The 71192-nt window shown below is 43.6% G+C and overlaps 5 protein-coding genes across 5 annotated transcripts in view; 4 read left to right on the plus strand and 1 right to left on the minus strand.

Moving 5' to 3' along the window:
* The first annotated feature begins 1005 nt into the window (after positions 1-1005).
* LOC311312345 (class I histocompatibility antigen, F10 alpha chain-like) lies at positions 1006-4184 on the plus strand. The gene is made up of 2 exons (XM_084442273.1): positions 1006-1455; positions 3038-4184. Exons 1-2 carry the CDS (start codon positions 1401-1403, stop codon positions 4078-4080), a joined length of 1098 nt encoding a protein of 365 aa, XP_084298399.1. The 5' UTR covers positions 1006-1400; the 3' UTR covers positions 4081-4184.
* A 10124-nt stretch (positions 4185-14308) lies between these two features.
* Positions 14309-22191, plus strand: LOC311312122 (zinc-alpha-2-glycoprotein-like). Its single transcript, XM_084441992.1, has 3 exons — positions 14309-14796; positions 19629-19975; positions 20049-22191. Exons 1-3 carry the CDS (start codon positions 14742-14744, stop codon positions 20664-20666), a joined length of 1020 nt encoding a protein of 339 aa, XP_084298118.1. The 5' UTR covers positions 14309-14741; the 3' UTR covers positions 20667-22191.
* Positions 22192-45547: 23356 nt separating this feature from the next.
* Positions 45548-49069, plus strand: LOC311312667 (zinc-alpha-2-glycoprotein-like). Its single transcript, XM_084442634.1, has 2 exons — positions 45548-46054; positions 47606-49069. Exons 1-2 carry the CDS (start codon positions 46000-46002, stop codon positions 48640-48642), a joined length of 1092 nt encoding a protein of 363 aa, XP_084298760.1. The 5' UTR covers positions 45548-45999; the 3' UTR covers positions 48643-49069.
* Positions 49070-54487: 5418 nt separating this feature from the next.
* LOC311312696 (zinc-alpha-2-glycoprotein-like) lies at positions 54488-57676 on the plus strand. The gene is made up of 2 exons (XM_084442670.1): positions 54488-55007; positions 56556-57676. The coding sequence occupies exons 1-2, from the start codon at positions 54953-54955 to the stop codon at positions 57590-57592; spliced, it is 1092 nt and encodes a 363-aa protein (XP_084298796.1). The 5' UTR covers positions 54488-54952; the 3' UTR covers positions 57593-57676.
* A 3115-nt stretch (positions 57677-60791) lies between these two features.
* The window catches only part of polr3glb (RNA polymerase III subunit GL b), a 10753-nt gene continuing 352 nt past the window's right edge, over positions 60792-71192 (minus strand). The window contains exons 1-7 of the mRNA XM_084442633.1: positions 71172-71192; positions 66879-67008; positions 65027-65095; positions 63577-63633; positions 62840-62928; positions 62098-62214; positions 60792-61146 (exon numbers count right to left, since the gene is read on the minus strand). The exon at positions 71172-71192 is cut by the window's right edge and continues 352 nt beyond it. Of these exons, the coding sequence (XP_084298759.1) occupies positions 61060-61146; positions 62098-62214; positions 62840-62928; positions 63577-63633; positions 65027-65095; positions 66879-67008; positions 71172-71192 (570 nt within the window). The 3' untranslated portion in view covers positions 60792-61059. The remainder of the gene's footprint in view (positions 61147-62097; positions 62215-62839; positions 62929-63576; positions 63634-65026; positions 65096-66878; positions 67009-71171) is intronic.

Here is a 71192-nt window from a genome sequence, read left to right on the forward strand (position 1 = left end):
AGCCTTTTCCAGGAATGGACAGAAATGGGATATTTTTAGAATAACAGGAATTTATTCACATACAATGTAAAGGAGTTGATGTGTAGCATGAAGATGAAACGATACACTGAGTTTGGGTGTTTTCAGTCAACGTTGGCGTTGACCGCTTCCAGCTATCGAATGGCCGACTGGTGTGATGGATAGCCTAACGTTAGAGATAAATGTAGGCTATGGTTATGTTAATAAAGCTAACAATGATGTTGTAACATGCATGCAGCACTGCCGATCTGATCTGAACGATGTATTCATTATTACCATGGATCGGTATTGGGATTGATCAAGGGCGAGTGTGAAATAGCAGCCAGGAACTCAGCGGGTTTTCCGAGATGCGGTAGCCGCGGCCAGAGCTCCTGCTGGCGGGGAGTGAAGCTCTTCAACTCGCCGGTCACTGACTCCCTGGAGGAATTTAGCCTGGCTGCAATAACGTTATCGCGAACGGAATGAATACCATCTACTAGCAAACAAAACATGTTCAATTATATTTAACTTGTTAAAACTAAGATGCCAGGATCAAAAAATAATTTCTCCAATTGATATATTTGACAAAAACAGGTTAATATGCAAGCCGGTTTTCATTGCTAAATCAAAGCGGGGAGAGCCGGGAACGCGCGTCTACATTTCAGAGAAATGTGAACTTTTTCGTGGACGCGCGTCGGCCAGAGAAGCTCAACTGCGCAAGTCAAAAGTAACCGGAAGGCCAGAAAAGCACAACTGCGCAAGTCAAAAGTAACCGGAAATAGTCAAATGACTACAAATTTTGCCAAGATGGCGCGGTTCAATAGGGCTTCATTGTTGATAGCGGCCAGTGAATGGAGTGGCTGTATCCAGTTTATATAATACATCCATGGTCTGGATACTGGGTTTGATCAGGACCTGATCAGGACCTGCGCTCCACAAACACCTCGGAACTTCGGTCTCCTACGTAACATCACAAGACGTTACGCACAGTGAATACTGGGAAGTGTTAGTCAAGGTAAAAGTGTTAGTCAAGGTAAAAGTGTCCAGGTAGCTTAAGAGTAGCAGCATACGTCTCTCTGGCCAGGAATTGTATTTGCTGCGGATGAGGAAATAAAGTTCCTGTTCGTGATTAATTCCAGCATAACGCCTTGCTGGTCCAGCCTGGTTAGCAGCTACAAGGCAGGGTTAGTAAAGCAGAAAGTGCTCTCGGGTCAGGATCAAGCTGGGCCGGGTACTAAACAATCTCGCTCCATCTACAAATCACCTGCTGTAGTGAAACAGGCTGGATTAGGTTCACAGGTCGATAGAGGACTGACTCCATGAGCCTAAAAGTGAAAGTGGATCAGGATTCAGGATCATATTAGACTTTTGAAGGACTAACACAAGAAAGAAAGAAAAAAGACATGGAAAAACTGCACGTTTTATTAATTCTATCATTTTACACCATTGCGGAAGCAGGTAAGAGGAACAGTTTGCTTCATTTACTTTTTCCCTGACATACTATATTAAGACTATACAATAGGCTATACACTAATACAATAGGCTATACACTAATACATTAGGCTATGTCCTACTATGGATGTACAACGTCTTTTGGTGCATGTACACTCAATCAATCAATCAATCAGTCAATCAATCAATCAATTCACTTTCTTGAAAAGACTCATGGTTTAAGAGACATAGGCCTACTGTACAAATACACATACTAACAACAACATTTAATAAAACGGCAATACCAGTGTTTCCACATACAGTAGGTATCGCACGGTGCTGAGCCTAGGATGTGACAGCAGCATAATGATGGAATTATGAGAACCATTCAGAAGGCAGATACATTTGTACATCAGATTTTTCTACAGAGCACGAGCGTGTAGACAATGCACTTGCACCGCACCACCTTGCTTTTTTAAGCAATATATACAATCATCATAGGCAACCTGGAGCTATGCTAGAGTATGAGCCCATTGTTGGCCATATGATACGATTCTGTTCGGAATCTCCGGCCCTTTTCGAGCGAACTTCGACTTTAGACGCAGTCAAATCAAGCCTCATAGCACAGGCCCAAACTTGTACAGTAAATTGTAGAGTTTTATATTGCCGACTGTGACTAAACTCCACAGACTCCCACCTACAGTAACTGCACGACAGTATCACAGTTAGAAAACATGTATGACCTTTGACCTAGCCATACTCTATCTCAGATCTATACTGTACCAACACCATACCAAGAATCAGTCAACTTTGGACTGGGCGGATTTAAACGTCTGGACCCAGGCTAACAATGAAAGTCAGTAGTGACCAAAGCATAAATAACATATTTCTTAATATTTTAATGTGGAAAATATGAGTAAATGGCACATCATTTTTGTCTTGCAGCTCTGCAAATGAGGTGGCCTCACCTCAGAGTTCACCTGAGTATATATAAAGGTTTCAATCAATCAATCAAGTCTTTGGCAAGTGGCAATGGTATACACGGGATAATACACTCCAAGGTGTTATCGAAAAATAATGCACTTCGCAGAGACAAACCCCTCTCGGCGGTGGTGCATTATCCCTTACATGTCAATCAATCAATCAATCAATCAACTGACCATTCAATCAATAACCAATCAATCAGCCAATCAATCAATCAATCAATCAGCCAACCAATTTCATTATGAAGGATATCATTTTATAATAAGTGTCAAAAATCACTGTTTAACGAGAAGCCTCAAAGGTTACTGTGTTGCTCGATCTATATATGTAATACAATACTACTGTATTACTCTATAAATGTAATACAATACTACTGTATTACTCTATAAATGTAATACAATACTACTGTATTACTCTATAAATGTAATGCAATACTACTTTAGCTTCTCTTTACCTCTTCTAGTTACTGTGGGACTGTCAATTTGAGTTAACGATCAGGATTTGAAGACAACAAAAGAATATGAGAAGAGCAATATCATTTACTTTATTTATTTATTTTTTTAAACTTTTCGTATATGGAGATAATCACTGTGAAAATACTAACGTGGTTCTCTTCTCTTTTCAGGTTCAGGACGACACTCTCTTTACGTGTTGGCAACGTACATGACAGGAGAGACACCGTTTCCTGCTTTTACAGCCGTGGTGATGCTGGATGATGTTCAAGTTGGTTACTTTGACTCAGAGATTGACAAGGTAGTTGACTCTGGACATGGCATCGAAAAAAAGGAGAGTGATATATCCCCAGATACAGTTAATTTAGTCTTTAGATACATTCATTTTTCCATGAGAAGAAGACTAACTGACATAAAACATCGCTTTAATCTGACCAAAGGTATTCAAGTCTATCAGAGCATAACTGGATGTGAAATGTCGCCCAACGGTGAAGCAGCACTGATGATGTTTCAGGACTCCTGCAATACAATTAATGCTGATGGCCTTTATTACAACATGACAGCATACACATATTTGTCTGAAAACCCATGGAAGATTCAATTGGAGGAGAAATGGATTCCAATAAACACAATGCGCTATACACAAATGTACCTTCCTCTGTGCATTAAAGAACTGAAGAATGTCCTGGAGAAACAGAAGAACGTAGTGCTGCGTAGAGTGCGTCCCAGAGTCCGGTTTCTGGAGAAGACGGTTCCTGGAGGGGCTCGGGTCAGCTGCCTGGCCACCGACTTCTACCCCCGACACATCAACCTCACCCTGCTGAGGGACGGACGGCCTGTGGCAGAGCAGGAGCTCACAGGAGGGGCGGTGCTGCCCAACGGGAACGGGCTGTACCAGGTCAGGAAGAGCCTGGAGATCAGCACACAGGAGCTGAGAGAGAGACACAGCTACACCTGCACCGCCTCTCACCTCAGTCTGGACAACAAGCTGGACATCAGTTGGCAACCGGAGTTCTCACGTGAACACAGAGTTCCCATCCTTTTGGGCTCTGTGGTGATGATGATGACGATGGTGGTGATGATTCTTCTCTGCATGTTCATGTGTGTGAGGAAGAGGAGGAAGGTCACTGACTCCAGGACAACTCTGCAGCAGCCTGCTAACATTGATGCTCAAGTGACTGAGCAACTCAATCCATCCTCTCATCCTGACACCTGATTAGCTGTTGTAGCCCGTTTGTTGTAGCTGATGCCAATTAGCCTACCGCATTTATGATAATGCAATGTTTCCTAAAATTGACAATTTGCTCAAAATACATCATTCAATCTATGTTGTTGTTATTGTTGTTGCTGTTGTTGGTATTGATGTTTACCCTGCCTGTAATTGATCCCCATCGACAGTGTGATAGTATTTTAACTGATCTAGTCAAAAGGATTTACCAAGATTCGTTCAAAAGGTTAAGTCTGGTTTATTGTGAAAAACATACGAGCGCAAGGACTTCCTGAAAACGCAACAAGGGTGGTTTCGTCAACGAAGTCCCGATTATGGGTTTTGCTGTGCCTTATATGCAATCAAAACAAAGGTAAGGTCCTTCAAGGATGTGATTGGCTACTGAATTGTACATATGAAATGGCAGGCGTGGTCAAGAGTATAGACATGTGACATGAGAAAAAGGCGGTAGTTTCTAAGAGGGACAAAGGGACAAAGGATGGTTATTCTGGAGTAGACAGATGGCCTTCTGGAAGCCATTTTGTATGTTAGCACAGCTATGTGAATATTTGGGGGAGGTGATGAATTACAAAAGGAGTGAGAGGACAAAGGTTTAAGGTGTTTGGATGTAAATTCCTCAACAACAGTTTTTGTTTACCAGGATATTGATGCTCTAATCAACAACATGATGAAAGTTTGTATTTGCATTATATGTCATGGTAACATTAACTGAAACTACAATCAAATCCAAAACACAATTGTTGAATTTCACCAAATAAGTAACAATGAAAAAAGGCCTTCTCATTGATATGTATTGTCGGCTACTGGGTAGTATTAGTGGAGGGAGTGTGATGTTTGGTGTAGTTTTTGCTGAGGTCTCTTAAAAAGGAAAATCTTTTTTTATTATGTGCATTCAATTTGGTTTGATTTGACACAAAATCAACTAGAAATGGTGCTTAGAGAGCACAGACCTCCACCCCTGAATGCATTCCGTGGTCCTGTGCATGGCAACATTGAATGGGTTCTGAATTGGCCCATGCAACACCCCTCCACCGACTTTCATGAAAAGCAGTCTGGTAGTTTTTGTGTAATCCTGGTCCTAAAGATGAACGGAGCTGAATGGCCGTCCGGGCCGTGTTCGGTTTAATGTTAACTAGCTAGCAGAAGCTGGGGATAACATCTATAAAAGCAAGCTAGCAGAGGTTAACTAGCTTCTCTCCTTTTGTTTGTTGTAATGCTAACTGGCTAGCTGATGCTAAATAGATAGCAAACATACATTAATGAGATTCCCATAAAGCCAGCTAGCAGATGCTAATTAGCATTTTTGTAATGCTCACTAGCTAGCTGATGCTAGCAAGATAGCAAACAGACATAAATGACATTCCTGTAAAGCTTGCTAACAGATGCTAATTTGCATTTTTAATGTCACCTAGCTAGCAGATTAGTTGATGCTAACTAGCAAGATGCTATCTAATAAAGCTCAATAATAACAAACAACTAAGAGGTTATGTTAATGTTCACCAGTTAGCTAGCTAAATCTTTAAGTTTTGAAGTTGTACCCACCTTTATTTCTCCTTGCTTTCCCACACAAAGGAAAAGTTCCTCTCCTCTCTCTCAGATGATGATTGGCTCATGAAGTTCCCGCCTCTTTAGGGGCGGGGCTAGCGATGTTGTCCCAGGGATGCTTAGGAGTTGGTCATATCAGGAGCATCTTGGTGGTAAGAGTCACTTCACTAAATATGCCTTCAGGCTGAAGACGTACACTTGTCTGTGTCTCATTTATACAAACTACCACAAATACCAGGACCTTATTTTGAGGGTTTGGCTTCCCGTTACTGTAAATCCAAGAAACAATGACAACCATGGAGAAACTTGTTGTTTTTCTGTTTTTACTTTCATTTCCCAGTCACACAATTGTAAAAGCAGGTAAGAGGGTTATTTACTTACTCTGATAGCCCACAGCCTGTATGATGTAGATACCTAGCTACATGAAGGATAAATCTCGAGTGATGAAGGTTACAAAATGGATTATTCCTGGTAGCCTACTTTCAAAGTTCCATGACTGCAGCACAAAATAGTGTGCCATAACCAGTGAGTTAATACACGGTTAGGGCTAATCATTAAACATTTTGGGATCACTATTTCAGTGTCTTTTTTTGATCGATTTTAGTGAAGTAGTAGACTAATGAAAGAATATGTTATTTGCTGTGCAGCACACCAACTGTCCGGTTATTGATCAAAACAAATTGTGAACAACAACCAACAAATATGTGACGCAGCAGGTTTAGCGAGCGCACACCCTCCCAGCTAGCAGGTGTTCCCACAACATTGGAGAACATTCCCAACACGTTCTGCTCATGTTTTCACATTCTTAGAACATTTTTAGATCTAATGATTGCTAGCTGAGCTGGTGTAGTGCGACGTAGAACGTTTTTGGAATGCAACAAGGGGGATTTCAGAATGCCGACACAAAACGTTTACATTAATCAGCTTATGGGGATGGGATGCTGCTCCAAAAAGTCTACCACATTATTACACAAGGATAGAAAGCTATTGATTTATTTAACATGTGGCACAGTACGTTTAATTTTGCCACATGCCACACCAGTAGCCTACTATGAGCAGTGAAAAGTTTTTCGCCATCTCAAAAAATGTGCACAATAAGAAAGATAAAAAATAGAGAAGGTTACAAAAAATCGACCTCGGTACCTCCAGGAGCAGCTGATCAGCTGACCTCTGAGCTTCGACCTCTGTACCTCCAGGAGCAGCTGATCAGCTGACCTGAGGCCCTGAGGAGGAGCAGAGGGATGAAGCAGCTCAGAGAGGTACGGCGGGGCGAGACCATTTAAAGATTCATAAACAAATAAAATAATCTCAAAATGAACTCTAAAGTGCACAGGCAGCCAGTGGAGCGAGGCCAGAATGGGCGTTATGTGCTCCCTCTTACGTGCTCCAGGTAAAAGACGAGCAGCAGCATTCTGAACCAGCTGGAGACGAGCGAGGGAGGACTGGCTGACTCAAAGATCAAGAGCGTTACAGTAATCCAGCCCAGACGGAATGAAGGCATGGATTACTGTTTCAAAGTGCTGACATACAAGAATGGGCTTCACCTTTGCCAACTGCCTCAGATGAAAAAAGCTGGACTTAACTATACTGCACCAATTTGGCGATCCAATTTAAAATCACTGTCCATCTTAAAACCCAAGCTTGAAATTGTTGGCTTCACATACAGTGCCAAGGGGACCGGGAAAGGGGAGGGGAGGGGGAGGACTTTCTGGGACCTGGATATACAGTAGTACAAGATGGGGAGACACTAGGGAGGAGAGAGGAACACAGGGTTAGCAGCTGCACTGGGTATTTCCAGCAGTCAGGGGGATTTCTATACTCACTAACGTGGTTCTCTTCTCTTTTCAGGTTCAGGACGACACTCTCTTTACGTGTTGGCAACGTACATGACAGGAGAGACACCGTTTCCTGCGTTTACAGCCGTGGTGATGCTGGATGATTTTCAAGTTTTTTACTATGACTCAGAGATTGACAAGTTAGTTCACTCTGGACATAGCATCGAAAAAAAGGATAGTGATACATCCCCAGAGACAGTTAATTTAGTCTTTAGATACATGCATTCTTACATGAGAGAAACATTTATTGAAATAAAACATCGCTTTAATCTGACCAAAGGTATTCAAGTCTATCAGGGCATATATGGATGTGAAATGTCAGCCAACGGTGAAGCAGCACTGATGATGTCTCAGGACTCCTGCAATGCAATTAATGCTCGTGGCTTTTATTACAACATGACAGCATACACATATTTGAGAGAAAACCCATGGAAGATTCAATGGGAGGGGAAATGGCTTCCAATACACACAATGCACTATACACATATTTACCTTCCTCTGTGCATTAAAGAACTGAAGAATGTCCTGGAGAAACAGAAGAACGTAGTGCTGCGTAGAGTGCGTCCCAGAGTCCGGTTTCTGGAGAAGACGGTTCCTGGAGGGGCTCGGGTCAGCTGCCTGGCCACCGACTTCTACCCCCGACACATCAACCTCACCCTGCTGAGGGACGGACGGCCTGTGGCAGAGCAGGAGCTCACAGGAGGGGCGGTGCTGCCCAACGGGAACGGGCTGTACCAGGTCAGGAAGAGCCTGGAGATCAGCACACAGGAGCTGAGAGAGAGACACAGCTACACCTGCACCGCCTTTCACCTCAGTCTGGACAACAAGCTGGACATCAGTTGGCAACCGGAGTTCTCACGTGAACACAGAGTTCCCATCCTTTTGGGCTCTGTGGCGATGATGATGATGATGGTGGTGATTCTTCTCTGCATGTGCATGTGTGTGAGGAAGAGGAGGAAGGTCACTGACTCCAGGACAACTCTGCAGCAGCCTGCTAACATTGATGCTCAAGTGACTGAGCAACTCAATCCATCCTCTCATCCTGACACCTGATTAGCTGTTGTAGCATCGTTATAACTGGTGCCAAATTATGTTATTGAAATGTAAATAACAAAAGAAGGGTTCTTTTGCAAAAAACATATCTCCGCTTTGATAATTTTTGATAAAACATTATTTTAATCACATATCAATACCAAAATATTCATCAAACTGCAGTTGGGTTATTTTAATTAAGTAAAGAAGACTAATTGATTGATTATTGATGTTGATATTTGATTGAATTTTTTTTAATCAAAATGTATGAAAATTGATAACTGTTCTTGCAAATTAATTCTAACAAATAACACTACAATTTATTTTAAAATACTGCAGAAAATATGTTGATTTGTTTAATTTCTTATAATTCAGCTTCACTGTTTATTACAAACGAATGTTTGTGAAAGGTGACTTATTCCCTCTGCCCACAGTGCGAACGCAATGGGCGGAGAGTCATATTTGTGGTCAGGTGTGTGGTTCTGTTTGTTTGGCTCTGGGTGGAGAGTCATATGTGTGGTCAGGTGTGTGGTTCTGTTTGTTTGGCTCTGGGTGGAGAGTCATATTTGTGGTCAGGTGTGTGGTTCTGTTTGTTTGGCTCTGGGTGGAGAGTCATATTTGTGGTCAGGTGTGTGGTTCTGTTTGTTTGGCTCTGGGTGGAGAGTCATATTTGTGGTCAGGTGTGTGGTTCTGTTTGTTTGGCTCTGGGTGGAGAGTCATATTTGTGGTCAGGTGTGTGGTTCTGTTTGTTTGGCTCTGGGTGGAGAGTCATATTTGTGGTCAGGTGTGTGGTTCAGTTTGTTTGGCTCTGGGTGGAGAGTCATATTTGTGATCAGGTGTGTGGTTCTGTTTGTTTGGCTCTGGACGGAGAGTCATATTTGTGGTCAGGTGTGTGGTTCTGTTTGTTTGGCTCTGGACGGAGAGTCATATTTGTGGTCAGGTGTGTGGTTCTGTTTGTTTGGCTCTGGGTGGAGAGTCATATTTGTGGTCAGGTGTGTGGTTCTGTTTGTTTGGCTCTGGGTGGAGAGTCATATTTGTGGTCAGGTGTGTGGTTCTGTTTGTTTGGCTCTGGGTGGAGAGTCATATTTGTGGTCAGGTGTGTGGTTCTGTTTGTTTGGCTCTGGGTGGAGAGTCATATTTGTGGTCAGGTGTGTGGTTCTGTTTGTTTGGCTCTGGGTGGAGAGTCATATTTGTGGTCAGGTGTGTGGTTCTGTTTGTTTGGCTCTGGGTGGAGAGTCATATTTGTGGTCAGGTGTGTGGTTCTGTTTGTTTGTGCATCTGTCTGGTTGTTGGTAGCAGAAACTACTGGACTCATTTTTATGCCCTGAGAGCAGCAGAATCCATCGCTCCTCTGGTTGGGTGTGTGTTTTCAAACCAACAGGTTTAGAGTTTGAGGCCAGGGAAGGGCAGCAGCTGAGAAAAAATATTTTTCTTGTATGTTTTTTGTTGTTATCTACTCTATCTATATCTACTCTTCTCAGAGTTCCCCCTACTCCCCTCTGGACGCAGGTTTAGAACGCCCAAAACAAGGACTAAACCAGCCGGCACTTCCTTTGTGCCAAGAAGCATTAAATGATTGAACAGCTGTTGATGCCTGTTGCAGTGATGATGATGTTGATGCGATGATGTTGGTGAGGATGGTGATGATGACGATGATGGTGGTTGGTGACATTGCGGTGTTGGTGATGGGCGTACATTTTAATGTTTTCTGTATGCTTGACGTGTGCTAAACAAATTCCCCTCTGGGGCAATAAAGGTTTCAATTCAATTCAATTCAATTCATTCATATATCTGTTATTGAGGTGTTATTATACAGTAGGCCTACAAGATGGTCTCTGATAACTGCACATACTGACACATTGCATTCATGGTCTAAACTCTCCGAGCACCATTTGTTTTGCTTTTCTTTAAGTGCTCTTAATTTTACAGGACCCTTTATGATAACACAATATTTTCTTACGGCACCACAGTATCAATGTCCCGTCATTTATCGTGGAAGCTTCGAGCCCGAGCAAACTACGAAGAATCGGAAGGTAGTGAATGAGGCCAAACAGCTTCTCTTGGATCCCTCCGCTCGGGTGGAGGGTCGTTAATGAGATGAGGGGACCCGAAAGGCCAAACGAGGGACAGGTGGGGGACACAGCCCTGAGGAAAGGGTCAACTCTCAACTCTCACTTCTTTTAAATCAAGACTGAAGACTTTTCTTTTTGCCACTGCTTCTTATTATATCAAATAATTATTCATTTGTACACTGCACTGTAACTTTTATTCCTGTATTTTATTTTTCCTGCATGTTGTTTTAAATCTTTTTTTTATTTTTACATTTTGTTTTATATGATCGTTTATGTGTTTCTTGCGCTTTGTCTTGGTGCTTTTAATGTCTCATGTAAAGCACTTTGAATTGCCTTGTTGCTGAAATGTGCTCTACAAATAAACCTGCCTCGCCTTGAACTCCTGGTTCCCTCACTTCCGGAATCTCTTAACCCTTTTAACCCTGAAAGTACAGTGACAACATTTTGAATATTAATTGGATTTTCCCTATAATACTAGAAAGCGCAGTTTCTCAGCTTTCAGCAAGTGTTGGAGTGAGGAATTTTTTAGATTTGATATTTTTTTTATATTATTAAATATTTGTTAGATATTTTTTAAATGTTGCCGGTGACGTGGTCGTATCGAAAGGGTTAAGCACACCTGACAGTGGGCGGAGCCCAGGAAGAGACGCCAGCGTTCCATATACATCTCAATACTTCTTCTTCTTGCCAGAACTCACAAGTGCCTTCATTCTAAAACAAGTGACTAAGAGCATAATCTAGTGCTGAAGGCAAAGTGCACATCTCAATATTGATGTCCCTTTACAGTCAGGGAGTTTGGCAAAGTGAAATCCAATCTGAAGCTGGTAAAAGTGCTGGATGATACGTTATAACCATTGACCTTTGACACAACATCTATAGCTGACTCTTGCCATGGCATGGGTGGCACGGGGGACCTGGACTGAGGACTTGGTCCCCGGGGGCCACTGATGAGGCTGCCCACTGCTCCTGGATGAGTTCCCCCGGCGAGCGCAGGTGTGTGTGTTGTGTGTAGTAGTGTTGTGTGTAGTGTATCATTCACATGTGTATTTGTGTGTCACTGCCGTGTGGCTGATAGAAAGACCATCGAGGTCCTGAAGGTCTGTCTTTCGCTAAATGCCATTTCTGCATTAAAGAATACAGCATCTGGGGGGGGGGGGGGGGCATGGCTCCCTAATAGTTCCAGCAGTTCTGTATTCACAAGGTTATTCTGCTTTTAAATCAAAACCCAGGACGGAAGAAGTCATTTATGTCAGCTTTGATTACTATGAGGGCGGAAAACAGTGGCTGTTACTAAACATGGTGTATTGACTGATCATAGCCTATATGACGATTTCAATCCTCAGAGTAGCGCCACCTTCTGGTATAGTACAAGCACACGCCACCTTCTGGTATAGTACAAGCACACGCCACCTTCTGGTATAGTACAAGCACACGCCACCTTCTGGTATAGTACAAGCACACGCCACCTTCTGGTATAGTACAAGCACACGACACCTTCTGGTATAGTACAAGCACACGCCACCTTCTGGTATAGTACAAGCACACGCCACCTTCTGGTATAGTACAAGCACACGCCACCTTCTGGTATAGTACAAGCACACGCCACCTTCTGGTATAGTACAAGCACACGACACCTTCTGGTATAGTACAAGCACACGACACCTTCTGGTATAGTACAAGCACACGCCACCTTCTGGTATAGTACAAGCACACGACACCTTCTGGTATAGTACAAGCACACGCCACCTTCTGGTATAGTACAAGCACACACGAGTGCTTCTTTCATTTTCCATAACTTCAACAAGATCAAGTACACAATTCTGAACAATTAGCTGCCATTTTAATCTATTTCTTTTCTGAACAAAACATAGTTGTGTATTTAGTACATGTGTTACTTGTAACACATTTAGATATAATATTAATATAAAAGTTTTACAAAACAATTTAAAATCCAGGATGACACATGCAGCACAACAAAACATTTAAATTGACATTTTTGCTTTTACAAAGCAACATTCCAGATATTTCTATAGGTTTAAAAACAGATTTACAAACATAAAAACCTCTACAAAATCATTGTGCAGACTTTTAAATGGGTGAGGGCTGGTGCTTAGAGAGGAAGTGTCAGCTATGAATGTATATGACACTTTTCTCTCTCCATAGGAAATACTGTTGTACCCACCTCTATTTCTCCTTGCTTTCCCACAAAAACTAAGAGGTTATGTTAATGTTCGCCAGCTAGCTAGCTAAATCTTTAAGTTTTGAAGTTGTACCCACCTTTATTTCTCCTTGCTTTCCCACACAAAGGAAAAGTTCCTGCCCAAAAAATATGAAAAATTCCTCTCCTCTCTCTCAGATGATGATTGGCTCATGAAGTTCCCGCCTCTTTAGGGGCGGGGTTAGCGATGTTGTCCCAGGGATGCTTAGGAGTTGGTCATATCAGGAGCATCTTGGTGGTAAGAGTCACTTCACTAAATATGCCTTCAGGCTGAAGACGTACACTTGTCTGTGTCTCATTTATACAAAGTACCACAAATACCAGGACCTTATTTTGAGGGTTTGGCTTCCTGTTACTGTAAATCCAAGAAACAGTGACAACCATGGAGAAACATGTTGTTTTTCTGTTTTTACTTTCATTTCTCAGTCACACAATTGTAAAGCAGGTAAGAGGGTTATTTACTTACTCTGATAGCCCACAGCCTGTATGAGAATTTATGAAGCGTTTGTACACCTTTCTGACTTGTGCTTGGCAGTATTTGCTATTGGCCACTAGGGGGCAGACACATACAGACAATACTGTAAAAGTCAAGCTACCCTGTCTCACTGACGGCAAAAAGTACATTACTGGAACTACTGGAAAACCCTACTCAATCAATCAATCAATCAATCCAAGCTTTATTTGTATAGTGCATTTCATACCCAGAGGCAACACAATGCGCTTTACAGAGAACAAGGGAGGAGGGCATACGACCCACCCCTACATATTCCAGAGGGAAGCACAACAGTAGGCTATCACCCGGGGGCCAGATAAGTGAGCTGTAAAAATTCTTCTCTGACCCCTACTGTACACATTTAGGCAGAAATAGATGTTCTTCATAGAAGATCATGATTACACATTATCTTTTTTGTAAAGTAAGAAAAACTCATTTTGTTACATCCGTTTTAGTTTATTTGTGTGACAAACTAAAACAAACATTTGATGACTAAGATCATTAGAGGATGACTCAACCCTGTGGTCCCACAGACTCACAGTGTAGCTAAAGAAAAGGGGGGGGGATCTATGTCCTCATTCACATCTGGAGAGGTTGTTGATTTTAGGGTGTAGATCATCGATGTATTAATAGAACAGATTAATATTATATAATATATATTAATAGATCCACTAAACTGATCACCTCCTGTCCTGAGGACTTCAAAGTGCCAAGGTCAAGGCACATTGTAGCCCACCGCAAAAAGATTCATTACTCGAAGCCTCATTAAATGCTTTGTACGCTACTGACACCTGCTGCCAAAGATAATTTAGTCTATGTGTGTCTTGTTATGTATCTGGACCTGTCTGCAATAAAGTAGTCTAATGTGCTTCTGTAACTGGGCAGTGACAGTGAATGTGCTTCCGTAGACAGAAGCCTCGTTAGTCATCGGTCACGTGGTTTTAAATAAACGAAGCGAGTCTGGATACTGGGTTTGATCAGGACCTGATCAGGACCTGCGCTCCACAAACACCTCGGAACTTCGGCCTCCTACGTAACATCACAAGACGTTACGCACAGTGAATACTGGGAAGTGTTAGTCAAGGTAAAAGTGTCCAGGGAGCTTAAGAGTAGCAGCATACGTCTCTCTGGCCAGGAATTGTATTTGCTGCGGATGAGGAAATAAAGTTCCTGTTCGTGATTAATTCCAGCATAACGCCTTGCTGGTCCAGCCTGGTTAGCAGCTACAAGGCAGGGTTAGTAAAGCAGAAAGGTCTCTCGGGTCAGGATCAAGCTGGGCCGGGTACTAAACAATCTCGCTCCATCTACAAATCACCTGCTGTAGTGAAACAGGCTGGATTAGGTTCACAGGTCGATAGAGGACTGACTCCATGAGCCTAAAAGTGAAAGTGGATCAGGATTCAGGATCATATTAGACTTTTGAAGGACTAACACAAGAAAGAAAGAAAAAAGACATGGAAAAACTGCACGTTTTATTAATTCTATCATTTTACACCATTGTGGAAGCAGGTAAGAGGAACAGTTCGCTTCATTTACTTTTTCCCTGACATGGGCAATTCCATGTAAATGTCAACCTCATCATGAAAAAATAAAGTTATACAATACATAACAAAATCACTTTAAAATATATCATCAAGGTCTATATTTTGGTGTACTGAATTCATCTGATCAGATCATTTAAGAAATTGCATATTTCCACCCATTACAACAGGTATCAGAATAATTAAAAAATAACATTTTCAGTTAACCTAATTGTATGAGTTGTTGAAAGGGCATAAGGGCCTATTCTTTCCACTCACACGGGTTCCACAGCCTCTCATGTGGAGATAAGGGGCTTGTAATGCAATATGTATAATATTGGGTCATTTGAGTTCATCCCTTTAACGGTTGAGCCGTCAAGATGACGCGCTTTTACAGGACAGCCAATCCGTAACGTTTTTCAGCAAAAGTCGTTATAAAAAATACATTTTACATGCAATATTGCCCAAACTTTCTGTGCAAAGCTAACTTTCACTGATGTCATATATGCATCATATAGTTGTTCTAATCTCTTTCTAAATGTGTATTTTCCGCGTTACGGATGTGACCGTTATGGACGTGACATAAACCCCAACGAGCGCAGCTTTCCCGTTAGAATCGCAAATAACCAAATTGCCAGTCCTGTTATAGCTTATTACACATTCTGGCTGGCATGCAGTCTCGACATCAGTTAAGTAAATTGTTATGATTTATTTCAAGTGAATGTCAAATTTGAGATCATTCACCGCAAATGAAGCATTTGTTAGAAGAAATGTTACATTTAAGAATTCCCACCGCAATGTCCATGAAGCATTTAGAGAAGCTCCTGTTTACCTGTTTAAATGTAGGCTATGATTAATGGCTACGATTATAAGGTCCATCGCATTGTTAAAACCAGGCCAGGTCCAGCCTGGCTTATGTGCGTGGTTGGCTTGTTTCTGTTCAGGACTGGTCGAACGGAACGGAAGCTAGTCACACCACTGAAATAGCTGTGAATTGAAATGACGTGAAATAATGTCTGATAAATTAAGATAGGTCTTGTCGCCTGAACACATCAGTTCCAACGCTTCCAATGCTAATCCAGCACAATAAGAGCAGGATAGCCAGTTAGCTCATGAAATCGCAACAAATAGCAGCAGCTTCCATAACATTAATGGTAGCGGTCAGTAGGGCTGTCGGGGTGAAGACATTTCCCCAGCGGTACAAAAGGGTGGCTTTCAACCGCGGTATTATTGCTTCTTCCCCCCTGTGCTTTATAAATGAGATTTTTAAAGTGTGTACTGTAGCCTACCTCTTATTTGTTTCAATACATTTTTATCAAACGAAAACATAGGCTACATTAAATAAATACTGTAGCAATATCAGTCAATCAATCAGAATTTTATTACAGGAATGCAATGGTGCCCTATAACACAAACAGGCAATACACAGAATACAAATTTAATAATAAAGCAAAATAAATAGGCTTTAAAACAAATATTCTTCTTTTATGAAATTGTTACCAAAGAAAGACAAGACAAACTGTAAATTAAAGTAGGCTCTAAAAAATAGGAAAATCCGAACCATTTAGCCTATAATTAAACAATAGCCTAACAATAATACAATGAAAGACTTCTCTAAAGCACAACTTAACTTGTATGGTAGAGTGTAGGCCTACATGAGAAGGCACTGGCTATACTGAATTAGACGGGGGTTTTCATGTCCTTGTTGCACTGAAGGAACACCAACATATTTACTTTGTGTGGTTTCAGTGAGGATCGGAGTGGGGTAACAATGTTACCGGCAGCACTAAACTCTCTCTGAAGATGTGTTGTTGCACAAATGCACATATACTTTAGAGAGCAGGTGAAATCTAGCTTTGTTTTCGCACCACCAGGCGAGGGGGATCCCCGTTGGGGTTGAGTTGTTTGGATGACAGAACTACGCTACGTGCTAGATCTTCTTCCATATAGCCTTCCTCTCGCAATGGACTCGCAAAGTGTAGTAGGCCTACCTGCAGGTGCCATAGGCTACAGAAGGCATGCGGAAACCCTTACATTTCAAATAGTAGGCTAACCTTTGATTCACTGGTGATAAAAATCAGACCTCTGAAAGACGTTATGAACCTAAATCTGTTCAGAATTATTATGCACGGAATCATAAATACCTCAACATGGATTGGAAGCGAAATTGCGTCTTTTGAGCAAAAAAACAATATGCGTGTCCCATTTATTTATCACTTATCTACACAGCCTACTGACAAGTGTTAGGACTGATTGTAAATACATGCTTCGGAAATTGATTTACAAATGGAAATAAATGCTTTGGAAATTGATTAACAAATTTTGAATATCTGTCTCAACTCCGTGTAATGCTGAAGACACGGCCTGTCGGAATGGTGTGTTTGTTTAGGGTAGGCTAAGTGAGAAAAAAGCAAGTCCATACCTGATATTTATTTGACAGCTCTAATGGGAAAAGCCTCATGAAACATAAGAACAAAATGAAAAAACGTTAGTTACCGCGGTTGATGCGGTCGTCTGAGGAGTAGCACGTTTTTTTTTCACAGTATCGCAGTCGTGCAATATTTCAGTAACCGCGACAGCCCTAGCGGCTAGTGGCTAAAGCAGTTACACTGATGATTCCTGTAACGTTAGCTATTTTGCTGCAATTGGTTCAACTTCTGTTTCTGGACAAAGGTAAGAGATAAAACGATTGGAGTGAAAAGATGAATGTGTGGAGGTTTGGGGAATAGTCCCATAAAGTCATCCCCACCAGGGCCTTGAACCCCCGTCTCCCGGGTGGGAGTCCTATGCTTTCACCGCTACTCTACTTGTGCAGTAGAGATCGGCAGGTTGATTTTGGTGTCCTTCTTTATTTTGGTGTGCTGGGACTACTGCCTCTTGTGGTGCCAACAGATAAATTCAGGTCAACATTGACCGGAGGGAGGAAGGGATAACCAGACAAACGCTATTCTAGGTGTGTTGGCTTACAGCCATGCACAAAAAAACACTGCCTCTTGTGGTAGCAACACAGAACTGCAGGTCAACAACCCGACGGAGGGAGGGAGGGAGGGAGTGACAACCGGACATTTGCTATCTTTGGTGCGTCGCCACGCACAAAAATGCACTTAGACACAATCCCCTCAATAGCCTACTATTTTGGCGGCCATCTTGAAAATCTTCAGAGCTATTTAAAATGGTTTTCTTCATGTCAAAACGGACATTTAGAGTCACTTTAGGTGTCAATAAAAGTGCTGTGATAGTTTGATTGTTGATTTCCCAAAGTGTTTCTATGTGCATTTCAGATGCGTCACATCCATAACGGCATAACGTCACATCCATGTGACGCTGTTTATTCCTCATACAATTCTAAATAAATTATTAAATATTTAAAATCCTGCTATTTTCATGTTCAGCCAAGACTCCTTCATCATGTGGATATCAACATTTCTGCATTAGACTTAAAAGTTCACAGTTTTAAAAAAAAAAGTATAGTTTCCAGAAAACGACTGTCTTTTTTTGTCACATCCATAACGCATGCCTTTTTGTCATTTTTTTTAGACTTAAAAATATTTTTGAATTTTTATTTTTTTACCATCTGTTCTCTCCATTGTGTGGTCTGAGAATATGCATTACAAATGTAAATGTTCTAAAAACTTTAGTTTTACTGAGACATTTTGGTTGTCATTTTGAGTGCGGATGTCACATCCATAACGCTGGAATTGCCCACATACTGTATTAAGACTATACAATAGGCTTTACAATAATACAATAGGCTATGTCCTACTATGGATGTACAACGTCTTTTGGTGTATGTTCACTCAATCAATCAATCAATCAATCAGTCAGTCAATCAATCAATCAATTCACTTTCTTGAAAAGACTCATGGTTTAGAGTTTAGAGTTTTATGTTGCCGACTGTGACTAAACTCCACAGACTCCCACCTACAGTAACTGCACGACAGTATCACAGTTAGAAAACATGTATGACCTATGACCTAGCCATATTCTATCTCAGATCTATACTGTAGCAACACCATACCAAGAATCAGTCAACTTTGGACTGGGCGGATTTAAACGTCTGGACCCAGGCTAACAATGAAAGTCAGTAGTGACCAAAGCATAAATAACATATTTCTTAATATTTTAATGTGGAAAATATGAGTAAATCGCACATCATTTTTGTCTTGCAGCTCTGCAAATGAGGTGGCCTCACCTCAGAGCTCACCTGAGTATAAATAAAGGTTTCAATCAATCAATCAAGTCTTTGGCAAGTTGCAATGGTATACACGGGATAATACACTCCAAGGTGTTATCGAAAAATAATGCACTTCGCAGAGGCAAACCCCTCTCGGCGGTGGTGCATTATCCCTTACATGTCAATCAATCAATCAATCAACTGACCATTCAATCAATAAATCAATCAACCAATCAATCAACAACCAATCAATCAGCCAATCAATCAAACAATCAATCAATCAGCCAACCAATTTCATTATGAAGGATATCATTTTATAATAAGTGTCAAAAATCACTGTTTAACGAGAAGCCTCAAAGGTCACTGTGTTGCTCAATCTATATATGTAATACAATACTACTGTATTACTCTATAAATGTAATACAATACTACTGTATTACTCTATAAATGTAATGCAATACTACTTTAGCTTCTCTTTACCTCTTCTAGTTACTGTGGGACTGTCAATTTGAGTTAACGATCAGGATTTGAAGACAACAAAAGAATATGAGGAGCAATATCATTTACTTTATTATTATTTTGTAAACTTTTTCCTATATGGAGATAATCACTGTGAAAATACTAACGTGGTTCTCTTTTCTTTTCAGGTTCAGGACGACACTCTCTGTACGTGTTGGCAACGTACATGACAGGAGAGACACCGTTTCCTGCGTTTACAGCCGTGGTGATGCTGGATGATGTTCAAGTTTTTTACTTTGACTCAGAGATTGACAAGGTAGTTCACTCTGGACATGGCATCGAAAAAAAGGAGAGTGATACATCCCCAGTGACAGTTAATGTATTAAGATACATTCATTTTTCCATGAGAGGAAGACTAACTGACATAAAACATCGCTTTAATCTGACCAAAGGTATTCAAGTCTATCAGAGCATAACTGGATGTGAAATGTCGCCCAACGGTGAAGCAGCACTGATGATGTTTCAGGACTCCTGCAATAAAATTAATGACCAATGGCTTTTATTACAACATGACAGCATCCACATATTTGTCTGAAAACCCATGGAAGATTCAATTGGAGGAGAAATGGATTCCAATAAACACAATGCGCTATACACAAATTTACCTTCCTCTGTGCATTAAAGAACTGAAGAATGTCCTGGAGAAACAGAAGAACGTAGTGCTGCGTAGAGTGCGTCCCAGAGTCCGGTTTCTGGAGAAGACGGTTCCTGGAGGGGCTCGGGTCAGCTGCCTGGCCACCGACTTCTACCCCCGACACATCAACCTCACCCTGCTGAGGGACGGACGGCCTGTGGCAGAGCAGGAGCTCACAGGAGGGGCGGTGCTGCCCAACGGGAACGGGCTGTACCAGGTCAGGAAGAGCCTGGAGATCAGCACACAGGAGCTGAGAGAGAGACACAGCTACACCTGCACCGCCTCTCACCTCAGTCTGGACAACAAGCTGGACATCAGTTGGCAACCGGAGTTCTCACGTGAACACAGAGTTCCCATCCTTTTGGGCTCTGTGGCGATGATGATGATGGTGGTGATGATTCTTCTTTGCATGTTCATGTGTGTGAGGAAGAGGAGGAAGGTCACTGACTCCAGGACAACTCTGCAGCAGCCTGCTAACATTGATGCTCAAGTGACTGAGCAACTCAATCCATCCTCTCATCCTGACACCTGATTAGCTGTTGTAGCCCGTTTGTTGTAGCTGATGCCAATTAGCCTACCGCATTTATGATAATGCAATGTTTCCTTAAATTGACAATTTGCTCAAAATACATCATTCAATCTATGTTGTTGTTATTGTTGTTGGTATTGATGTTTACCCTGCCTGTAATTGATCCCCACCGACAGTTTTTGTCCACCAGGATGTTGATGCTCTAATCAACAACATGATGAAAGTTTGTATTTGCATATATGTCATGGTAACATTAACTGATAAACTACAATCAAATCCAAAACACAATTGTTGAACCAAATAAGTAACAATGAAGAGGGAGTATGATGTTTGGTGTAGTTTTTGCTGTGAGGTCACTTAAAAAGGAAAACCTTTTTTATTATGTGCATTCAATTTGGTTTGATTTGACACAAAATCAACTAGAAATGGTGCTTAGAGAGCACAGACCTCCACCCCTGAATGCATTCCGTGGTCCTGTGCATGGCAACATTGAATGGGTTCTGAATTGGCCCATGCAACACCCCTCCACCGACTTTCATGAAAAGCAGTCTGGTAGTTTTTGTGTAATCCTGGTCCTAAAGATGAACGGAGCTGAATGGCCGTCCGGGCCGTGTTCGGTTTAATGTTAACTAGCTAGCAGAAGCTGGGGATAACATCTATAAAAGCAAGCTAGCAGATGTTAACTAGCTTCTCTCCTTTTGTTTGTTGTAATGCTAACTGGCTAGCTGATGCTAAATAGATAGCAAACATACATTAATGAGATTCCTATAAAGCCAGCTAGCAGATGCTAATTAGCATGTTTGTCATGCTTACTAGCTAGCTGATGCTAGCAAGATAGCAAACATACATAAATGACATTCCTGTAAAGCTTGCTAACAGATGCTAATTTGCATTTTTAATGTCAACTAGCTAGCAGATTAGTTGATGCTAACTAGCAAGATGCTATCTAATAAAGCTCAATAATAACAAACAACTAAGAGGTTATGTTAATGTTCACCAGCTAGCTAGCTAAATCTTTAAGTTTTGAAGTTGTACTCACCTTTATTTCTCCTTGCTTTCCCACACAAATGAAAAGTTCCTCTCCTCTCTCTCAGATGATGATTGGCTCATGAAGTTCCCGCCTCTTTAGGGGCGGGGTTAGCGATGTTGTCCCAGGGATGCTTAGGAGTTGGTCATATCAGGAGCATCTTGGTGGTAAGAGTCACTTCACTAAATATCCCTTCAGGCTGAAGACGTACACTTGTCTGTGTCTCATTTATACAAACTACCACAAATACCAGGACCTTATTTTGAGGGTTTGGCTTCCCGTTACTGTAAATCCAAGAAACAGTGACAACCATGGAGAAACTTGTTGTTTTTCTGTTTTTACTTTCATTTCTCAGTCACACAATTGTAAAAGCAGGTAAGAGGGTTATTTACTTACTCTGATAGCCCACAGCCTGTATGATGTAGATACCTAGCTACATGAAGGATAAATCTGGAGTGATGAGGGTTACAAAATGGATTATTCCTGGTAGCCTACTTTCAAAGTTCCATGACTGCAGCACAAAATAGTGTGCCATAACCAGTGAGTTAATACACGGTTAGGGCTAATCATTAAACATTTTGGGATCACTATTTCAGTGTCTTTTTTTGATCGATTTTAGTGAAGAAGTAGACTAATGAAAGAATATGTTATTTGCTGTGCAGCACACCAACTGTCCGGTTATTGATCAAAACAAATTGTGAACAACAACCAACAAATATGTGACGCAGCAGGTTTAGCGAGCGCACACACCCTCCCAGCTAGCAGGTGTTCCCACAACATTGGAGAACATTCCCAACACGTTCTGCTAATGTTTTCACATTCTTAGAACATTTTTAGATCTAATGATTGCTAGCTGGGCTGGTGTGGTGCGACATAGAACGTTTTTGGAATGTAGCAAGGGGGATTTCAGAATGCCGACACAAAACGTTTACATTAATCAGCTTATGGGGATGGGATGCTGCTCTAAAATGTCTACCACATTATTACACAAGGATAGAAAGCTGTTGATTCATTTAACATGTGGCACAGTAAGTTTCAATTTGCCACATGCCACACCAGTAGCCTACTATGAGCAGTGAAACATTTTTCGCTATCTCCAAAAATGTGCACAATAACAAAGAGAAAAAATAGAGTAGGTTACAAAAAATATAACATCAATCAAATAGATGGACGTAGAGCATTGGCCCCCAACCACCGGGCCGCTGACTGGTACCGGGCCTCGGCACAGGTGCTACCGGGCCTCGGAATGTATAGCCTAAAATAAATAATGAAGAAAAAAAAAAATATATATATAAAATATATATATATAAATAATGTTGGCGTGGTGGGGTAATACATTTATTACATTGAACCGCGTTCAGTCTGTTGGTCATTTTTTCACCAGTGACCACCATCTGTGAAGCCTACAACAATTTACAGATTTTGAACTTCCGACCCGGAAGTTTCAAATAAAGGAGCACTTCCGAGTTGCTCTTGAGCTAGCCACGTGAACTGTGTCTGTGTGTTGCCTGCCTTGGCGCTCTTAGCTAGCTAGCATGGAGAAAAAAAGACAAACTTCATTGCAGAGCTTCTTCGTAGGGGGGAGAAAAGGCCCATTGAATAAGTTGAATCTGTGGTAACACGAGAGTAATATGCACTAAGAATGCTCAATGCACTTTAAACAGACGCCAACGCACACTTGAACTTTCAAACAACACGGACAATGATGGAAACAAGTCTTGGACTTTTCGTACTTTCCCTGACAATGCACATTATGTTGATAATCTGACAATATTGTTATGTTTTTTGTCAATAAATCAAATCAGATCAAAATGTGTTATATCAGTGTGTTGTTAGGCCTACTTAAACTTATTATTAGGCCTATAATAATAATAATAATAATAGGCTAATATGTGTTGACACTAAAATAATATGCATGTAATGTGTTTAAATCAGTATGCTGTTTTTAGGCCTACTTGAAAAAGCGACTACACTCAGGGCCGTAGCCAGGGTTTAATTTTTTTTTTTTACCAACTTTTTTACGCAACTGGTTAGCCATGGTCTAGAGATCAACGTCAGTCACTCACAAAGTCATTTACAGGACGTGGGGTCACTTACAGGTGTGTGGCCTAAAGAGTGCACCAAAGCCCTGTGGTCTCTTATGCATTTATAATTTGGCTACCACATCATAATTTGGTGAATGGGCAAAATTCATACTAAAATGACACCTAGTTATACAACCCAACCTATTCATTCAAAATGCATTATCTATAATTAAAACCAGAGGCACCTGTTGTTGGTAAAAAAAAAACTAAAAAAAACTTTACTTAAGTATTTAACATTCTCTCCACTTCTTGGGTCACTGAAAGTACACACAATAAGGACAGACAAAGACACACATGAGTTAATGCTACCTGTGGGTGTCTGTTCTCCTCCTCTGTCCTGTGGGTATCTGTTCTCCTCCTCTGTCCTGTGGGTGTCTGTTCTCCTCCTCTGTCCTGTGGGTGTCTGTTCTCCTCCTCTGTCCTGTGGGTGTCTGTTCTCCTCCTCTGTCCTGTGGGTGTCTGTTCTCCTGCTCTCTGTCCTGTGGGTGTCTGTTCTCCTCCTCTGTCCTGTGGGTATCTGTTCTCCTCCTCTGTCCTGTCTGTTCTCCTCTCTGTCCTGTGGGTGTCTGTTCTCCTCCTCTGTCCTGTGGGTGTCTGTTCTCCTCCTCTGTCCTGTCTGTTCTCCTCCTCTGTCCTGTGGCTATCTGTTCTCCTCCTGTCTTCCCTGTCTGTTTTCCTCCTCTCTGCCCTGTGGGTATCTGTTCTCCTCCTCTGTCCTGTGGGTGTCTGTTCTCCTCCTCTGTCCTGTCTGTTCTCCTCCTCTGTCCTGTGGGTATCCCTGCCACAATCTTTTTGGTATCTTCGGCGCTACTGCCTGGCTGTTCTGTGAGAGAAGAGATTATAGAGAGAATAATCATACCTTATTCATCATTATATCACACTAGTATGTTGCTTGAAAATAATTTCGAATTAATTCAAGAATGCAGTTAATATGAAAGCAGGCTATGCAAAATGCTTGTGCATTAAAATCTTAATTGGTAATTTTCACTTCTTTCCAATTTAAAGATGTCCAAGACATATTTAAGAACACATTAATTGTCCATTAAACTAGCAACCATATTACCTTCTAGTCTACATTTCAGCATGTAAAGGTTTGCAACCATCTGTCTGTTTAGAATGAGACGGCAGCTCGCGCCTCCCGCCAGAACACCTCAGGCCCAACTGTAGCTCGCGCCTCCCGCCAGAACACCTCAGGCCCGACTGTAGCTCGCGCCTCCCGCCAGAACACCTCAGGCCCGACTGTAGCTCGCGCCTCCCGCCAGAACACCTCAGGCCCGACTGTAGCTCGCGCCTCCCGCCAGAACACCCCAGGCCCGACTGTAGCTCGCACCTCCCGCCAGAACACCTCAGGCCCGACTGTAGCTCACGCCTCCCGCCAGAACACCCCAGGCCCGACTGTAGCTCGCGCCTCCCGCCAGAACACCCCAGGCCAGACTGTAGCTCGCGCCTCCCGCCAGAACACCTCAGGCCCGACTGTCGAATGCCGAACTCGGCAGACAAGGGAAATCGTTCATATAACAGTTTCAGCGAAAAAACCGAACTAGAAACGTTACTATAAGAAATTATAATTCGTCAAACTTGTAGCATCTATCAAATGGATAATGTAAGAGTTAGAGTAATAGAACAAATCTGAGATGAATAAATTCCCACTTGTCAAATTTAGGCTACATGTCAAAACGGTAGCTAAGCTAGCTAGCTAGCTATCATGGCATCAACCCAGCTAGCCTCGAGTCCGGCACTCTGCAAATGATGCCTCTTTTGCGTTAGGGTTAATTTAACGTTACTAGCTTGCTAGCTACTTAACTAGCACCAGAGTGTTTGGCTATCTTAGACTCAAGCCAGCAAGTCATGCAACTCTTCAATTAAGAAAACTGTTGTAACAACAATGCTGTAGTTAATGTTGTTCATGAAGCTCGCTTTTCAGCAATAACTTCGTAAATTTCTTACCTCACGGAGGCAAAGGCTCGTCACTGCTGTTCTGTCACCAGGCTAGCACGCGCATCCTCGTCACTGCTGTTCTGTCACCAGGCTAGCACGCGCATCCTCGTCACTGCTGTTCTGTCACCAGGCTAGCACGCGCATCCTCGTCACTGCTGTTCTGTCACCAGGCTAGCGCGCGCATCATGATTTGAACAAGTCACGTCAACCGTTAGTTCAAAGCAAAGCCGCTTGTACGTCCATGGGCAGAAGCGACCAAGTGCTGTATGCAGGGGGGAGTAGGCTACCGTTGCCAAAAATCAGACACTACTACCGGACATTTTCAACTCCCGACTGTACATTTATATTGTGACCTTTCTATGAAATTGCTTTTTATTTATTTTTGTATCAAAATGTATAAAAACAGGTCCGGACCTCGGTGACCTCATAGCTGGCTATGGCCCTGACTACACTACAAGCAATGAAACAGTCAAAGCAATAAGAGCAAGTAAAACAAGAGCAAAGTCTCATGCTGGGTTGAAAGCCAAGGAATAAAAATGGGTTTTAAGACTAGTTTTAAAGACGGACAGTGAGGAGGCCTGTCTAATGTCCAAAGGTAGGTCGTTCCATAATTTGGAGCAACCGAAAAGGCTCTATCCCCTCTGACCTTCCGCTTCGACCTCAGTACCACCAGGAGCAGCTGATCAGCTGACCTCTGAGCTTCGACCTCAGTACCTCCAGTAGCAGCTGATCAGCTGACCTCTGAGCTTCGACCTCAGTACCACCAGGAGCAGCTGATCAGCTGACCTCTGAGCTTCGACCTCAGTACCTCCAGGAGCAGCTGATCAGCTGACCTCTGAGCTTCGACCTCTGTACCTCCAGGAGCAGCTGATCAGCTGACCTGAGGCCCTGAGGAGGAGCAGAGGGATGAAGCAGCTCAGAGAGGTACGGCGGGCGAGACCATTTAAAGATTTATAAACAAATAAAATAATCTTAAAATGAAGTCTAAAGTGCACAGGCCAGTGCAGCGAGGCCAGAATTGGCGTTATGTGCTCCCTCTTACGTGCTCCAGGTAAAAGACGAGCAGCAGCATTCTGAACCAGCTGGAGACGAGCGAGGGAGGACTGGCTGACTCAAAGATAAAGAGCGTTACAGTAATCCAGCCCAGACGGAATGAAGGCATGCAATACTGTTTCAAAGTGCTGACATACAAGAATGGGCTTCACCTTTGCCAACTGCCTCAGATGAAAAAAGCTGGACTTAACTATACTGCACCAATTTGGCGATCCAATTTAAAATCACTGTCCATCTTAAAACCCAAGCTTGAAATTGTTGGCTTCACATACAGTGCCAAGTGGACTGGGATCGAGAAAGGGGAGGGGGAGGACTTTCTGGGACCTGGATATACAGTAGTACAAGATGGGGACACACTAGGGAGGAGAGAGGAACACAGGGTTAGCAGCTGCACTGGGTATTTCCAGCAGTCAGGGGGATTTCTATACTCACTAACGTGGTTCTCTTCTCTTTTCAGGTTCAGGACGACACTCTCTTTACATGTTGGCAACGTACATGACAGGAGAGACACCGTTTCCTGCGTTTACAGCCGTGGTGATGCTGGATGATGTTCAAGTTGGTTACTTTGACTCAGAGATTGACAAGGTAGTTCACTCTGGACATGGCATCGAAAAAAAGGATCGTGATACATCCCCAGAGACAGTTAATGTATTTAGACACATGCATATTTACATGAGAGAAACACTTATTGAAATAAAACATCGCCTTAATCTGACCAAAGGTATTCAAGTCTATCAGGACATAACTGGATGTGAAATGTCGCCCAACGGTGAAGCAGCACTGATGAGGTTTCAGGACTCCTGCAATGCAATTAATGCTCGTGGCTTTTATTACAACATGACACCATGCACATATTTGTCTGAAAACCCATGGAAGGTTCAATGGGAGGAGAAATGGCTTCCAATACACACAATGCACTATACACATATTTACCTTCCTCTGTGCATTAAAGAACTGAAGAATGTCCTGGAGAAACTGAAGAACGTAGTGCTGCGTAGAGTGCGTCCCAGAGTCCGGTTTCTGGAGAAGACGGTTCCTGGAGGGGCTCGGGTCAGCTGCCTGGCCACCGACTTCTACCCCCGACACATCAACCTCACCCTGCTGAGGGACGGCCGGCCTGTGGCAGAGCAGGAGCTCACAGGAGGGGCGGTGCTGCCCAACGGGAACGGGCTGTACCAGGTCAGGAAGAGCCTGGAGATCAGCACCAAGGAGCTGAGAGAGAGACACAGCTACACCTGCACCGCCTCTCACCTCAGTCTGGACAACAAGCTGGACATCAGTTGGCAACCGGAGTTCTCACGTGAACACAGAGTTCCCATCCTTTTGGGCTCTGTGGCGATGATGATGATGGTGGTGATGATTCTTCTCTGCATGTTCATGTGTGTGAGGAAGAGGAGGAAGGCCACTGACTCCAGGACAACTCTGCAGCAGCCTGCTAACATTGATGCTCAAGTGACTGAGCAACTCAATCCATCCTCTCATCCTGACACCTGATTAGCTGTTGTAGCCCGTTTGTTGTAGCTGATGCCAATTAGCCTACCGCATTTATGATAATGCAATGTTTCCTTAAATTGACAATTCACTCAAAATACATCATTCAATCTATGTTGTTGTTATTGTTGTTGGTATTGATGTTTACCCTGCCTGTAATTGATCCCCACCGACAGTTTTTGTCCACCAGGATGTTGATGCTCTAATCAACAACATGATGAAAGTTTGTATTTGCATATATGTCATGGTAACATTAACTGATAAACTACAATCAATTTCAAAACACAATTCTTGAATTTCACCAAATAAGTAACAATGAAAAAAGGCCTTCTCATTGATATGAATTGTCGGCTACTTTGTAGTATTAGTGGAGGGAGTATGATGTTTGGTGTAGTTTTTGCTGTGAAGTCACTTAAAAAGGAAAACCTTTTTTATCATGTGCATTCAATTTGGTTTGATTTGACACAAAATCAACTAGAAATGGTGCTTAGAGAGCACAGACCTCCACCCCTGAATGCATTCCGTGGTCCTGCCCTACTAACACAGTACGTAAAACTGACGGGACACATTGGTGTAATTCTGGTAACTTTGCGACGTCACCAGCAGCGGACCTAGCTGACACCTAGCTGACACTTGCCTTTTCAGTCGCAAAATAACAAAAATAGCCGTCCTCAAGTACACTGTAAGGGAACGTAGCCGCCACTGCTGCTTAAATCCGTAACTACGATGTAATTAAATAACGTGACAATGTGGTTAGATCACAGTCCCAATCTGACTTTATTGGAAATGTGTCACAGTGGGTCAGAACATTTGTAAATTACTTAGGTTTTAAAATAAATTTTGAAGTCATACAGTTACAGAATTGTAATAATGAGGAGAAATCCTGCATGTCTGTTTTGTGTGTAATTTCTCATTTACAGTTAATATTAACACTAAAGATTTGCAGTCTAGGCCTAATAAAAAGAATGATAAAAAATATGCCTATGAATAAAGTCCTAATTTTGCAACCTAAATGTGAGCAATGAACGCTGAGCATTGAACGTAGAATGCAAGGCATTGGGCTACTTTAGGTGACACAATTGAAGAACTAGACAAACAAGTTACACACTCTGTGCCAGTAGGTGGCTATGCACATTAAAGTTGTTTGCGATCCACCACTAAACCTAGCGAAGGAGAAGAAGAACGAGGAGGGGTTAAACTTCCGCCCCGTTTGATACAGAAGGAGAAAGACCAACACGCCCGCGACAACACAGATCCTGTAAGTATCTCAATTTCAATGTATACATTAGTATGTATACATACATACTATGTATTTTGGTATCGTCCCAGATAAAACACCAACGTTATGTGCAAGCTACCCTATTGTAATGATTATCTATATGCAGATGCTCTCTTTCCAATGTTGGCTAACTAGCTAGCCAGCTAACGTGATTAGCCTTTTTCTGTACATGGCTAGCTAAGTAGCCTACGTAAAATTACTCTCGCAATTATTGTTAAAACGTTCGCTTTTGTGTAATTGTAGCTTAAATTATAATGTTGGCTTGGCAACGTGAGAATATTTCAGTTGTGTACACTATAACTTTTATGAAGTGTTGTCGTGGGCCATTGTTTCCTAATTACGGGCAATCGTGGAGACTCTTCTCGAGTCTAGCAGGCTCGCGCGAGCTCCTGCACGTTCGTACTGTTTCATCGCTTGGAATAAAATGCGATAATTAGCTTACTCATTGATTTCGCATTAACCCACGACACCGTTAGTATGTGTTTGTTTTTAGGCATTCATTTTTCCGATTTTAACGTTAACAGAATACTAGAAGCCCCAACAACGGAGCTAGGCTAGCTAGCAGGATTTGTTATAGCAGCCATCTTGGCTTTTGGCACGTGGTCCTGTGGAGTGTGCATGTCAGCCAACGAGAGGGTCACCCACCCACTTTCTCTCTCTCTCTCCCTCTCTCCCATCCCATGCTCTCAGTTGCCAACCTCCCAGTTCTTGTTTGAACTGAGCAAGAAGCAGGTGAGCGGGGCAGGAAGAGGCGCTAAGACGGGGACAGGCGTGGCCAGGGGCAGTCCTGGGACAGCACCACAGGCTCTGTGAGTCTTGTTCAGTTGAATGCCCTCATGAGTATTAACAGAAGAGCACCATATACATATGCACACATACACTCTAACATGTCGCTCTCTCCTCAGCTCAGCCCAATGGTCTCTGATGGTTCTGTCTGGCCAGCCCTTAGGTGGAGAAACACCTGATCATCAATATAGGCAGGCACACGTAAGTACAAATGCACATACGTTTCCATAGACGGGATAAACAAAAGGGAATATTGATATTGAGTTAATGTTAGCGGTAGACATGTGAGATTCATAAGACGCATCACTGACGCCAGTGACGCCACAATATCAGGGAAATTGAGCAATTGCTTCCCTGTAGTGCAAACTTGCAAGATTCGCTCAGTTATAAACCCTTCTTGCCTTTTTTGTTGTTGGTTTTCTCTCTCCTCCTTCCTCTCTGTGCAGTTCTCCTGTGTGCTGAGCCGCTATCCCATGTATTGCCACTGCTGACAGGGTAGAGCTCAGCCCCATGCAGAAGTGAGTGATGAGGAGAGGTAAGATCATTTTCCCGTTTTTTTTCCCTCCAGTTTTAGGAACCGTCTCAAGAATGTGTTCCCCACTTTTATGCCTTTAAATCAGGGTTGGAGTATTCCAGGTGTGTGGCCATGGCCATGAACACCAGTAGAGGAGGGAACCAAGTGTCTCATTCTCTCTCCACAGTTGTGTGGTTGTAACCCCCCACTAGCTACATATTCATTCAATCTTTATTTAACCTCGTGAATCAATTGAGAGTAAGCTCTCATTTACAATGACGTATAATCACTCTATATTTGAACTTGTACTACAGGTGAGATAATCCTTTTTAATGGTCTCTCTCATTGCTGTGCAAGACTTGGGTGTTCTCCTGCTCTGAGTGCCCATTCTCCTATACCTCCCAGATCTACCTCCACAAGCACATCAAGAGGAGCCATGACAACCTCTGTCTCTGCTGAGGAACACACAGAGCATTATGAAGTAGCCAGTGCCTTGGCGAAGGTGTTTGAGCAGCAGTCATCAATGGATTAACTCCCAAGACACAAGGAAGAGACAGCGCAACACACGCTATGACTCCAGTGACGAAGGTAATATAATAAAGTGCATTCAACAGTCCCAAAAGAGTACTACTTGAGTTGACTAATCTGAGCTAATTTACCTCTACTATATGTTCCAGTGCCCAGGCAGCCGGTCGGCAGAACTCAGACCAGACCAGCTATGCCAGGTGCCAGAGCCGGAAGGCCTGCTCTGCCAGTTATCAATGCAGGTATCCATGCATGTTTGTGTTGGTGAAATGTCTATGCATATTTGCACACTTACAGTTAACTCAGGACTGTCTGAAGACTCATGTACTCAGTTCACTAATTCGCTCATCTCACTACTCGGCAGTAGATGTTCATCGCCCGGGTCCTTTGAGCCAAGGCGCTGTGAGCCCAGGCCCTTCAGCCCTTCAGACGTCCAGGCACGAGCAGCATGCATCAGCGATTAGCACCCCGGCCAGACCAGGTCAGGGTCTGACATGTCTCATGTCGAGTTGATTCTTCCCCTTATGCCAGAATCACTACGCCGCCAGCACCATAGTTTCCTGCTCATCCCTTTATCCTCTGGTTTTCAGGTAGTTCTCTGATGCCATCGCCTGTGAGACCAACAGCTCCAGCAGTGTTGCCATCAAGCTCTGCAGATGCTGGTATGCTGAATTTTGTGAACTACTTCATGCTGCATGTAGGGATATACTTTGAGCTGAATATCCATTATGGGACCGTACAATTACTTATAGCCACATCTGTGTTTAATATCCAGACTTCCAGAGGATGATGTGTCAGCAGTTCTCCAGCGTCATGCAGAGTCTGAGGGAGATGGCACAGACAATGATGAGGCTGGAGCAGAGACTGGAGCAGAGACTGTCCGGCGAGTCTGCAGACAGCTATCGGGGAGCAGTACTGGATGACCTGCACCCTGCTAAAACGGAGGAGGAGCTGCTGGTCTTGGAGGAGCAGCTGAAGGACAAGGATCATCAAAGGAAGATGGTGAGTAACTTCAAGGCAGAACTTTGTTCCTTATTTTTGCAGAGAAGTGTTAAGGAAATGTAAAAGTAAATGATTGTCTTTATGTTTTGCAGACACGATATCTGAGTTCCATTGGCGGCAAAGATCTGCCAGATGTGGTCCGGCGGGTGCTGTCAGCCATTGCCATACACAGAGTGTGGTGTGTCTACAGCGTCCATGGGAAGAGGGGGAAGAAGCCTCTGAAGAATATGACCCTCTACAATGTCATATTACGTAAGGGATTGTTCATATTTTCGCAAAATAATACATTGTCTTTGCTTCATGCCATGTGCATTGAAACCATTCCCTTTTTGGTTAAAAGGTGCAGTTATGGCCTGTAAGCCAAGCACCACTGTGACGGAGGTGTCTGCCCAGCTGCAGGAGATGCTGAAACATGCCCCTGCTCGATGCAAAAAGGTATGTGATGTCAGGCAGTTAATTTTCTCGTATCCAGTGACATGGCACGCTTCCAATGAACGTATGCGACTTGCTTTTACAGCCATTTCATTATGTCCTTAGGCATCTGCTCCAGCCCAGCTGACCTCCCCAGCCCAGCCCCTGACCGCAGCTCCAGCCCTGACCACAGTGGAGTATTCAGATGAGGATGACCTCTTCTGCCCAGACCCTCGATTCAGATGTGGGTGACCCCCAGCCCGTCTCCCTAAACCTGCCTTTCCAGCCTGCCAGGATGGATGCCTTTTTTGTAAATAGTTTTTGTAAATTTTAACCTTTTTTTTGTGGGATACAACGGTCTGTTCCCGGTCTGCCTGCCACAGAATGCGCACTGTTTCATTTTTGTTTTTAGAACTTTTGCAATTGTCAGATAATGGGTTGCTAGCCAGAGCTTGTACATGCTTTTTTTTGCTTTACTGGCTATGCGTAATGTGACAGACCGTAAACCTCATCCTTGTAAATATGTATACTTTTAATTTGTAATGTACTTTGTGTAATAAAATGTTCTAAACTGTTCAGTCTTATATTGGTTTGTATCATAATGCTTGCTGCTATATCCCCATATAGCATTAATTCGTTTTTGTACTGGTAAATGCTAAATATAGCCAGTGGTACTGCAAATGCTAAATATAGCCAGTGGTACTGCAAATGCTAAATATAGCCAGTGGTCAGGGTTTAGTAAGTAAGTGACCATATTTGCACCGTGCGAAAAAGACGTGCAGACCAAGTCATATAAATACCTGTTAATCTAGTGTCAGCCAAGTGAGTTTATAACGGAGGTTCCTGCCCACGTGATCACGTGCGTTCTTTGCACGCGGCCGCAACTTCGGAATGACGTGTCGTTCTTACGTAGCGTCTACTAAACGGCAGATCTCGCGTTTCCGTAAATGGCCGCGTAATTTCCGCACGCGGCGCAGACGAATCGTCACCTATAGCGGCCGTATGTCGAACGTTTGCGCAACCTGCGTGTGTTAGTAGGGTGTGCATGGCAAAATTGAATGGGTTCTGAATTGGCCCATGCAACACCCCTCCACCGACTTTCATGAAAAGCAGTCTGGTAGTTTTTGTGTAATCCTGGTCCTAAAGATGAACAGAGCTGAATGGCCGTCCGGGCCGTGTTCGGTTTAATGTTAACTAGCTAGCAGAAGCTGGGGATGACATCTATAAAAGCAAGCTAGCAGATGTTAACTAGCTTCTCTCCTTTTGTTTGTTGTAATGCTAACTGGCTAGCTGATGCTAAATAGATAGCAAACATACATAAATGACATTCCTGTAAAGCTTGCTAACAGATGCTAATTAGCATTTTTGTTATGCTAACTAGCTAGCTGATGCTAGCAAGATAGCAAACATACATAAATGACATTCCTGTAAAGCTTGCTAACAGATGCTAATTAGCATTTTTGTTATGCTAACTAGCTAGCTGATGCTAGCAAGATAGCAAACATACATAAATGACATTCCTGTAAAGCTTGCTAACAGATGCTAATTTGCATTTTTAATGTCAACTAGCTAGCAGATTAGTTGATGCTAACTAGCAAGATGCTATCTAATAAAGCTCAATAATAACAAACAACTAAGAGGTTATGTTAATGTTCGCCAGCTAGCTAGCTAAATCTTTAAGTTTTGAAGTTGTACCCACCTTTATTTCTCCTTGCTTTCCCACACAAAGGAAAAGTTCCTCTCCTCTCTCTCAGATGATGATTGGCTCATGAAGTTCCCGCCTCTTTAGGGGCGGGGTTAGCGATGTTGTCCCAGGGATGCTTAGGAGTTGGTCATATCAGGAGCATCTTGGTAGTAAGAGTCACTTCACTAAATATCCCTTCAGGCTGAAGACGTACACTTGTCTGTCTCATTTATACAAACTACCACAAATACCAGGACCTTATTTTGAGGGTTTGGCTTCCCGTTACTGTAAATCCAAGAAACAGTGACAACCATGGAGAAACATGTTGTTTTTCTGTTTTTACTTTCATTTCTCAGTCACACAATTGTAAAAGCAGGTAAGAGGGTTATTTACTTACTCTGATAGCCCACAGCCTGTATGATGTAGATACCTAGCTACATGAAGGATACATCTCGAGTGATGACGGTTACAAAATGGATTATTCCTGGTAGCCTATTTTCAAAGTTCCATGACTGCAGCACAAAATAGTGTGCCATAACCAGTGAGTTAATACACGGTTAGGGTTAATCATTAAACATTTTGGGATCACTATTTCAGTGTCTTTTTTTGATCGATTTTAGTGAAGAAGTAGACTAATGAAAGAATATGTTATTTGCTGTGCAGCACACCAACTGTCCGGTTATTGATCAAAACAAATTGTGAACAACAACCAACAAATATGTGACGCAGCAGGTTTAGCGAGCGCACACACCCTCCCAGCTAGCAGGTGTTCCCACAACATTGGAGAACATTCCCAACACGTTCTGCTAATGTTTTCACATTCTAAGAACATTTTTAGATCTAATGATTGCTAGCTGAGCTGGTGTGGTGCGACGTAGAACGTTTTTGGAATGCAGCAAAGGGGATTTCAGAATGCAGACACAAAACGTTTACATTAATCAGCTTATGGGGATGGGATGCTGCTCTAAAAAGTCTACAATATTATTACACAAGGATAGAAAGCTGTTGATTTAGTTAACATGTGGCACAGTACGTTTAATTTTGCCACATGCCACACCAGTAGCCTACTATGAGCAGTGAAACGTTTTTCGCTATTTCAAAAAATGTGCACAATAAGAAAGATTAAAAATAGAGTAGGTTACAAAAGATCGATCTCGGTACCTCCAGGAGCAGCTGATCAGCTGACCTCTGAGCTTCGACCTCGGTACCTCCAGGAGCAGCTGATCAGCTGACCTGAGGCCCTGAGGAGGAGCAGAGGGATGAAGCAGCTCAGAGAGGTACAGCGGGGCGAGACCATTTAAAGATTTATAAACAAATAAAATAATCTTCAAATGAAGTCTAAAGTGCACAGGCAGCCAGTGGAGCGAGGCCAGAATGGGCGTTATGTGCTCCCTCTTACGTGCTCCAGGTAAAAGACGAGCAGCAGCATTCTGAACCAGCTGGAGACGAGCGAGGGAGGACTGGCTGACTCAAAGATCAAGAGCGTTACAGTAATCCAGCCCAGACGGAATGAAGGCATGGATTACTGTTTCAATGTGCTGACATACAAGAATGGGCTTCACCTTTGCCAACTGCCTCAGATGAAAAAAGCTGGACTTAACTATACTGCACCAATTTGGCGATCCAATTTAAAATTACTGTCCATCTTAAAACCCAAGCTTGAAATTGTTGGCTTCACATACAGTGCCAAGGGGACCAGGACCGAGGAAGGGGAGGGGGAGGACTTTCTGGGACCTGGATATACAGTAGTACAAGATGGGGAGACACTAGGGAGGAGAGAGGAACACAGGGTTAGCAGCTGCACTGGGTATTTACAGCAGTCAGGGGGATTTCTATACTCACTAACGTGGTTCTCTTCTCTTTTCAGGTTCAGGACGACACTCTCTTTACGTGTTGGCAACGTACATGACAGGAGAGATGTCAGGGCATAACTGGATGTGAAATGTCACCCAACGGTGAAGCAGCACTGATGATGTTTCAGGACTCCTGCAATACAATTAATGCTCATGGCCTTTATTACAACATGACAGCATGGAGATATTTGAGAGAAAACCCATGGAAGATTCAATGGGAGGAGAAATGGTTTCCAATATACACATTGCGCTATACACATATTTACCTTCCTCTGTGCATTAAAGAACTGAAGAATGTCCTGGAGAAACAGAAGAACGTAGTGCTGCGTAGAAGACGTCCCAGAGTCCGGTTTCTGGAGAAGACGGTTCCTGGAGGGGCTCGGGTCAGCTGCCTGGCCACCGACTTCTACCCCCGACACATCAACCTCACCCTGCTGAGGGACGGACGGCCTGTGGCAGAGCAGGAGCTCACAGGAGGGGCGGTGCTGCCCAACGGGAACGGGCTGTACCAGGTCAGGAAGAGCCTGGAGATCAGCACACAGGAGCTGAGAGAGAGACACAGCTACACCTGCACCGCCTCTCACCTCAGTCTGGACAACAAGCTGGACATCAGTTGGCAACCGGAGTTCTCACGTGAACACAGAGTTCCCATCCTTTTGGGCTCTGTGGCGATGATGATGATGGTGGTGATTCTTCTCTGCATGTTCATGTGTGTGAGGAAGAGGAGGAAGGTCACTGACTCCAGGACAACTCTGCAGCAGCCTGCTGACATTGATGCTCAAGTGACTGAGCAACTCAATCCATCCTCATCCTGACACCTGATTAGCTGTTGTAGCATCATTATAACTGGTGCCAAATTATGTTATTGAATTGTAAATAACAAAAGAAGGGTTCTTTTGCAAAAAACATATCTCCGCTTTGATAATTTTTGATAAAACATTATTTTAATCACATATCAATACCAAAATATTCATCAAACTGCATTTGGATTATTTTGATTAAGTAAGGAAGACTAATTGATTGATTATTGATGTTGATATTTCATTGAAAAAAATATTTATCAAAATGTATGAAAATTTATAACTGTTTTTGCAAATTAATTCTAACAAATAACACTACAATTTATTTTAAAATACTGCAGAAAATATGTTGAGTTTTTTAATTTCTTATAATTCAGCTTCACTGTTTATTACAAACGAATGTTTGTGAAAGGTGACTTATTCCCTCTGCCCACAGTGCGAACGCAATGGGCGGAGAGTCATATTTGTGATCAGGTGTGTGGTTCTGTTTGTTTGGCTCTGGGTGGAGAGTCATATTTGTGGTCAGGTGTGTGGTTCTGTTTGTTTGGCTCTGGGTGGAGAGTCATATTTGTGGTCAGGTGTGTGGTTCTGTTTGTTTGGCTCTGGGTGGAGAGTCATATTTGTGGTCAGGTGTGTGGTTCTGTTTGTTTGTGCATCTGTCTGGTTGTTGGTAGCAGAAACTACTGGACTCATTTTTATGCCCTGAGAGCAGCAGAATCCATCGCTCCTCTGGTTGGGTGTGTGTTTTCAAACCAACAGGTTTAGAGTTTGAGGCCAGGGAAGGGCAGCAGCTGAGAAAAAATATTTTTCTTGTATGTTTTTTGTTGTTATCTACTCTATCTATATCTACTCTTCTCAGAGTTCCCCCTACTCCCCTCTGGACGCAGGTTTAGAACGCCCAAAACAAGGACTAAACCAGCCGGCACTTCCTTTGTGCCAAGAAGCATTAAATGATTGAACAGCTGTTGATGCCTGTTGCAGTGATGATGATGTTGATGCGATGATGTTGGTGAGGATGGTGATGATGACGATGATGGTGGTTGGTGACATTGTGGTGTTGGTGATGGGGTACATTTTAATGTTTTCTGTATGCTTGACGTGTGCTAAACAAATTCCCCTCTGGGGCAATAAAGGTTTCAATTCAATTCATTCATATATCTGTTATTGAGGTGTTATTATACACTAGGCCTACCAGATGGTCTCTGATAACTGCACATACTGACACATTGCATTCATGGTCTAAACTCTCCGAGCACCATTTGTTTTGCTTTTCTTTAAGTGCTCTTAATTTTACAGGACCCTTTATGATAACACAATATTTTCTTACGGCACCACAGTATCAATGTCCCGTCATTTATCGTGGAAGCTTCGAGCCCGAGCAGACTACGAAGAATCGGAAGGTAGTGAATGAGGCCAAACAGCTTCTCTTGGATCCCTCCGCTCGGGTGGAGGGTCGTTAATGAGATGAGGGGACCCGAAAGGCCAAACGAGGGACAGGTGGGGGACACAGCCCTGAGGAAAGGGTCAACTCTCAACTCTCACTTCTTTTAAATCAAGACTGAAGACTTTTCTTTTTGCCACTGCTTCTTATTATATCAAATAATTATTCATTCGTACACTGCACTGTAACTTTTATTCCTGTATTTTATTTTTCCTGCATGTTGTTTTAAATCTTTTATTTTTTATTTTTACATTTTGTTTTATATGATCGTTTATGTGTTTCTTGCACTTTGTCTTGGTGCTTTTAATGTCTCATGTAAAGCACTTTGAATTGCCTTTTGCTGAAATGTGCTCTACAAATAAACCTGCCTTGAACTCCTGGTTCCCTCACTTCCGGAATCTCTTAACCCTTTTAACCCTGAAAGTACAGTGACAACATTTTGAATATTAATTGGATTTTCCCTATAATACTAGAAAGCGCAGTTTCTCAGCTTTCAGCAAGTGTTGGATTGAGGAATTTTTTAAATTTGATTTTTTTTTTATATTATTAAATATTTGTTAGATATTTTTTAAATGTTGCCGGTGACGTGGTCGTATCGAAAGGGTTAAGCACACCTGACAGTGGGCGGAGCCCAGGAAGAGACGCCAGCGTTCCATATACATCTCAATACTTCTTCTTCTTGCCAGAACTCACAAGTGCCTTCATTCTAAAACAAGTGACTAAGAGCATAATCTAGTGCTGAAGGCAAAGTGCAAATCTCAATATCGATGTCCCTTTACAGTCAGGGAGTTTGGCAAAGTGAAATCCAATCTGAAGCTGGTAAAAGTGCTGGATGATACGTTATAACCATTGACCTTTGACACAAAATCTCTAGCTGACTCTTGCCATGGCATGGGTGGCACGGGGGACCTGGACTGAGGACTTGGTCCCCGGGGGCCACTGATGAGGCTGCCCACTGCTCCTGGATGGGTTCCCCCGGCGAGCGCAGGTGTGTGTGTTGTGTGTAGTAGTGTTGTGTGTAGTGTATCATTCACATGTGTATTTGTGTGTCACTGCCGTGTGGCTGATAGACCGTCGAGGTCCTGAAGGTCTGTCTTTCGCTAAATGCCATTTCTGCATTAAAGAATACAGCATCTGGGGGGGGGGGGGGGGGGGGGGGGCATGGCTCCCTAATAGTTCCAGCAGTTCTGTATTCACAAGGTTATTCTGCTTTTAAATCAAAACCCAGGACGGAAGAAGTCATTTATGTCAGCTTTGATTACTATGAGGGCGGAAAACAGTGGCTGTTACTAAACATGGTGTATTGACTGATCATAGCCTATATGACGATTTCAATCCTCAGAGTAGCGCCACCTTCTGGTATAGTACAAGCACACGCCACCTTCTGGTATAGTACAAGCACACGCCACCTTCTGGTATAGTACAAGCACACGCCACCTTCTGGTATAGTACAAGCACACACCACCTTCTGGTATAGTACAAGCACACGCCACCTTCTGGTATAGTACAAGCACACGCCACCTTCTGGTATAGTACAAGCACACGCCACCTTCTGGTATAGTACAAGCACACGCCACCTTCTGGTATAGTACAAGCACACGCCACCTTCTGGTATAGTACAAGCACACACGAGTGCTTCTTTCATTTTCCATAACTTCAACAAGATCAAGGCAAGGCAAGGCAAGGCAAGGCAAGTTTATTTATATAGCACATTTCAGCCACAGGGCAATTCAAGGTGCTTTACATGAGACATTAAAAGCATTAAAACAAAAAGCAAGACATTATAGACATTTAAAACAAAAGGCAGGACAAATTAAAAGCATTAAAACAGTTTCTACAATCAGGTACTTCAAAGAAGGGAAAGAATCCAAAAATATGCTCAGATCAGAAGAGTCAACATGAAGTAAAAATAGTCATTCTCAGGATAGAATAGAATAAGAGGACATTTGTTTAGAAAAGAAAGAAAAGCAAATCGTCCCTTTTTTAGTAACGGTAAGACATTAACTAACGCACACACGTGACGGACTCATTCATTGCTAGTTTCCCCGGTTGCCCTCTAGTCTCTCAACTTCAAGTAAACTGACTGACTGAGTGCACGTCTAACCAGGAAGTCTAACCAGGAAGTCTAACCAGGAAGTCTAACCAGGATGTCTAACCAGGAAGTCTAACCAGGAAGTCTAACCAGGATGTCTAACCAGGAAGTCTAACCAGGAAGTCTAACCAGGATGTCTAACCAGGAAGTCTAACCAGGAAGTCTAACCAGGATGTCTAACCAGGAAGTCTAACCAGGAAGTCTAACCAGGAAGTCTAACCAGGAAGTCTAACCAGGATGTCTAACCAGGAAGTCTAACCAGGAAGTCTAACCAGGATGTCTAACCAGGATGTCTAACCAGGAAGTCTAACCAGGAAGTCTAACCAGGAAGTCTAACCAGGAAGTCTAACCAGGATGTCTAACCAGGAAGTCTAACCAGGAAGTCTAACCAGGATGTCTAACCAGGAAGTCTAACCAGGAAGTCTAACCAGGAAGTCTAACCAGGAAGTCTAACCAGGAAGCCTAACCAGGAAGCCTAACCAGGACGTCTAACCAGGACGTCTAACCAGGACGTCTAACCAGGACGTCTAACCAGGACGTCCAACCAGGACGTCCAACCAGGACGTCTAACCAGGACGTCCAACCAGGACGTCTAACCAGGACGTCTAACCAGGACGTCCAACCAGGACGTCCAACCAGGACGTCTAACCAGGACGTCTAACCAGGAAGTCTAACAAAAAGCAAGTCATTAGAGACATTTAAACAAAAAGCAGGACAAATAGAATACAGGAATAAAAGTTACAGTGCAGTATACTGATAAACATAGCTCCTCTTAGAAAGCAGTGGCAAAAAGAAAAGTCTTAAGGCTTGTTTTAAAAGAACCAAGAGTTGCAGCAGACCTGCAGTTTTCTGGAAGTTTGTTCCAGATATGTGGAGCATAAAAACTGAATGCTGCTTCTCCATGTTTTGTTTTAACTCTGGGGACAGAAAGCAGACCTGTGCCAGATGACCTGAGGGGTCTGGATGGTTCATAGCATATGAGCAGATCAGAAATATATTTTGGCCCTAGACCATTCAGTGCTTTATAAACCAACAGCAGTATTTTAAAGTCAATTCTTTGACAGACAGGAAGCCAGTGTAAAGACCTTAGTACTGGTGTGATATGCTCCACTTTCTTAGTCTTAGTGAGGACTCGAGCAGCAGCGTTCTGAATCAGCTGCAGCTGTCTGATCGATTTTTTAGAGAGACCTGTATACATGCCGTTACAGTAGTCGAGTCTACTGAAGATAAACGCATGGACAAGTTTTTCCAAATCCTTCTGGGACATAAATCCTTTGATCCTTGATATATTCTTCAGGTGATAGTAGGCTGACTTTGTAATTGATTTAATGTGGCTGTTGAAATTCAGGTCTGAGTCCATGACTACACCAAGATTTCTGGCTTCGTTTGTGGTTTTTAGCATTACTGATTGAAGTTGAGCACTGACTTTTAATCGTTCTTCTTTGGCTCCAAAGACAATTACTTCAGTTTTATTTTTGTTTAGTTGGAGAAAGTTCTGGCACATCCAATCATTGATTTGTTGAATGCACTTACTCAGCGCTTGTATGGGATTATAGTCTCCTGGTGATATAGTGATATAAATTTGTGTGTCATCTGCATAGCTATGGTAACATATTTTGTTGTTTTCCATAATTTGAGTTAGTGGGAGCATGTAAATGTTGAACAGAAGAGGCCCCAGGATGGAGCCTTGGGGAACTCCACAGGTCATTTTTGTCAGCTCAGATTTGTAATTGCCTATAGACACAAAATAATCCCTGTCCTTTAAGTAGGATTCAAACCAATCTAACACTGTACCAGAAATTCCCAACCAATTTTCCAGTCGGCCTAGTAGTATGTTGTGGTCTACCGTGTCGAACGCAGCGCTGAGATCCAGTAGTACTAAGACTGAGATTTTGCCATTATCTGTGTTTAAATGGATGTCATTAAATACCTTAATTAGAGCAGTCTCGGTGCTGTGATGTGGTCGAAATCCTGACTGGAAGACATCAAAGCCATTACTTAGTGCCAGGAAGTTATTCAGTTGTTGGAAAACAACCTTTTCAATTATTTTGCTTAGAAATGGGAGGTTTGATATGGGCCTATAATTGTTCATTTGTGAGCTGTCTAGATTATTCTTTTTTAAGAGTGGCTTGATGACTGCAGTTTTCAGGGTATGTGGGAACACACCTGAAAGAAGAGATGTGTTTACAATTTGTAGTAAATCAGAGGCCATGCAGTTGGATACAGTTTTGAAGAAGTCTGTAGGTAGAACATCAAGGCAACAGGTGGAGGATTTCAGATGTTGTATAGTGTCCCCCAGGGTTTTATGGTTGATCGGATTAAATTGTGTCATGGTACAATTATTAATTTTAAGTGGACACTGTGACGACACATGTCCTGTACCTGGAATGGAGGCACTAACTGCTTGTCTAATTTTCTGAATTTTGTCAGTGAAGAATGAGGCAAATTCATTGCAGGCCCTGGTGGATAGAAGTTCAGAGGCTACTGACACAGGAGGGTTTGTCAGCCTATCAACAGTGGCAAACAAAGCACGCGCATTGTTATGGTTTTTGGTGAAAACCATAGTACACAATTCTGAACAATTAGCTGCCATTTTAATCTATTTCTTTTCTGAACAAAACATAGTTGTGTATTTAGTACATGTGTTACTTGTCACATGCAGCACAACAAAACATTTAAATTGACATTTTTGCTTTTACAAAGCAACATTCCAGATATTTCTATAGGTTTAAAAACAGATTTACAAACATAAAAACCTCTACAAAATCATTGTGCAGACTTTTAAATGGGTGAGGGGTGGTGCTTAAAGAGGAAGTGTCAGCTATGAATGTATATAACACTTTTCTCTCTCCATAGGAAATACTGTTGTACCCACCTTTATTTCTCCTTGCTTTCCCACAAAAACTAAGAGGTTATGTTAATGTTCACCAGCTAGCTAGCTAAATCTTTAAGTTTTGAAGTTGTACCCACCTTTATTTCTCCTTGCTTTCCCACAAAAACTAAGAGGTTATGTTAATGTTCACCAGCTAGCTAGCTAAATCTTTAAGTTTTGAAGTTGTACCCACCTTTATTTCTCCTTGCTTTTCCACACAAAGGAAAAGTTCCTGCCCAAAAAATATGAAAAATTATTCTCCTCTCTCTCAGATGATGATTGGCTCATTAAGTTCCCGCCTCTTTAGGGGCGGGGTTAGCGATGTTGTCCCAGGGATGCTTAGGAGTTGGTCATATCAGGAGCTTCTTGGTGGTAAGAGTCACTTCACTAAATATGCCTTCAATATCTTACCCCTGACCCTGCCTCTATCTGGGCCCAGGCACATTTATGCACACACAGACATACACCAATGTTTGCCATGTCTCTCCTATGATGTTATTAGCCTCTCTTACTCTGAAAATGTAATTTAATGTTATTTATTGCTCTATAAATGTTCTTAGCCGGTAGACAAACATACTCCAGGAGCTTGCTCGATCGCCTCGTTGAGAGGGGTCAGGGAAGAATTTTTACAGCTCACTTATCTGGCCCCCGGGTGATTACTGTTTTTTTGCTTCCCTCTGGAATATGTAGGGGTGGGTCGTCTGCCCACCTCCCTTGTTCTCTGTAAAGCGCATTGTGTTGCCTCTGGGTATGAAATGCACTATACAAATAAAGCTTTGATTGATTGATTCAGGCTGAAGACGTACACTTGTCTGTGTCTCATTTATACAAAGTACCACAAATACCAGGACGTTATTTTGAGGGTTTGGCTTCCCGTTACTGTAAATCCAAGAAACAGTGACAACCATGGAGAAACATGTTGTTTTTCTGTTTTTACTTTCATTTCCCAGTCACACAATTGTAAAATCAGGTAAGGGGGTTATTTACTTACTCTGATAGCCCACAGCCTGTATGAGAATTTATGAAGCGTTTGTACACCTTTCTGACTTGTGCTTGGCAGTATTTGCTATTGGCCACTAGGGGGCAGACACATACAGACAATACTGTAAAAGTCAAGCTACCCTGTCTCACTGACGGCAAAAAGTACATTAGTGGAACTACTGGAAAACACTACTCAATCAATCAATCAATCAATCAATCAATCAATCCAAGCTTTATTTGTATGGTGCATTTCATACCCAGAGGCAACACAATGCGCTTTACAGAGAACAAGGGAGGAGGGCATACGACCCACCCCTACATATTCCAGAGGGAAGCAAAAAAACAGTATCACCCGGGGGCCAGATAAGTGAGCTGTAAAAATTCTTCTCTGACCCCTACTGTACACATTTAGGCAGAAATAGATGTTCTATATAGAAGATCATGATTACACATTATCTTTTTTGTAAAGTAAGAAAAACTCATTTTGTTACATCCGTTTTAGTTTATTTGTGTGACAAACTAAATATACAACAAACATTTGATGACTAAGATCATTAGAGGATGACTCAACCCTGTGGTCCCACAGACCAACAGTGTAGCTAAAGAAAGGAGGGGATCTATGTCCTCATTCACATCTGGAGAGGTTGTTGATTTTAGGGTGTAGATCATGGATGTATTAATAGAACAGATTCATATTATATAATATATATTAATAGATCCACTAAACTGATCACCTCCTGTCCTGAGGACTTCAAAGTGCCAAGGTCAAGGCACATTGTATCCCACCGCAAAAACATTCATTACTCGAAGCCTCATTAAATGCTTTGTACGCTACTGACACCTGCTGCCAAAGATAATTTAGTCTATGTGTGTCTTGTTATGTATCTGGACCTGTCTGCAATAAAGTAGTCTAATGTGCTTCTGTAACTGGGCAGTGACAGTGAATGTGCTTCCGTAGACCGAAGCCTCGCTTGTCATCGGTCACGTGGTTTTAAATAACCGAAGCGAGTCTGGATACTGGGTTTGATCAGGACCTGATCAGGACCTGCGCTCCACAAACACCTCGGAACTTCGGTCTCCTACTAACATCACAAGACGTTACGCACAGTGAATACTGGGAAGTGTTAGTCAAGGTAAAAGTGTCCAGGTAGCTTAAGAGTAGCAGCATACGTCTCTCTGGCCAGGAATTGTATTTGCTGCGGATGAGGAAATAAAGTTCCTGTTCGTGATTAATTCCAGCATAACGCCTTGCTGGTCCAGCCTGGTTAGCAGCTACAAGGCAGGGTTAGTAAAGCAGAAAGTGCTCTCGGGTCAGGATCAAGCTGGGCCGGGTACTAAACAATCTCGCTCCATCTACAAATCACCTGCTGTAGTGAAACAGGCTGGATTAGGTTCACAGGTCGATAGAGGACTGACTCCATGAGCCTAAAAGTGAAAGTGGATCAGGATTCAGGATCATATTAGACTTTTGAAGGACCAACACAAGAAAGAAAGAAAAAAGACATGGAAAAACTGCACGTTTTATTAATTCTATCATTTTACACCATTGCGGAAGCAGGTAAGAGGAACAGTTCGCTTCATTTACTTTTTCCCTGACATACTGTATTAAGACTATACAATAATACAATAGACTACACAATAATACAATAGGCTATGTTCTACATGGATGTACAACGTCTTTTGGTGTATGTACACTCAATCAATCAATCAATCAATCAGTCAATCAATCAATCAATTCACTTTCTTGAAAAGACTCATGGTTTAAGAGACATAGGCCTACTGTACAAATATACATACAAACAACATTTAATAAAAAGGCAATACCAGTGTTTCCACATACAGTAGGTATCGCACGGTGCTGAGCCTAGGATGTGACAGCAGCATAATGATGGAATTATGAGAACCATTCAGGCGGCAGATACATTTGTACATCAGATTTTTCTACAGAGCATGAGCGTGTAGACAATGCACTTGCACCGCACCACCTTGCTTTTTTAAGCAATATATACAATCATTATAGGCAACCTGGAGCTATGCTAGAGTATGAGCCCATTGTTGGCCATATGATACGATTCTGTTCGGAATCTCCGGCCCTTTTCGAGCGAACTTCGCCTTTAGACGCAGTCAAAACAAGCCTCATAGCACAGGCCCAAACTTGTACAGTAAATTGTAGAGTTTTATATTGCCGACTGTGACTAAACTCCACAGACTCCCACCTATAGTAACTGCACGACAGTATCACAGTTAGAAAACATGTATGACCTATGACCTAGCCATACTCTATCTCAGATCTATACTGTACCAACACCATACCAAGAATCAGTCAACTTTGGACTGGGCGGATTTAAACGTCTGGACCCAGGCTAACAATGAAAGTCAGTAGTGACCAAAGCATAAATAACATATTTCTTAATATTTTAATGTGGAAAATATGAGTAAATGGCACATCATTTTTGTCTTACAGCTCTGCAAATGAGGTGGCCTCACCTGAGAGCTCACCTGAGTATAAATAAAGGTTTCAATCAATCAATCAAGTCTTTGGCAAGTGGCAATGGTATACACGGGATAATACACTCCAAGGTGTTATCGAAAAATAATGCACTTCGCAGAGGCAAACCCCTTTCGGCGGTGGTGCATTATCCCTTACATGTCAATCAATCAATCAATCAACTGACCATTCAATCAACCAATCAATCAACAACCAATCAATCAGCCAATCAATCAAACAATCAATCAATCAGCCAACCAATTTCATTATGAAGGATATCATTTTATAATAAGTGTCAAAAATCACTGTTTAACAAGAAGCCTCAAAGGTTACTGTGTTGCTCGATCTATATATGTAATACAATACTACTGTATTACTCTATAAATGTAATACAATACTACTGTATTACTCTATAAATGTAATGCAATACTACTTTAGCTTCTCTTTACCTCTTCTAGTTACTGTGGGACTGTCAATTTGAGTTAACGATCAGGATTTGAAGACAACAAAAGAATATGAGAAGAGCAATATCATTTACTTTATTTTTTTTATTTTAAAAACCTTTTCGTATATGGAGATAATCACTGTGAAAATACTAACGTGGTTCTCTTCTCTTTTCAGGTTCAGGACGACACTCTCTTTACGTGTTGGCAACGTACATGACAGGAGAGACACCGTTTCCTGCGTTTACAGCCGTGGTGATGGTGGATGATGTTCAAGTTGGTTACTTTGACTCAGAGATTGACAAGGTAGTTCACTCTGGACATGGCATCGAAAAAAAGGAGAGTGATACATCCCCAGAGACAGTTAATGTATTAAGATACATTCATTTTTCCAGTAGAAAAACACTAACTGACATAAAACATCGCTTTAATCTGACCAAAGGTATTCAAGTCTATCAGGGCATATATGGATGTGAAATGTCGCCCAACGGTGAAGCAGCACTGGTTATGTTTCAAGACTCCTGCAATGCAATTAATGCTCGTGGCTTTTATCACAACATGACAGCATACACATATTTGTCTGAAAACCCATGGAAGATTCAATTGGAGGAGAAATGGATTCCAATAACCACAATGCGCTATACACAAATTTACCTTCCTCTGTGCATTAAAGAACTGAAGAATGTCCTGGAGAAACTGAAGAACGTAGTGCTGCGTAGAGTGCGTCCCAGAGTCCGGTTTCTGGAGAAGACCGTTCCTGGAGGGGCTCGGGTCAGCTGCCTGGCCACCGACTTCTACCCCCGACACATCAACCTCACCCTGCTGAGGGACGGACGGCCTGTGGCAGAGCAGGAGCTCACAGGAGGGGCGGTGCTGCCCAACGGGAACGGGCTGTACCAGGTCAGGAAGAGCCTGGAGATCAGCACACAGGAGCTGAGAGAGAGACACAGCTACACCTGCACCGCCTCTCACCTCAGTCTGGACAACAAGCTGGACATCAGTTGGCAACCGGAGTTCTCACGTGAACACAGAGTTCCCATCCTTTTGGGCTCTGTGGCGATGATGATGATGATGGTGGTGATTCTTCTCTGCATGTTCATGTGTGTGAGGAAGAGGAGGAAGGCCACTGACTCCAGGACAACTCTGCAGCAGCCTGCTAACATTGATGCTCAAGTGACTGAGCAACTCAATCCATCCTCTCATCCTGACACCTGATTAGCTGTTGTAGCATCATTATAACTGGTGCCAAATTATGTTATTGAAATGTAAATAACAAAAGAAGGGTTCTTTTGCAAAAAACATATCTCCGCTTTGATAATTTTTGATAAAACATTATTTTAATCACATATCAATACCAAAATATTCATCAAACTGCAGTTGGGTTATTTTGATTAAGTAAAGAAGACTAATTGATTGATTATTGATGTTGATATTTGATTGAAAAAAATATTTATCAAAATGTATGAAAATTGATATCAAATTAATTCTAACAAATAACACTACAATTTATTTTAAAATACTCTATAAGATGCAGAAAATATGTTGATTTGTTTAATTTCTTATAATTCAGCTTCACTGTTTATTACAAACGAATGTTTGTGAAAGGTGACTTATTCCCTCTGCCCACAGTGCGAACGCAATGGGCGGAGAGTCATATTTGTGATCAGGTGTGTGGTTCAGTTTGTTTGGCTCTGGGTGGAGAGTCATATTTGTGGTCAGGTGTGTGGTTCTGTTTGTTTGGCTCTGGGTGGAGAGTCATATTTGTGGTCAGGTGTGTGGTTCTGTTTGTTTGGCTCTGGGTGGAGAGTCATATTTGTGGTCAGGTGTGTGGTTCTGTTTGTTTGGCTCTGGGTGGAGAGTCATATTTGTGGTCAGGTGTGTGGTTCTGTTTGTTTGGCTCTGGGTGGAGAGTCATATTTGTGATCAGGTGTGTGGTTCTGTTTGTTTGGCTCTGGGTGGAGAGTCATATTTGTGGTCAGGTGTGTGGTTCTGTTTGTTTGGCTCTGGGTGGAGAGTCATATTTGTGGTCAGGTGTGTGGTTCTGTTTGTTTGGCTCTGGGTGGAGAGTCATATTTGTGGTCAGGTGTGTGGTTCTGTTTGTTTGGCTCTGGGTGGAGAGTCATATTTGTGGTCAGGTGTGTGGTTCTGTTTGTTTGGCTCTGGGTGGAGAGTCATATTTGTGGTCAGGTGTGTGGTTCTGTTTGTTTGGCTCTGGGTGGAGAGTCATATTTGTGGTCAGGTGTGTGGTTCTGTTTGTTTGGCTCTGGACAGAGAGTCATATTTGTGGTCAGGTGTGTGGTTCTGTTTGTTTGGCTCTGGGTGGAGAGTCATATTTGTGGTCAGGTGTGTGGTTCTGTTTGTTTGGCTCTGGGTGGAGAGTCATATTTGTGATCAGGTGTGTGGTTCTGTTTGTTTGGCTCTGGGTGGAGAGTCATATTTGTGGTCAGGTGTGTGGTTCTGTTTGTTTGGCTCTGGGTGGAGAGTCATATTTGTGGTCAGGTGTGTGGTTCTGTTTGTTTGGCTCTGGGTGGAGAGTCATATTTGTGGTCAGGTGTGTGGTTCTGTTTGTTTGGCTCTGGGTGGAGAGTCATATTTGTGGTCAGGTGTGTGGTTCTGTTTGTTTGGCTCTGGGTGGAGAGTCATATTTGTGGTCAGGTGTGTGGTTCTGTTTGTTTGGCTCTGGGCGGAGAGTCATATTTGTGGTCAGGTGTGTGGTTCTGTTTGTTTGGCTCTGGGTGGAGAGTCATATTTGTGATCAGGTGTGTGGTTCTGTTTGTTTGGCTCTGGGCGGAGAGTCATATTTGTGGTCAGGTGTGTGGTTCTGTTTGTTTGTGCATCTGTCTGGTTGTTGGTAGCAGAAACTACTGGACTCATTTTTATGCCCTGAGAGCAGCAGAATCCATCGCTCCTCTGGTTGGGTGTGTGTTTTCAAACCAACAGGTTTAGAGTTTGAGGCCAGGGAAGGGCAGCAGCTGAGAAAAAATATTTTTCTTGTATGTTTTTTGTTGTTATCTACTCTATCTATATCTACTCTTCTCAGAGTTCCCCCTACTCCCCTCTGGACGCAGGTTCAGAATTCCCAAAACAAGGACAAAACCAGCCGGCCCTTCCTTTGTGCCAAGAAGCATTAAATGATTGAACAGCTGTTGATGCCTGTTGCAGTGATGATGATGTTGATGCGATGATGTTGGTGAGGATGGTGATGATGACGATGATGGTGGTTGGTGACATTGCGGTGTTGGTGATGGGCGTACATTTTAATGTTTTCTGTATGCTTGACGTGTGCTAAACAAATTCCCCTCTGGGGCAATAAAGGTTTCAATTCAATTCATTCATATATCTGTTATTGAGGTTTTATTATACACTAGGCCTACCAGATGGTCTCTGATAACTGCACATACTGACACATTGCATTCATGGTCTAAACTCTCCGAGCACCATTTGTTTTGCTTTTCTTTAAGTGCTCTTAATTTTACAGGACCCTTTATGATAACACAATATTTTCTTACGGCACCACAGTATCAATGTCCTGTCATTTATCGTGGAAGCTTCGAGCCCGAGCAGACTACGAAGAATCGGAAGGTAGTGAATGAGGCCAAACAGCTTCTCTTGGATACCTCCGCTCGGGTGGAGGGTCGTTAATGAGATGAGGGGACCCGAAAGGCCAAACGAGGGACAGGTGGGGGACACAGCCCTGAGGAAAGGGTCAACTCTCAACTCTCACTTCTTTTAAATCAAGACTGAAGACTTTTCTTTTTGCCACTGCTTCTTATTATATCAAATAATTATTCATTCGTACACTGCACTGTAACTTTTATTCCTGTATTTTATTTTTCCTGCATGTTGTTTTAAATCTTTTTTTTATTTTTACATTTTGTTTTATATGATCGTTTTTGTGTTTCTTGCGCTTTGTCTTGGTGCTTTTAATGTCTCATGTAAAGCACTTTGAATTGCCTTGTTGCTGAAATGTGCTCTACAAATAAACCTGCCTCGCCTTGAACTCCTGGTTACCTCACTTCCGGAATCTCTTAACCCTTTTAACCCTGAAAGTACAGTGACAACATTTTGAATATTAATTGGATTTTCCCTATAATACTAGAAAGCGCAGTTTCTCAGCTTTCAGCAAGTGTTGGAGTGAGGAATTTTTTAGATTTGTTAGATATTTTTTTTATATTATTAAATATTTGTTAGATATTTTTAAAATGTTGCCGGTGACGTGGTCGTATCGAAAGGGTTAAGCACACCTGACAGTGGGCGGAGCCGAGGAAGAGACGCCAGCGTTCCATATACATCTCAATACTTCTTCTTCTTGCCAGAACTCACAAGTGCCTTCATTCTAAAACAAGTGACTAAGAGCATAATCTAGTGCTGAAGGCAAAGTGCAAATCTCAATATTGATGTCCTTTACAGTCAGGGAGTTTGGCAAAGTGAAATCCAATCTGAAGCTGGTAAAAGTGCTGGATGATACGTTATAACCATTGACCTTTGACACAAAATCTATAGCTGACTCTTGCCATGGCATGGGTGGCACGGGGGACCTGGACTGAGGACTTGGTCCCCGGGGGCCACTGATGAGGCTGCCCACTGCTCCTGGATGGGTTCCCCCGGCGAGCGCAGGTGTGTGTGTTGTGTGTAGTAGTGTTGTGTGTAGTGTATCATTCACATGTGTATTTGTGTGTCACTGCCGTGTGGCTGATAGAAAGACCATCGAGGTCCTGAAGGTCTGTCTTTCGCTAAATGCCATTTCTGCATTAAAGAATACAGCATCTGGGGGGGGGGGGGGGCATGGCTCCCTAATAGTTCCAGCAGTTCTGTATTCACAAGGTTATTCTGCTTTTAAATCGAAACCCAGGACGGAAGAAGTCATTTATGTCAGCTTTGATTACTATGAGGGCGGAAAACAGTGGCTGTTACTAAACATGGTGTATTGACTGATCATAACCTATATGACGATTTCAATCCTCAGAGAAGCGCCACCTTCTGGTATAGTACAAGCACACGCCACCTTCTGGTATAGTACAAGCACACGCCACCTTCTGGTATAGTACAAGCACACGCCACCTTCTGGTATAGTACAAGCACACGCCACCTTCTGGTATAGTACAAGCACACGCCACCTTCTGGTATAGTACAAGCACACGCCACCTTCTGGTATAGTACAAGCACACACGAGTGCTTCTTTCATTTTCCATAACTTCAACAAGATCAAGTACACAATTCTGAACAATTAGCTGCCATTTTAATCTATTTCTTTTCTGAACAAAACATAGTTGTGTATTTAGTACATGTGTTACTTGTAACACATTTAGATATAATATTAATATAAAAGTTTTACAAAACAATTTAAAATCCAGGATGACACACATGCAGCACAACAAAACATTTAAATTGACATTTTTGCTTACAACATTGCAGATATTTCTATAGGTTTAAAAACAGATTTACAAACATAAAAACCTCTACAAAATCATTGTGCAGACTTTTAAATGGGTGAGGGCTGGTGCTTAGAGAGGAAGTGTCAGCTATGAATGTATATGACACTTTTCTCTCTCCATAGGAAATACTGTTGTACCCACCTTTATTTCTCCTTGCTTTCCCACAAAAACTAAGAGGTTATGTTAATGTTCACCAGTTAGCTAGCTAAATATTTAAGTTTTGAAGTTGTACCCACCTTAATTTATCCTTGCTTTCCCACACAAAGGAAAAGTTCCTCTCCTCTCTCTCAGATGATGATTGGCTCATGAAGTTCCCGCCTCTTTAGGGGCGGGGTTAGCGATGTTGTCCCAGGGATGCTTAGGAGTTGGTCATATCAGGAGCATCTTGGTGGTAAGAGTCACTTCACTAAATATCCCTTCAGGCTGAAGACGTACACTTGTCTGTGTCTCATTTATACAAACTACCACAAATACCAGGACCTTATTTTGAGGGTTTGGCTTCCCGTTACTGTAAATCCAAGAAACAGTGACAACCATGGAGAAACTTGTTGTTTTTCTGTTTTTACTTTCATTTCTCAGTCACACAATTGTAAAAGCAGGTAAGAGGGTTATTTACTTACTCTGATAACCCACAGCCTGTATGAGAATTTATGAAGCGTTTGTACACCTTTCTGACTTGTGCTTGGCAGTATTTGCTATTGGCCACTAGGGGGCAGACACAGACAATACTGTAAAAGTCAAGCTACCCTGTCTCACTGAAGGCAAAAAGTACATTACTGGAACTACTGGAAAGCACTACTCAATCAATCAATCAATCCAAGCTTTATTTGTATAGTGCATTTCATACCCAGAGGCAACACAATGCGCTTTACAGAGAACAAGGGAGGTGGGTATACGACCCACTCTCTACATATTCCAGAGGGAAGAAAAAAAACAGTATCACCCGGGGGCCAGATAAGTGAGCTGTAAACATTCTTCTCTGACCCCTACTGTACACATTTAGGCAGAAATAGATGTTCTTCATAGAAGATCATGATTACACATTATCATTTTTGTAAAGTAAGAAAAACTCATTTTGTTACATCCGTTTTAGTTTATTTGTGTGACAAACTAAAACAAACATTTGATGACTAGATCATTAGAGGATGACTCAACCCTGTGGTCCCACAGACCAACAGTGTAACTAAAGAAAAGGGGGGGGATCTATGTCCTCATTCACATCTGGAGAGGTTGTTGATTTTAGGGTGTAGATCATGGATGTATTAATAGAACAGATTCATATTATATAATATATATTAATAGATCCACTAAACTGATCACCTCCTGTCCTGAGGACTTCAAAGTGCCAAGGTCAAGGCACATTGTATCCCACCGCAAAAAGATTCATTACTCGAAGCCTCATTAAATGCTTTGTACGCTACTGACACCTGCTGCCAAAGATAATTTAGTCTATGTGTGTCTTGTTATGTATCTGTACCTGTCTGCAATAAAGTAGTCTAATGTGCTTCTGTAACTGGGCAGTGACAGTGAATGTGCTTCCGTAGACCGAAGCCTTGTTTGTCATCGGTCACGTGGTTTTAAATAAACGAAGCGAGTCTGGATACTGGGTTTGATCAGGACCTGATCAGGACCTGCGCTCCACAAACACCTCGGAACTTCGGTCTCCTACGTAACATCACAAGACGTTACGCACAGTGAATACTGGGAAGTGTTAGTCAAGGTAAAAGTGTCCAGGTAGCTTAAGAGTAGCAGCATACGTCTCTCTGGCCAGGAATTGTATTTGCTGCGGATGAGGAAATAAAGTTCCTGTTCGTGATTAATTCCAGCATAACGCCTTGCTGGTCCAGCCTGGTTACCAGCTACAAGGCAGGGTTAGTAAAGCAGAAAGTGCTCTCGGGTCAGGATCAAGCTGGGCCGGGTACTAAACAATCTCGCTCCATCTACAAATCACCTGCTGTAGTGAAACAGGCTGGATTAGGTTCACAGGTCGATAGAGGACTGACTCCATGAGCCTAAAAGTGAAAGTGGATCAGGATTCAGGATCATATTAGACTCTTGAAGGACTAACACAAGAAAGAAAGAAAAAAGACATGGAAAAACTGCACGTTTTATTAATTCTATCATTTTACACCATTGCGGAAGCAGGTAAGAGGAACAGTTTGCTTCATTTACTTTTTCCCTGACATACTATATTAAGACTATACAATAGGCTATACACTAATACAATAGGCTATACACTAATACATTAGGCTATGTCCTACTATGGATGTACAACGTCTTTTGGTGTATGTACACTCAATCAATCAATCAATCAGTCAATCAATCAATCAATTCACTTTCTTGAAAAGACTCATGGTTTAAGAGACATAGGCCTACTGTACAAATACACATACAAACAACAACATTTAATAAAAAGGCAATACCAGTGTTTCCACATACAGTAGGTATCGCACGGTGCTGAGCCTAGGATGTGACAGCAGCATAATGATGGAATTATGAGAACCATTCAGACGGCAGATACATTTGTACATCAGATTTTTCTACAGAGCATGAGCGTGTAGACAATGCACTTGCACCGCACCACCTTGCTTTTTTAAGCAATATATACAATCATCATAGGCAACCTGGAGCTATGCTAGAGTATGAGCCCATTGTTGGCCATATGATACGATTCTGTTCGGAATCTCCGGCCCTTTTCGAGCGAACTTCGCCTTTAGACGCAGTCAAAACAAGCCTCATAGCACAGGCCCAAACTTGTACAGTAAATTGTAGAGTTTTATGTTGCCGACTGTGACTAAACTCCACAGACTCCCACCTACAGTAACTGCACGACAGTATCACAGTTAGAAAACATGTATGACCTATGACCTAGCCATACTCTATCTCAGATCTATACTGTACCAACACCATACCAAGAATCAGTCAACTTTGGACTGGGCGGATTTAAACGTCTGGACCCAGGCTAACAATGAAAGTCAGTAGTGACCAAAGCATAAATAACATATTTCTTAATATTTTAATGTGGAAAATATTAGTAAATCGCACATCATTTTTGTCTTGCAGCTCTGCAAATGAGGTGGCCTCACCTCAGAGCTCACCTGAGTATAAATAAAGGTTTCAATTAAATCAATCAAGTCTTTGGCAAGTGGCAATGGTATACACGGGATAATACACTCCAAGGTGTTATCGAAAAATAATGCACTTCGCAGAGGCAAACCCCTCTCGGCGGTGGTGCATTATCCCTTACATGTCAATCAATCAATCAATCAACTGACCATTCAATCAATAAATCAATCAAACAATCAATCAAACAATCAATCAATCAGCCAACCAATTTCATTATGAAGGATATCATTTTATAATAAGTGTCAAAAATCACTGTTTAACAAGAAGCCTCAAAGGTAACTGTGTTGCTCGATCTATATATGTAATACAATACTACTGTATTACTCTATAAATGTAATACAATACTACTGTATTACTCTATAAATGTAATGCAATACTACTTTAGCTTCTCTTTACCTCTTCTAGTTACTGTGGGACTGTCAATTTGAGTTAACGATCAGGATTTGAAGACAACAAAAGAATATGAGAAGAGCAATATCATTTACTTTATTTATTTATTTTTTTAAACTTTTCGTATATGGAGATAATCACTGTGAAAATACTAACGTGGTTCTCTTCTCTTTTCAGGTTCAGGACGACACTCTCTTTACATGTTGGCAACGTACATGACAGGAGAGACACCGTTTCCTGCGTTTACAGCCGTGGTGATGGTGGATGATGTTCAAGTTGGTTACTTTGACTCAGAGATTGACAAGTTAGTTCACTCTGGACATGGCATCGAAAAAAAGGATAGTGATACATCCCCAGAGACAGTTAATATATTTAGATACCTGCATTTTGACATGAGAGGAAGACTAACTGACATAAAACATCGCTTTAATCTGACCAAAGGTATTGAAGTCTATCAGAGCATAACTGGATGTGAAATGTCGCCCAACGGTGAAGCAGCACTGATGATGTTTCAGGACTCCTGCAATGCAATTAATGCTGATGGCTTTTATTACAACATGACAGCATCCACATATTTGAGAGAAAACCCATGGAAGATGCAATGGGAGGAGAAATGGTTTCCAATATACACAATGCGCTATATACATATTTACCTTCCTCTGTGCATTAAAGAACTGAAGAATGTCCTGGAGAAACAGAAGAACGTAGTGCTGCGTAGAGTGCGTCCCAGAGTCCGGTTTCTGGAAAAGACGGTTCCTGGAGGGGCTCGGGTCAGCTGCCTGGCCACCGACTTCTACCCCCGACACATCAACCTCACCCTGCTGAGGGACGGACGGCCTGTGGCAGAGCAGGAGCTCACAGGAGGGGCGGTGCTGCCCAACGGGAACGGGCTGTACCAGGTCAGGAAGAGCCTGGAGATCAGCACACAGGAGCTGAGAGAGAGACACAGCTACACCTGCACCGCCTCTCACCTCAGTCTGGACAACAAGCTGGACATCAGTTGGCAACCGGAGTTCTCACGTGAACACAGAGTTCCCATCCTTTTGGGCTCTGTGGCGATGATGATGATGATGGTGGTGATTCTTCTCTGCATGTTCATGTGTGTGAGGAAGAGGAGGAAGGCCACTGACTCCAGGACAACTCTGCAGCAGCCTGCTAACATTGATGCTCAAGTGACTGAGCAACTCAATCCATCCTCTCATCCTGACACCTGATTAGCTGTTGTAGCATCGTTATAACTGGTGCCAAATTATGTTATTGAAATGTAAATAACAAAAGGGTTCTTTTGCAAAAAACATATCTCCTCTTTGATAATTTTTGATAAAACATTATTTTAATCACATATCAATACCAAAATATTCATCAAACTGCAGTGGGGTTATTTTGATTAAGTAAAGAAGACTTATTGATTGATTATTGATGTTGATATTTGATTGAAAAAAATATTTATCAAAATGTATGAAAATTGATATCAAATTAATTCTAACAAATAACACTACAATTTATTTTTAAATACTCTATAAGATGCAGAAAATATGTTGATTTGTTTAATTTCTTATAATTCAGCTTCACTGTTTATTACAAACGAATGTTTGTGAAAGGTGACTTATTCCCTCTGCCCACAGTGCGAACGCAATGGGCGGAGAGTCATATTTGTGATCAGGTGTGTGGTTCTGTTTGTTTGGCTCTGGGTGGAGAGTCATATTTGTGGTCAGGTGTGTGGTTCTGTTTGTTTGGCTCTGGGTGGAGAGTCATATTTGTGGTCAGGTGTGTGGTTCTGTTTGTTTGGCTCTGGGTGGAGAGTCATATTTGTGGTCAGGTGTGTGGTTCTGTTTGTTTGTGCATCTGTCTGGTTGTTGGTAGCAGAAACTACTGGACTCATTTTTATGCCCTGAGAGCAGCAGAATCCATCGCTCCTCTGGTTGGGTGTGTGTTTTCAAACCAACAGGTTTAGAGTTTGAGGCCAGGGAAGGGCAGCAGCTGAGAAAAAATATTTTTCTTGTATGTTTTTTGTTGTTATCTACTCTATCTATATCTACTCTTCTCAGAGTTCCCCCTACTCCCCTCTGGACGCAGGTTTAGAACGCCCAAAACAAGGACTAAACCAGCCGGCCCTTCCTTTGTGCCAAGAAGCATTAAATGATTGAACAGCTGTTGATGCCTGTTGCAGTGATGATGATGTTGATGCGATGATGTTGGTGAGGATGGTGATGATGACGATGATGGTGGTTGGTGACATTGCGGTGTTGGTGATGGGCGTACATTTTAATGTTTTCTGTATGCTTGACGTGTGCTAAACAAATTCCCCTCTGGGGCAATAAAGGTTTCAATTCAATTCAATTCAATTCATTCATATATCTGTTATTGAGGTGTTATTATACACTAGGCCTACAAGATGGTCTCTGATAACTGCACATACTGACACATTGCATTCATGGTCTAAACTCTCCGAGCACCATTTGTTTTGCTTTTCTTTAAGTGCTCTTAATTTTACAGGACCCTTTATGATAACACAATATTTTCTTACGGCACCACAGTATCAATGTCCCGTCATTTATCGTGGAAGCTTCGAGCCCGAGCAGACTACGAAGAATCGGAAGGTAGTGAATGAGGCCAAACAGCTTCTCTTGGATCCCTCCGCTCGGGTGGAGGGTCGTTAATGAGATGAGGGGACCCGAAAGGCCAAACGAGGGACAGGTGGGGGACACAGCCCTGAGGAAAGGGTCAACTCTCAACTCTCACTTCTTTTAAATCAAGACTGAAGACTTTTCTTTTTGCCACTGCTTCTTATTATATCAAATAATTATTCATTCGTACACTGCACTGTAACCTTTATTCCTGTATTTTATTTTTCCTGCATGTTGTTTTAAATCTTTTATTTTTTATTTTTACATTTTGTTTTATATGATCGTTTATGTGTTTCTTGCACTTTGTCTTGGTGCTTTTAATGTCTCATGTAAAGCACTTTGAATTACCTTGTTGCTGAAATGTGCTCTACAAATAAACCTGCCTCGCCTTGAACTCTTGGTTCCCTCACTTCCGGAATCTCTTAACCCTTTTAACTCTGAAAGTACAGTGACAACATTTTGAATATTAATTGGATTTTCCCTATAATACTAGAAAGCGCAGTTTCTCAGCTTTCAGCAAGTGTTGGAGTGAGGAATTTTTTAGATTTGTTAGATATTTTTTTTATATTATTAAATATTTGTTAGATATTTTTTAAATGTTGCCGGTGACGTGGTCGTATCGAAAGGGTTAAGCACACCTGACAGTGGGCGGAGCCCAGGAAGAGACGCCAGCGTTCCATATACATCTCAATACTTCTTCTTGCCAGAACTCACAAGTGCCTTCATTCTAAAACAAGTGACTAAGAGCATAATCTAGTGCTGAAGGCAAAGTGCAAATCTACATATTGATGTCCCTTGACAGTCAGGGAGTTTGGCAAAGTGAAATCCAATCTGAAGCTGGTAAAAGTGCTGGATGATACGTTATAACCATTGACCTTTGACACAAAATCTCTAGCTGACTCTTGCCATGGCATGGGTGGCACGGGGGACCTGGACTGAGGACTTGGTCCCCGGGGGCCACTGATGAGGCTGCCCACTGCTCCTGGATGGGTTCCCCCGGCGAGCGCAGGTGTGTGTGTTGTGTGTAGTAGTGTTGTGTGTAGTGTATCATTCACATGTGTATTTGTGTGTCACTGCCGTGTGGCTGATAGAAAGACCATCGAGGTCCTGAAGGTCTGTCTTTCGCTAAATGCCATTTCTGCATTAAAGAATACAGCATCTGGGGGGGGGGGGGGGTATGGCTCCCTAATAGTTCCAGCAGTTCTGTATTCACAAGGTTATTCTGCTTTTAAATCAAAACCCAGGACGGAAGAAGTCATTTATGTCAGCTTTGATTACTATGAAAACAGTGGCTGTTACTAAACATGGTGTATTGACTGATCATAGCCTATATGACGATTTCAATCCTCAGAGTAGCGCCACCTTCTGGTATAGTACAAGCACACGCCACCTTCTGGTATAGTACAAGCACACGCCACCTTCTGGTATAGTACAAGCACACGCCACCTTCTGGTATAGTACAAGCACACACGAGTGCTTCTTTCATTTTCCATAACTTCAACAAGATCAAGTACACAATTCTGAACAATTAGCTGCCATTTTAATCTATTTCTTTTCTGAACAAAACATAGTTGTGTATTTAGTACATGTGTTACTTGTAACACATTTAGATATAATATTAATATAAAAGTTTTACAAAACAATTTAAAATCCAGGATGACACACATGCAGCACAACAAAACATTTAAATTGACATTTTTGCTTTTACAAAGCAACATTCCAGATATTTCTATAGGTTTAAAAACAGATTTACAAACATAAAAACCTCTACAAAATCATTGTGCAGACTTTTAAATGGGTGAGGGCTGGTGCTTAGAGAGGAAGTGTCAGCTATGAATGTATATGACACTTTTCTCTCTCCATAGGAAATACTGTATGCTACCCCACTTTAAAAAAAACATTAAAAACATTACGAGACATTTAAAACCTACAAACATTAAAAAATAGAACAATAACCATAGCCACGCTTGCTAGGTTCTGGAGGGTCGGCCCTCGAGTGCTTGGGTGCTTGCTTGGTCCGGTCCTGTTCTTTCACCCATCAGTGCTTTTGGTCGTCAGTAAATGGCTTCATCCATGTTGTCATCACTGTCTCCTCCAAACTCCTCTCCGTTGTCAAAGTAAGACATGATGTAGTCCGTTTCCTGTGGGGAAACGCGTCATATCGGGCCTCATGAGTAAACGAGGAGACATGACGCAGAAACCTAGCTTGAGAAACGCTAGTTGTTGTCTTTTTTATATTCTTTATCGGTACTGGTTTATTGTGTAAATTAAATTGTTATTTGGGATGACATCTTATTGTTTAACATTGTTTTTATTGTTGCTGCTTGTTTTGTAATCTCGGCTACATTGAAAATGAGAGCCTGCCGCTCAATTGTATTCCTGAGAAACTAAATAAAGGTTATGAATGAATGAATGAATGAATGAATGAATGAATGAATGAATGAATGAATGAATGAATGAATGAATGAATGAATGAATGAATGAATGAATGAATGAATGTGTACCGGTAGGTTCCACACAAATCATGCATTGCTGTCAGTAGGGACAAATGTGAAGCCTTAATCGCACAACTTAGAAGTGGACCTTAAGGGCTGATTCCCAAAGAGATGAAGTGGACCTTAAGGGCTGATTCCCAAAGAGATTAAGTGTCCAAATGTCAGTAAAGGAGAGATTTAGCATCAGAGTGCTTCCTGATGCGAGACGATGCTTACTCAGCGTCTGGGAAACCCACCCTAAGTTACAACCCAACCTCTGCGTAGACTTGTAGGGTCGGCTAAGGTCATGTACAACCCAACCTCTGCGTGGACTTGTAGGGTCGGCTAAGGTCATGTAGAACCCAACCTCTGCGTGGACTTGTAGGGTCGGCTAAGGTCATGTAGAACCCAACCTCTGCGTGGACTTGTAGGGTCGGCTAAGGTCATGTAGAACCCAACCTCTGCGTGGACTTGTAGGGTCAGCTAAGGTCATGTAGAACCCAACCTCTGCGTGGACTTGTAGGGTCGGCTAAGGTCATGTAGAACCCAACCTCTGCGTGGACTTGTAGGGTCGGCTAAGGTCATGTAGAATGGAATTAGGAAGGGAAGGATGTGTACCTCTTCAAACTCTTCTTCGTCGTACTCCTCCTCCCCCTCCTGCACCTCCTCCTCCTCTTTCTTCTTCTCTCCTGACTCCTCATCGGAGCTCCCCTCTTCCTCTTTCTTCTCCAGCGTCTCAAGGACAGAAACAAATAAACGAAACATTTCATGCGTCTTCCTGTATCTGCAGTGATGAACGTTTTCAGATTTCCACAAGTAATCCTCTCATCACATCATTTTAATCTATTAATTGGACTTTTTTGCATAATGATACAAACAAATAAACAATAATACAAACAAGCAGACAATGATAACAATAAAAAATCAAAATAAACAGCCCACTTCTCAGTAAACATATATACACATCACCATAATACTCCCACAGACCACAGAGACCCGCGTTAGTTGTTGCTGAAAGTCTGTGGCCAAGAAGTCTGGCTCAACAGATCAAGGTTTACGAGACGAGTCTCTCATTTGGCGCCGCTCAATTCCAGCGCTGCCAATCAGATTCAATCCCCGACACTATTTTTCAGGGACACCGTTGAAAAAAAGAAAAGCTTAGCACCGCCCAAGACGATTGTTATTGGTTTAAATAAGCACAGCCCCTCCCCCTCAGAATGATAATGGGGTGCAGCCAGACCATTCTCCAGCGCTGGAACAGCAGGAAACAAAATGGAGAACGGTCTGGACTATTGGACTGAGCCAAACCAACGGCCAAATAACCGAGAAGCAGCGGTGTCTGAACCCAGGACTCGCTCACCTCCAGCTTCAGGATCATCTCCTCCCGCTCCACCCGGGGCCGTTTGCTGGGCGTGGGCCCCAGCGGGGGGTCCACACTACGGGACGAGTCTGAAAACAGAGGGGACAGGATGAACGAGCCGCGAGGGAACCAAACCTCCCCCCGTCTGGGTCCTCGTCGCTCCCCCGTTCCCCCTCCTCCAACGCCAGTCTTCCCAACGCCAGCCTGGATTTAGAAAAGAGGGGCGGATCTTTTTTTCAGAAGCCAGAATGTCGGTGTTTTCCTTGTGAGCTGCCGTGAATTTTGATCTCATCTCTCGATTCACGTGGAAAGCAAAAGGGCAAATGTATTCATAGGTGCCTCCGGAGAGGGACCAGGGGTCCAGGGGTAAGACACACTGAGCTCCTGTGTGTCCAGCCCACTCGGTCCAGACCAGGACAGCTAAATACACTCAGATGGGACCACACCCATATTAGGACCAAATTTACAATTCGGAAAAGACCAACATATTTCTATGTGTAGCCTATGGATAAAGTGATGATATACAGTAGTATGATGATAATGGCTTTTATAGCATTCCCACCCCTCCCCTTACCCAATAAGTAACGTATAGAAATGTTCATTTGCACAAAATAAAATACAATGAATACACAAGGGGAGAAGAGAAGTGAGAGAGTGCTGTTCAGATCAGGTGATCTATCAGACGTGTCAGACCCTTGGTGGGCTTTTATCAATTCTACATTTCAAATCCAACTTACGGTCTTTCTGGGGTTTCCTCAGGCGGACCCGGAGCTCTTTGGGAAGCCTTTTCCAGTCTGAAATCAGGAAAAAAAAAAAGCACTCTTGGACACTGACTTCTGTCCGGGTGTATGTCTGTCAGTACCGTTGCACACCAGCAGAGTGCAGTAGAGATTGCTCATGAACCCGCTTATTTCACCACCTGGGCGTGTTTAGTTTTTTCTCTCACAGCCAGGACCGAATCAAAATGCTGACTAAGATGTTCTCTATCACGTACAGGAGGCCAGAGGCTCAGTCTTCCCAATAAGAGAAAAGAACCAATTCTGAGTGAACGCTCAATTCCACCATTTGTCATCCTCTAGGTCACCTGACGAGGTCGATCAGGCTTTCTCACACTCCGTATATGAGCCTGACACATCGCACACGGAGTCTGGGATGAATTCATGCTGCTTTTAGAGATGACATCACTGATTGTATGACTCTGTGTTTAACAGAGCTACGCTGGTAATCAGATCATGCAGACTGCGCCTGACGCATGTTGAGCAAGGTTCTCTTCTCCACTGTTACTGTTCTCTCTCCCCCGACTGTGGTTCTATCTCCCCCGACTGTGGTTCTATCTCCCCCGACTGTGGTTCTCTCTCCCCCGACTGTGGTTCTCTCTCCCCCGACTGTGGTTCTCTCTCCCCCGACTGTGGTTCTATCTCCCCAGACTGTGGTTCTATCTCCCCTGACTGTGGTTCTCTCTCCCCTGACTGTTGTTCTCTCTCCCCTGACTGTTGTTCTATCTCCCCCGACTGTGGTTCTATCTCCCCCGACTGTGGTTCTATCTCCCCTGACTGTGGTTCTATCTCACCCGACTGTGGTTCTATCTCACCCGACTGTGGTTCTATCTCACCCGACTGTGGTTCTATCTCCCCTGACTCCGCCCCATCACTCTCACACCGTGTCCTAACTACACGCGACGCGAGCGAGCGTCAGCGACAAAATGCGTTCCATTGCTTTGTTTTCTGTTGTTATGTCCTAACTGGACGCGAGCGACGCAGCGTGACGTTTTAACTGCCCTTTTGACGCTCGCCCTCTTCCTATTTTCCTCCTGTCGCTCGCGTTGACAGGCGTTCGTTCTTTAACTGTCTTCAGTTGGGAATATAGACAAATGACGTAACAGAACAGGACATTTAACGGTTTCAGTTAGGACAGCAAGCTGCGATGTCGCGTTCTGTTGCTCGCGTCGCAAGCAGTTAGGACACGGTGTTACAAGTGGCCCCACGCTTAGTGTGCTTGACATGAAAGACAGGAGTAGTGAGACGAGTTTCATGTTGTCAGATTTGTCCAAGAACTAAAACACGCATTTCAATCTTCCTTGTAGAAATTATGATCGATTATTTTTGTGTGCAGCAGCAAAAATGCATGGAATGCCTTGGTGGTGAGTGTGCTGTAGTGACATCATCTCCCCGCGCCACGTCCACTCACCCGGGTTCCACGCCATGGCGCTGTCAGCCGGCTCGCTGCTCTGGTACTTATCAGAATAACGCTCCACATCTGGGGGGGAGACGAGAAACGTGATGGGAAAAGACCTCTCCGAAAGTACAGGTCTGAAGAAATATAAATGTGTTGAGGGACGAGAGGCCGTTATGTATACTGGGGTTCAAATTCACTTTCAGTTTACCAGCCAACTGGTTGGTAAATGACAGATTTTTTTTTTACCATGCACTTAGCCATTGGTAACTGATCTAGGATGGACTTTGGCCTGAGACTTTACTGTTTTCTAAGATACCTTGGAGTTTTGAACATGATGTATAATATGTATGTATAAGATATGTACCATAGTTTTTTTTTTTAACGCACTGAGTTAACTGTACCAGGAGGTACCTTTAGAAAGGGGTTAATTGTCTATCCCGTTAGGGTCATGTGACCTTCAGATACCATATTTAAAAGTTGGTGTGGCTATGTTTATTCAGTTGTCTGAGGAAGAGCGTTGTCGCTTGAAACGTCACAACATTTTTTTGTCAATAAAATGATCTCAATGGGAGCTCCAGTGTGCGGACTCTTAGGCCTGGTTCATAGTCGACTCTTAGGCCTGGTTCATAGTCGACTCTTAGGCCTGGTTCATAGTCGACTCTTAGGCCTGGTTCATAGTCGACTCTTAGGCCTGGTTCATAGTCGACTCTTAGGCCTGGTTCATAGTCGACTCTTAGGCCTGGTTCATAGTCGACTCTTAGGCCTGGTTCATAGTCAACTCTTAGGCCTGGTTCATAGTCCACTCTTAGGCCTGGTTCATAGTCGACTCTTAGGCCTGGTTCATAGTCGACTCTTAGGCCTGGTTCATAGTCGACTCTTAGGCCTGGTTCATAGTCGACTCTTAGGCCTGGTTCATAGTCGACTCTTAGGCCTGGTTCATAGTCGACTCTTAGGCCTGGTTCATAGTCAACTCTTAGGCCTGGTTCATAGTCCACTCTTAGGCCTGGTTCATAGTCGACTCTTAGGCCTGGTTCATAGTCGACTCTTAGGCCTGGTTCATAGTCGACTCTTAGGCCTGGTTCATAGTCCACTCTTAGGCCTGGTTCATAGTCGACTCTTAGGCCTGGTTCATAGTCCACTCTTAGGCCTGGTTCATAGTCCACTCTTAGGCCTGGTTCATAGTCGACTCTTAGGCCTGGTTCATAGTCCACTCTTAGGCCTGGTTCATAGTCAACTCTTAGGCCTGGTTCATAGTCCACTCTTAGGCCTGGTTCATAGTCGACTCTTAGGCCTGGTTCATAGTCGACTCTTAGGCCTGGTTCATAGTCGACTCTTAGGCCTGGTTCATAGTCGACTCTTAGGCCTGGTTCATAGTCGACTCTTAGGCCTGGTTCATAGTCGACTCTTAGGCCTGGTTCATAGTCCACTCTTAGGCCTGGTTCATAGTCCACTCTTAGGCCTGGTTCATAGTCGACTCTTAGGCCTGGTTCATAGTCGACTCTTAGGCCTGGTTCATAGTCGACTCTTAGGCCTGGTTCATAGTCGACGTAAACAACGCAAGCTACGTTGTGAACGCAAGCTCCAACATGACTCGAGAGCTTGCGTTCTGTGTTTCCCCTGTCGGAAACACAAGGAATTGCACTATTTCTTGCGTCAAGTGAGAAATTTCGTCATGACACACGCAAGGACGCAACGAGACCTTGCGTGGCCTTGCGAAGCTTACGTTGCTTGCGTTTATGTAGTTTGCGTCGACTATGAATCCGCCCTTACATTCTTTTGATTTTTTTTTACCAGCCATTGGCTAGTAAATGGAGTTAATTGTAACCCCTGTTGTGTGTATAGTATACGTTATGTGAACTCTGACCTTTCTTGGGTGCAGCGGGCCGGAGGTAGAAGGGCAGGGTCTTCATGGCTCCCCTGAACTCCTGCTTCAGCGCCAGCATGTACTCCGCCTCCTCGCTCATCACCAGGGGAACCGGCTTGTGTTCCATGGGCTACACGGGCACAGGAAACGCCACACCGTGAACTCTGAACTCTCCTGGCTGACTCATTCCTAATACAGACACTTGAGAGCAGAGGTGGTCGTTTTTGGTAGTGAAAGTCTCGGTCTTGTCTGGGGTCCATGTAATGGTCTCAGACAGGATCACACTTCATGACCAAAACCATTTGAGTTGCTTTCTGATACTGAAATGTATTCCCATTTTTACCATGATTTTTTCAGATTGAAAGTTAAGAAATACATTAAAATGCTGTTTGATGATGAAGCATGACTGTTATATAGTGACACATTTCTCTTGAATCATTTCCTTCTTATCCTTACATATTTTGGAAACATGTACAATCTTGATCTTGAATCTGGGTCTGGTTGGATTAGAGATAAGCTTCCATAATAGACATAAGTGAGAGATAATTGTGCCACCTATATTATGGTCACAGATTATTGGATGGAATAAGTAGATGAAGGTCAATTTGACAGACTGCTAGACTACAGATAGAAAATAACCAGATTAGTGTCAGTGTCTAGTTGTATATAGAAACTGGAATGAGGAATTGATTAGTGCTGATAAGATATTGTAAGGACAAGCAATAACAAGAATTCCAATATACCTGTACTGTACCTACAGTATTATGACTAATAAAACGTTATATTGTTCTATTATTACTTCTACAGAACGGGCATCTGATCTGCACAACCGGACCTTAGCTTGTCATTATAGCTCTGCAAAACAGGGGAAGGCAACCTGGAGACTTGGGCTTGCACTACATAGTGCACACCCCTGAATCTATTCACCCCTGAATCTATTCACCCCTGAATCTATTCACCCCTGAATCTATTCACCCCTGAATCTATTCACCCCTGAATCTATTCACCCCTGAATCTATTCACAAGTGAGGTTTATTTTACAGCAGTTTATCCATACTACGCTGATCCCACCAGTCGGTTCCCCGGTAACTCACGGGGAACGGAGGGGTAGGCTGGAGGATGGAGGGGGTAACTCACGGGGAAGGGTGGGGTAGGTTGGAGGATGGAGGGGGTAACTCACGGGGAAGGGAGGGGTAGGATGGAGGATGGAGGGGGTAACTCACGGGGAACGGAGGGGTAGGCTGGAGGATGGAGGGGGTAACTCACGGGGAAGGGTGGGGTAGGCTGGAGGATGGAGGGGGTAACTCACGGGGAAGGGAGGGGTAGGATGGAGGATGGAGGGGGTAACTCACGGGGAAGGGAGGGGTAGGATGGAGGATGGAGGGGGTAACTCACGGGGAAGGGTGGGGTAGGCTGGAGGATGGAGGGGGTAACTCACGGGGAAGGGAGGGGTAGGATGGAGGATGGAGGGGGTAACTCACGGGGAAGGGAGGGGTAGGTTGGAGGATGGAGGGGGTAACTCACGGGGAAGGGAGGGGTAGGCTGGAGGATGGAGGGGGTAACTCACGGGGAAGGGAGGGGTAGGCTGGAGGATGGAGGGGGTAACTCACGGGGAAGGGAGGGGTAGGTTGGAGGATGGAGGGGGTAACTCACGGGGAAGGGTGGGGTAGGATGGAGGATGGAGGGGGTAACTCACGGGGAAGGGAGGGGTAGGCTGGAGGATGGAGGGGGTAACTCACGGGGAAGGGAGGGGTAGGCTGGAGGATGGAGGGGGTAACTCACGGGGAAGGGTGGGGTAGGCTGGAGGATGGAGGGGGTAACTCACGGGGAAGGGAGGGGTAGGATGGAGGATGGAGGGGGTAACTCACGGGGAAGGGTGGGGTAGGCTGGAGGATGGAGGGGGTAACTCACGGGGAAGGGAGGGGTAGGATGGAGGATGGAGGGGGTAACTCACGGGGAAGGGTGGGGTAGGATGGAGGATGGAGGGGGTAACTCACGGGGAAGGGTGGGGTAGGATGGAGGATGGAGGGGGTAACTCACGGGGAAGGGAGGGGTAGGATGGAGGATGGAGGGGGTAACTCACGGGGAAGGGTGGGGTAGGTTGGAGGGTGGAGGGGGTAACTCACGGGGAAGGGTGGGGTAGGATGGAGGATGGAGGGGGTAACTCACGGGGAAGGGAGGGGTAGGATGGAGGATGGAGGGGGTAACTCACGGGGAAGGGTGGGGTAGGTTGGAGGGTGGAGGGGGTAACTCACGGGGAAGGGAGGGGTAGGATGGAGGATGGAGGGGGTAACTCACGGGGAACGGCGGGGTGGGCTGGAGGGTGGAGGGGGTAACTCACGGGGAAGGGAGGGGTAGGATGGAGGATGGAGGGGGTAACTCACGGGGAAGGGAGGGGTAGGATGGAGGATGGAGGGGGTAACTCACGGGGAAGGGTGGGGTAGGATGGAGGATGGAGGGGGGTGGAGGATGGAGGGGGTAACTCACGGGGAAGGGAGGGGTAGGATGGAGGATGGAGGGGGTAACTCACGGGGAAGGGAGGGGTAGGATGGAGGATGGAGGGGGTAACTCACGGGGAAGGGTGGGGTAGGATGGAGAATGGAGGGGGTAACTCACGGGGAAGGGTGGGGTAGGATGGAGGATGGAGGGGGTAACTCACGGGGAAGGGAGGGGTAGGATGGAGGATGGAGGGGGTAACTCACGGGGAAGGGTGGGGTAGGATGGAGGGTGGAGGGGGTAACTCACGGGGAAGGGAGGGGTAGGATGGAGGATGGAGGGGGTAACTCACGGGGAAGGGTGGGGTAGGATGGAGGATGGAGGGGGTAACTCACGGGGAAGGGTGGGGTAGGATGGAGGATGGAGGGGGTAACTCACGGGGAAGGGAGGGGTAGGATGGAGGATGGAGGGGGTAACTCACGGGGAACGGGGGGGTAGGCTGGAGGATGGAGGGGGTAACTCACGGGGAACGGAGGGGTAGGCTGGAGGATGGAGGGGGTAACTCACGGGGAAGGGTGGGGTAGGATGGAGGATGGAGGGGGTAACTCACGGGGAAGGGTGGGGTAGGCTGGAGGATGGAGGGGGTAACTCACGGGGAAGGGAGGGGTAGGATGGAGGATGGAGGGGGTAACTCACGGGGAAGGGTGGGGTAGGTTGGAGGATGGAGGGGGTAACTCACGGGGAAGGGAGGGGTAGGTTGGAGGATGGAGGGGGTAACTCACGGGGAAGGGTGGGGTAGGTTGGAGGATGGAGGGGGTAACTCACGGGGAAGGGTGGGGTAGGTTGGAGGATGGAGGGGGTAACTCACGGGGAAGGGTGGGGTAGGTTGGAGGATGGAGGGGGTAACTCACGGGGAAGGCAGGGGTAGGATGGAGGATGGAGGGGGTAACTCACGGGGAAGGGAGGGGTAGGTTGGAGGATGGAGGGGGTAACTCACGGGGAAGGCAGGGGTAGGATGGAGGATGGAGGGGGTAACTCACGGGGAAGGGTGGGGTAGGTTGGAGGATGGAGGGGGTAACTCACGGGGAAGGGTGGGGTAGGTTGGAGGATGGAGGGGGTAACTCACGGGGAAGGGAGGGGTAGGTTGGAGGATGGAGGGGGTAACTCACGGGGAAGGGTGGGGTAGGTTGGAGGATGGAGGGGGTAACTCACGGGGAAGGGTGGGGTAGGTTGGAGGATGGAGGGGGTAACTCACGGGGAAGGGTGGGGTAGGTTGGAGGATGGAGGGGGTAACTCACGGGGAAGGCAGGGGTAGGATGGAGGATGGAGGGGGTAACTCACGGGGAAGGGAGGGGTAGGTTGGAGGATGGAGGGGGTAACTCACGGGGAAGGGTGGGGTAGGTTGGAGGATGGAGGGGGTAACTCACGGGGAAGGGAGGGGTAGGTTGGAGGATGGAGGGGGTAACTCACGGGGAAGGGAGGGGTAGGTTGGAGGATGGAGGGGGTAACTCACGGGGAAGGGTGGGGTAGGATGGAGGATGGAGGGGGTAACTCACGGGGAAGGGAGGGGTAGGTTGGAGGATGGAGGGGGTAACTCACGGGGAAGGGAGGGGTAGGTTGGAGGATGGAGGGGGTAACTCACGGGGAAGGGAGGGGTAGGTTGGAGGATGGAGGGGGTAACTCACGGGGAAGGGTGGGGTAGGTTGGAGGATGGAGGGGGTAACTCACGGGGAAGGGTGGGGTAGGTTGGAGGATGGAGGGGGTAACTCACGGGGAAGGGAGGGGTAGGTTGGAGGATGGAGGGGGTAACTCACGGGGAAGGAAGGGGTAGGTTGGAGGATGGAGGGGGTAACTCACGGGGAAGGGAGGGGTAGGTTG

Source organism: Borostomias antarcticus (genome assembly GCF_949987555.1).
Source record: "Borostomias antarcticus genome assembly, chromosome: 8".
NCBI classification, from domain to species: Eukaryota; Metazoa; Chordata; class Actinopteri; order Stomiiformes; family Stomiidae; genus Borostomias; species Borostomias antarcticus.

What these genes read in the sequence shown, in the direction of transcription:
- LOC311312345 (XM_084442273.1), top strand. Translation starts at nt 1,401, where the DNA reads ATGGAAAAACTGCACGTTTTATTAATTCTATCATTTTACACCATTGCG. An exon ending in TTACACCATTGCGGAAGCAG is followed by an intron (nt 1,456 to 3,037) that starts GTAAGAGGAACA and finishes TTCTCTTTTCAG; the next exon opens with GTTCAGGACGACACTCTCTT.
- LOC311312696 (XM_084442670.1), top strand. Translation starts at nt 54,953, where the DNA reads ATGGAAAAACTGCACGTTTTATTAATTCTATCATTTTACACCATTGCG. An exon ending in TTACACCATTGCGGAAGCAG is followed by an intron (nt 55,008 to 56,555) that starts GTAAGAGGAACA and finishes TTCTCTTTTCAG; the next exon opens with GTTCAGGACGACACTCTCTT.
- LOC311312667 (XM_084442634.1), top strand. Translation starts at nt 46,000, where the DNA reads ATGGAAAAACTGCACGTTTTATTAATTCTATCATTTTACACCATTGCG. An exon ending in TTACACCATTGCGGAAGCAG is followed by an intron (nt 46,055 to 47,605) that starts GTAAGAGGAACA and finishes TTCTCTTTTCAG; the next exon opens with GTTCAGGACGACACTCTCTT.
- LOC311312122 (XM_084441992.1), top strand. Translation starts at nt 14,742, where the DNA reads ATGGAAAAACTGCACGTTTTATTAATTCTATCATTTTACACCATTGTG. An exon ending in TTACACCATTGTGGAAGCAG is followed by an intron (nt 14,797 to 19,628) that starts GTAAGAGGAACA and finishes TTTTCTTTTCAG; the next exon opens with GTTCAGGACGACACTCTCTG. An exon ending in TGATGTTTCAGGACTCCTGC is followed by an intron (nt 19,976 to 20,048) that starts AATAAAATTAAT and finishes AACCCATGGAAG; the next exon opens with ATTCAATTGGAGGAGAAATG.